The 72,089-nt window shown below is 44.5% G+C and overlaps 1 long non-coding RNA gene across 1 annotated transcript; it reads right to left on the reverse strand.

Moving 5' to 3' along the window:
* Positions 1–22,577: 22,577 nt before the first annotated feature.
* LOC141132664 (uncharacterized) lies at positions 22,578–43,875 on the reverse strand. The gene is made up of 3 exons (XR_012242949.1): positions 43,731–43,875; positions 32,120–32,290; positions 22,578–23,261 (listed from the first exon to the last, which is right to left on the reverse strand). It is a non-coding gene; the product is annotated as an uncharacterized lncRNA (long non-coding RNA).
* Positions 43,876–72,089: the final 28,214 nt, after the last annotated feature.

Here is a 72,089-nt window from a genome sequence, read left to right on the forward strand (position 1 = left end):
AAAAACGGCCGTTTTTTCAGGAGCAGTGATTTTAATAATGCTTAAAGTCAAACAATAAAAGTGTAATATCCCTTTAAATTTCATACCTGGGGGGTGTCTATAGTATGCCTGTAAAGGGGCGCATGTTTCCTGTGTTTAGAACAGTCTGACAGCAAAATGACATTTGGAAGGAAAAAACTCATTTAAAACTACCGCGGCTATTGCATTGCCGACAATACACATAGAAGTTCATTGATAAAAACGGCATGGGAATTCCCCACAGGGCAACCCCGAACCAAAATTAAAAAAAAAAAATGATGTGGGAGTCCCCCTAAATTCCATACAAGGCCCTTCAGGTCTGGTATGGATATTAAGGGGAACCCCAGCCAAAATTAAAAAAAAAAATTGACGTGGGGTTCCCCCTAAATTCCATACCAGACCCTTCAGGTCTGGTATGGATTTTAAGGGGAACCCCGCGCCAAAAAAAAAAAAAAAAAACGGCATGGGGTCCCCCTAAAAATCCATACCAGACCCTTATCCGAGCACGCAACCTGGCAGGCCGCAGGAAAAGAGGGGGGGACGAGAGTGCGGCCCCCCCCCCCTCCTGAACCGTACCAGGCCACATGCCCTCAACATTGGGAGGGTGCTTTGGGGTAGCCCCCCAAAACACCTTGTCCCCATGTTGATGAAGACAAGGGCCTCATCCCCACAACCCTGGCCGGTGGTTGTGGGGGTCTGCGGGCGGGGGGCTTATCGGAATCTGGAAGCCCCCTTTAACAAGGGGACCCCCAGATCCCGGCCCCCCCCCTGTGTGAAATGGTAAAGGGGTACAAAAGTACCCCTACCATTTCACTAAAAAACTGTCAAAAATGTTAAAAATGACAAGAGACAGTTTTTGACAATTCCTTTATTTAAATGCTTCTTCTTTCTTCTTTCTTCCTTCATCTTCTTCTTCTTCTGGTTCTTCTGGCTCTTCTGGTTCTTCCTCCGGCGTTCTCGTCCAGCATCTTCTCCGCGGCGTCTTCTATCTTCTTCTCCTCGGGCCGCTCCGCACCCATGGCATGAGGGGGGAGGCTCCCGCTCTTCTCTTCATCTTCTTCTCATCTTCTTCTCTTCTTCATCTTCTTCTTCATCTTCTTCTTCCTTCTTCTCTTCTTCCTGTCTTCTCCGGGCCGCTCCGCAGCCATGCTGTGGCATGGAGGGAGGCTCCCGCTGTGTGACGGCGTCTCTTCGTCTGACGGTTCTTAAATAACGGGGGGCGGGGCCACCCGGTGACCCCGCCCCCCTCTGACGCACGGTGACATGACGGGACTTCCCTGTGGCATTCCCCGTGACGTCACAGGGAAGTCCCTCAAGTCACCGTGCGTCAGAGGGGGGCGGGGTCACCGGATGGCCCCGCCCCCCGTTATTTAAGAACCGTCAGACGAAGAGACGCCGTCACACAGCGGGAGCCTCCCTCCATGCCACAGCATGGCTGCGGAGCGGCCCGGAGAAGACAGGAAGAAGAGAAGAAGGAAGAAGAAGAAGAAGAAGAAGAAGATGAAGAAGAAGATGAAGAAGAAGATGAAGAAGAGAAGAAGATGAAGAGAAGAGCGGGAGCCTCCCCCCTCATGCCATGGGTGCGGAGCGGCCCGAGGAGAAGAAGATAGAAGACGCCGCGGAGAAGATGCTGGACGAGAACGCCGGAGGAAGAACCAGAAGAGCCAGAAGAACCAGAAGAAGAAGAAGAAGATGAAGGAAGAAAGAAGAAGCATTTAAATAAAGGAATTGTCAAAAACTGTCTCTTGTCATTTTTAACATTTTTGACAGTTTTTTAGTGAAATGGTAGGGGTAAGTACCCCCTTACCATTTCACACAGGGGGGGGGCCGGGATCTGGGGGTCCCCTTGTTAAAGGGGGCTTCCAGATTCCGATAAGCCCCCCGCCCGCAGACCCCCACAACCACCGGCCACGGTTGTGAGGATGAGGCCCTTGTCCTCATCAACATGGGGACAAGGTGTTTTGGGGGGCTACCCCAAAGCACCCTCCCAATGTTGAGGGCATGTGGCCTGGTACGGTTCAGGAGGGGGGGGGGGCCGCACTCTCGTCCCCCCCTCTTTTCCTGCGGCCTGCCAGGTTGCGTGCTCGGATAAGGGTCTGGTATGGATTTTTAGGGGGACCCCATGCCGTTTTTTTTTTTTTTTTTTTGGCGCGGGGTTCCCCTTAAAATCCATACCAGACCTGAAGGGTCTGGTATGGAATTTAGGGGGAACCCCACGTCAATTTTTTTTTTAAATTTTGGCTGGGGTTCCCCTTAATATCCATACCAGACCTGAAGGGCCTTGTATGGAATTTAGGGGGACCCCCACATCATTTTTTTTTTTTATTTTGGTTCGGGGTTGCCCTGTGGGGAATTCCCATGCCGTTTTTATCAATGAACTTCTATGTGTATTGTCGGCAATGCAATAGCCGCGGTAGTTTTAAATGAGTTTTTTCCTTCCAAATGTCATTTTGCTGTCAGACTGTTCTAAACACAGGAAACATGCGCCCCTTTACAGGCATACTATAGACACCCCCCAGGTACGAAATTTAAAGGGATATTACACTTTTATTGTTTGACTTTAAGCATTAATAAAATCACTGCTCCTGAAAAAACGTCCGTTTTTAAAACTTTTTTTTGCATTGATCCATGTCCCCTGGGGCAGGACCCGGGTCCCCAAACACTTTTTATGACAATAACTTGCATATAAGCCTTTAAAATTAGCACTTTTGATTTCTCCCATAGACTTTTAAAGGGTGTTCCGCGGCATTCGAATTTGCCGCGAACACCCCAAATTGTTCGCTGTTCGGCGAACTTGCGAACAGCCAATGTTCGAGTAGAACATGAGTTCGACTCGAACTCGAAGCTCATCCCTACTTCTGACACTCCTGTCCTCTCTCCTCAAACTCTCTTACCTTCACCCCCCCTCTCCACCCGCCTGCTTATACATATCACCCTGCCTTCTGTCTTCTCCCTACTACTGCTCCTACCAACTCTTGCTCATTCTACATCCATACACTGATAAAACCTCCAGTATTCTGAGACATGCCCCTTCACATAAATCACATTCCCACATTACCTCCCTCACCCTCCTGCTTCTCCTAATCTCTGGTGACATATCCCCAAACCCTGGGCCACCATCATCTGTCTTTGCCCATCGCTCCCATCCCCCTACACCCTCTGGCAGGAGCCGCAACCCACAGAACTTGGTCTCTATTCCTCTTTCCAAAACCAGCCCCCCCTTTTCCTGTGCCCTGTGGAATGCACGTTCTGTCTGCAACAAACTCACCGCCCTTCACGACCTCTTTATCACAAATTCCTTTAACCTACTTGCCATTACTGAAACCTGGCTTCATGAATCGGATACTATTTCGCCTGCTTCCCTCTCCCATGGGGGCCTTCTCTGGACTCACTCCCCCAGACCAAGTGGACGGAAGGGAGGTGGAGTGGGAATCCTTCTAGCCCCATGCAGCACCTATCAGGTACTTCACCCACCTCCCTCTCTGACACTCTCCTCTTTTGAGGCACATTGCATTCGTCTTTTCTCTCCCATTTCTCTAAGAATTGCTGTAATCTACAGGCCCCCTGGACCAGTATCAGCCTTTCTTGATGACTTCTCTGCCTGGCTACCCTACTTTCTCTCTTCTGAAATCCCCACAATTATTCTTGGGACTTCAACATCCCTGTTAACACTAACACTACTATTACTTCTAAACTTCTCAGTCTAACCTCATCGCTTGACCTGAAGCAATGGATACAGGCTCCTACCCACTCTAACGGCAACACCCTTGACCTTGCCTTCTCCTATCTGTGCACTCCGTGCAACCTTTCCAACAATCCACTCCCACTCTCTGATCACCACCTTATTAGTTTTGCTCTCTCCCTGTCTTCTACCTCTTCTCCCTCCAACCGCCTAACAATTACACGTAGAAACCTTCGCCACCTCAACCCTTCTCTTCTCTACTCTGCTACTGATCACCTCTATGACAAAATCTCACCTCTGTCCTGCCCCAACCTAGCTACTTTCATCTACAACAGCTCACTGTCTTCCTCCCTAGACAAGCTTGCCCCCCTCACTACACGCAGAATTAGGCCCCGACTGCTACAACCCTGGCAAACAGATGACACCAGAAGTCTCAGAAAACATAGCCGCGCTCTACTCTGTCCTCCACTGCCTCCACCCACCAACTCACTCACTGCCCAGGAGATTGCCAATCACTTCAAAACTAAGATTGATACAATTCATGAGGAGATCACCAATGCGCAAAAACCTCCCCCATGCAACACCCCATGTCCACAGACACAATCATTACTTCCCTCATTCAACCCTGCTACTATTACTGAGGTTGCTAAACTTTTATCTAGCACTCATCTAACCACTTGCCCCCTGGATCCTGTTCTCTCGCAAATGCTACGCTCACCCTCTGACTCGATTCCAAGCTCTCTAACTCACATTTTCAACCTCTCCCTCTCTTGTGGCATCTTCCCAAACTCTCTAAAACATGCGCTAGTCACCCCTACACTAAAAAAGCCCTCACTGGATCCCATCAATCTCAACAACTTACGTCCCATCTCCTTACTCTCCTTCTCCTCCAAACTTCTTGAAAGACTGGTCTACAACCGACTAAGCGACCATCTGACCATGAATAAACTTCTTGATCCCCTTCAGTCCGGTTTTCGCCCTCAACACTCCATGGAAACTGCTCTCCTTAAACTCTCAAATGACCTACTAATGGCTAAAGCCAATGGACACTATTCTGTACTACTTCTCTTGGATCTCTCTGCTGCCTTTAACACAGTGGACCACCCCCTCCTCCTCAAAAAACTCCACTCCTTTGGTCTCCGTGACTGTACTGTTCGCTGGTTCTCATCCTACCTATCCCACCGCTCCTTCAGTGTCACTTACAACTCTACTTCCTCCTCTCCTCTTCCTTTTTCCGTTGGGGTCCCCCAAGGTTCAGTTCTTGGACTCCCCTTTTCTCAATCTACACCACCTCCTTGGGTCAGTTGATTGCCTCCCACGGCTTTAAATATCATCTCTACGCTGATGACACCCAAATCTATCTCTCCACCCCCCAGCTCTCTCCATCTGTCTCCTCACGCATTACCAACTTACTAGCAGACATATCAGTCTGGATGTCACATCACTTCCTCAAACTCAACCTATCCAAAACCGATCTCATGATATTTCCTCCCTCAGGTGCCACTTCCCCTGATTTCCCTGTCAATATCAACGGCTCAACTATCAACCCATCTCCCCACGCCAAGGTCCTAGGTGTAATCCTGGACTCTGAACTAACCTTTCGACCACACATTCTATCACTATCCAAAGCTTGCCGCCTCAATCTTCACAACATCTCCAAGATATGCCCCTTCCTAACCAATGTCACCACAAAGCTTCTAATCCACTCCCTGGTCATCTCCCGCCTCGACTGCTGCAACTCCCTCCTCATTGGTTTACCTCTAAATAGGCTATCCCCACTTCAGTCCGTCATGAACGCTGCTGCCAGGCTCATCCACCACACAAACCGCTCAGCGTCTGCCACACCCCTCTGCCAATCCCTCCATTGGCTGCCACTCAGTCACCGAATTAAATTCAAGATACTAACTATAACTTACAAAGCCATCCACAACCTGGCCCCCAGCTACATCTCTAACCTAGTCACAAAATACCAACCTAATCGTTCTCTTCGCTCCTCCCAAGACCTCCTGCTTTCAAACTCCCTTGTCACCTCATCCCATGCTCGCCTTCAGGACTTCTCCAGAGCCTCCCCCATCCTCTGGAATGCTCTACCCCAATCCGTCCGATTTTCTCCTACTTTATCCACTTTCAGACGATCCCTGTAAACTCATCTCTTCAGAGAAGCCTATCTGTCCCCCACCTAACAACTGTACATTTATCTTCTCAATCAGCACATCACCCATAGTTATTACCTCTTGTATCTCTTGACCTTCCCTCTTAGATTGTAAGCTCTAAGGAGCAGGGCCCTCTGATTCCTACTGTATCAAAGTGTATTGTATTTGTACTGTCTGCCCTCAAGTTGTAAAGCGCTACGTAAACTGTTGGCGCTATATAAATACTGTATAATAATAATAATAATAATCTTTCCAGATATGAAAGGGTTTTATAAATGTCAGAGATGACTACCATGTAGGGTTAGCAAAAAACAACCCCAGAAAAAGGAAACGTTCAAATCTAGAACCGACCGCAAAGAATACCGTATCAAGGAGCTTATAACCTGTCAAAGCACTCATGTGACATATGTCATAGAGTGTCCTTGCCACTTGCAGTATGTGGGCAGAACCACTCGCCCCCCTGTTTGTACGTATACGGGAACATATTAAAAACATCAGGAAGGGGTTCCCAAAACACCACCTCTCACGCCACTTTGATGCAGTACATAATCGTGACCCTAGTGGCCTGATCTTTTATGGGATTGATTGCATAAGAGACCATTGGAGAGGTGGAAATAAAACTACACTCATCTCGCAAAACGAAACTGCGTGGATATATAGGTTGGGGTCCCTTGCTCCAAGGGGCCTCAATCTAGATATAGATTTGAACTGTTTCATAGCTAACCCTTAAGGTATCTTTTACCACCTGGCATTTATAGTGAGGCTTGGCCTGCTGTAAATCAGGCGTATTATAGATATTATCTATACACCTGAGAGTAGTGGTTCTCATGGTGCAATATCTCTTCTTTCCCCCTCCATGGTGGAATTGTGGTTTCTACTATCTGCCCCCTTGATCTGGGGGCTACTCCACCTAGTTTCTATATATTTTTAATTCATTTTTTTAGTTTTTCCTGCTTTTAGTAGTACGACCCAGATTATGACAGATCTGGCCTTGTACCTTGATCTGGGACACTATGCATATAGTTAAGCCAGCTATCAAGCGAACATGAGCAACATTGCAGCACCCTAGGTATAGGGAACTGGAGCACTACAACACCGACCTGTATCCTATATGCATGCGATTTTATTATGACAAATCCTGTGTACTAACTGCTAAGTGGGCCTGATGGGGGAGCTATGTAATTTTGAGCATTTAGCGTACCTGCACCTTTGTCTTAAATTACATATGCGGGTACTAATTTTAATACCAATTTTAAATCTAGACACATTGTCACATTTTTATATTTATTTTATTTTATTTAATTTATTTTATTTCATTTTTATATATATAGTTTCTATTTATGATTACCCAATTATTCCTTTTGATAGATTAGATATGACTGTACTGTCGAGGGAGCCTACTACATAGTCTTTTGAAAAAATTAATAACATTTTTGATTATTGAATTGTACCAGGTAATCTGGCATTAGCCACCCGATGATATTGGTGTTCACCTGTAGGGGGCAAATATTACATGACCTAGGAGATTTGGTCCGTAATTCAGGCATATACCTGTTGTATTTATTTAACAATTTATTTCACCTTATTTGTGCTGATGAGAGCTAGCCATGGCGTCCAGATAAGACCCAACATATTTAATACACACCACGTAGGTTAATAATATGTACATTATGTGGGTTCAAACACGAGCCCATGGGACCCTGACTCCGCCTTGTTGATCAGTTTCTCCTATGAGCAGGGGGTGGCACAGGCATGGCAGCTTCTCCTATGAATTGACGTGGTGCGTGGCATGCTGGTACCGTCGCTGAGGACGTCTATGACGAAACGCATACGACGGCGCCCCGCACGCTACGTCACTTCGTGTTTTTCGAGTTGGTGGAACGCAGTTGGAGCGCAGAGGACCGCTACTGTCTCCACCTTGCGTCCACCCTCTGTTGTCTGTTTTTCGGCCCGAATATAGCTAATAGGAGCCGGCCTTCACACAGTCTGCATATATATGCTATTGGAAAAGTTTTGTTGGTTTTAGATTTTTTAATGTCGCTCAATAAATGAACTTTATTATACTACACCATGGAAGTTCTTCTATGCTTTCTTGTATGAGGGATTCGGTAAAGATCACGCTGGCATCTATTTGAAGATAGAGTTTTTTTCCTGGAACCACACTGACAGTCCTGATGGCGGATTGGTCGTACTGATACTATCCACATGCGAATTGCCCCAGTGAGGTGATTGGATTTGGTGAGTGGGGACCCTTGAGGGGGAGCACGGAAGTCACCTGTGAACACTGCGAGCACTCAAGTCACTTATAATATATATTTCTCCTGTCACACACTCGAGGAGCATCAGACGTATACCATATGGACTGTCATCTATTTTTATATACATATGAACTTTTACCTTAGTTTTATTTTTTATTCACAAGCATTCATCATGTTCGCCTAATATGGCCTTATGCTAACACATGTATCAATTCCTTTGCACTATGGTTTGATACGCACATGGTACACCCTTGATTGTGGTTGATTTTCACGTATACATGTTAACAAGTTATTTTTATTTATTTTTTCTTTTATTATTATATGTATTTTTATTTTTATTTAATATTACTTTCACGATATTTTACATCCTGGTTATTGGAGTGTTTATCATTAAGGAAGCTTTAGGCCACCACATATGGTCCATTGGACACATACGTGCCCTTTTTCCCCTTTAGGCCTGTGGCTAATGATACGCACATGATATAAATATAAATATTTGCTACACACTTATAGCTGTGGTTTGTGACCCCTTGGTGGGCATCTTGCATAGCAGTTTGGGCACACATATATATATATATACATTTTTTTTTTTTTGGTGCATATGATGTGAGTTTATTACCCACTTGTACGTTATAAATATTTTTCACATATGAAGCACAGTCACTTTATTTGAGGTGGGGGTACATGTATTGCGTAACATTGGGGCATACATATCCTCAGTGCAGCATCTATACTCCCTCCACCTACGTTTTTGTCACTCTTGCCAGTAGGTAGCGCCATTTTTTCCCCATTCTTCTGTCTTTTCACCATTTAGAGTTCCCTTAGGGGGGCCTATTAGGGGAGGCAGCACACCTACATATATTCATCCTAAGCGCGTTTTTTTATATATATTTTCATCCGCAGGAATACTGTCTGGATAAAGGGGGCCTTGAGAGGTAAGGAAGTCCTCCTCTTCCTCCCTCTGTTCTGTCTCAAGTGCCCTGTCCATTATTCCACGAAGCGTGTGCTCCAACAGGAAGACAAGAGGGACAGTATTACTGATGCATGCACTATCACTGCTCACCATCCTCATGGCCTCCTCAAATGGTGACAGGACAGTGCATGCATCTTTAATCAGTAGCCACTGGCGTGGAGAAAAAAAGCCAAGCTCCCCTGATCCTGTCCTGATGCCATACTCACACAGGTAGCATTGCCAACGTTGAGTTCCACCTGGTGCGCATGTCACAAATGACAGGTTGGGCAGGTTGCATTCCTTTTGAAAGTCAGCCAGCCGAGTACTGGCATTATATCACAAGCGGAAATGCCCACAGACTTTCCTGGCCTGCCTCAGGAGATCCTGTAAGCCCGGGTACCTGCACAATAACCGCTGCACCACCAAATTAAGGACGTGAGCCAAACAGGGAACATGGGTCAAGTGTCCCTGTTGGAGGGTGTAGAGGAGGTTGGTGCCATTGTCGCAAACCACCATTCCTGGCTGAAGCTGGCATGGCGTCAACCACCTCTGAGTCTGCCCCTACAGAGCTGACAAATACTCTGCCCCAGTGTGGCTCCTGTCCCCTAAGCAGTCCAACTCAAGCACCGCATGGCATCTTTTTGCCTGAGTGCTTGCGTAGCCCCTTGAATGCCTACAGAGAACCGCTGGTTCAGAGGAGAAATCTGCAGAGGAAGAGGCTATAGAGGAAGAAGAAGAGGGGGGGGGGGAGAGGTGTGGCAGAATCACCACTACTAGCATTTTGGAGGTGTGGTGGCGGAACAAGCTCCAACAATACTGCACCCTGTCCTGCATCCTTCCCAGCTGCCAGCAGAGTTACCCAGTGCGCCGTGAAAGAAAGGTAACATCCCTGTCCATGCCTGCTGGACCATGAGTCATCGGTAATATGCACCTTACTGCTGACCGTCCTGTCCAACAAGGCCAAGACATTGCCTTCCACATGCCGGTAGCGAGACGGAATGGCCTTCCGTGAAGAGAAATGGCGTTTGGGAACCTGCCACTGAGGTACCACACATTCCACAAATTCATGGGGGGGGCAGAGTCTACCAGCTGAAAAGGCAGCAGTTGGCGTGCTAGCAATTTAGCCAAGCTAGCATTCAGCCACTGAGCATGTGGATGGCTTGGAACGAATTTCTTTTGATGGTTTAGCAACTGGGGTAGGGAAATTTGCCTGCTACAATCGGATGTTGGTGTAGCGATAGCAGATTGCCCGCAAGTACTTGGCACACCTAATTCTACACCTTTATTCCTCTCAGTACAGGTTTCTGAGAGGACTGAAGGTATAGTGGGGTTGGAGATCCCAGCTGATGAGGAGCAAGGAGAGGTCTGCCTTGTTCTTTGGTGTGGGTCTTTTAATGATTTTTGCCAACGGACTGCATGGGAGTGCCCAAGCAGCTGCTGTTTTGGCCACGTTTGATATGCTTCAGACATATGTTGCAAACAGCAACAATGTGATCTGCTGCACATGTATCAAAAAAGGCCCAGACCAAAGAACTGTTCAAAATACGCGGGGAGTCAGCAGCGCCCTGCACATGCGGAGCTCTGCGGTGTGATGCAGTCGGGTGGCTGCCCTCAAGCTGGCCCCTGGAGGGCATCCTGCTTCATTGGAGATGTGCCTCCTCCTCCTCCTCTCTTCTATCAGGCACCCATGTAGAGTCAGTGACCTCATCATCCCCTCCCTCCTCGTCACTGGAGCAAACCTGGCAGTATGCTGCAGCTGGGGGAACATGACTGCCAGTTTCTTGTCCTTCTTGGGCACCCCCTCTCTCTGGGCTCAAATTACTGCCTTCCTCAACCTGGGTACCATCATCGGAGCCTTAAAAACGCTGCACATTCTCCTGCAGCATGTACCTGACACTGTGGTCGAACAGTTCGGGGGACTCCTCCGTGCATGATGGTGGGTGTAGGGAAGGAGTGACTGATGACCATAAGCCGATGGAACAGGCTGCTTTGGCAGCTGCATTGGCAAGTAAACTAATCTGATCCTGGGTGACAGAGGATGAGGAGGATAAGGACGGCTTAGTTATCCATTCTACCAACTCTTCTGCATGTTGTGGATCAACATGGCCAGCTGCCGAAAAAAAGGACAAGCGTGCCCCACAGCCACGTGCTGAGGATGCACCGTGTCCATGACCAGCACTGTTGGCTGTAAACACAGAGCCTGCTTGCTCTCTTTTAGTGGCCTGTGAGCGTCTGCCTCTCCTTGGTGGCCTTCCAGACATGCTGTAAAATTTTATTAGCAAAACACCGCCTGAAATTTACTAGAAAAAGTACACCAGGAATGGCCTGCAGTCAGATATAGGCTTGGCTAGACTGGAATGCAGTGGATATATATATATGTAGGAGACTGTATATATATATATTTAATGCACTGCAGATGACTGAATCACCTGCCTGCCTGCCTGAAAGTATTATTTGAAAATGTACACCAGGAATGGCCTGCAGTCAGATATAGGCTTTGCTACACTGGAATGTAGTGGATATATATACAGTGGGGACGGAAAGTATTCAGACCCCCTTAAATTTTTCACTCTTTGTTATATTGCAGCCATTTGCTAAAATTATTTAAGTTCATTTTTTTCCTCATTAATGTACACACAGCACCCCATATTGACATAAAAACACAGAATTGTTGACATTTTTGCAGATTTATTAAAAAAGAAAAAGAAAAACTGAAATATCACATGGTCCTAAGTATTCAGCCACTTTGCTCAGTATTTAGGAGAAGCACCCTTTTGATCTAATACAGCCATGAGTCTTTTTGGGAAAGATGCAACAAGTTTTTCACACCTGGATTTGGGGATCATCTGCCATTCCTCCTTGCAGATCCTCTCCAGTTCTGTCAGATTGGATGGTAAACGTTGGCGGACAGCCATTTTTAGATCTCTCCAGAGATGCTCAATTGGGTCTAAGTCAGGGCTCTGGCTGGGCCATTCAAGAACAGTCACGGAGTTGTTGTGAAGCCACTACTTTGTTATTTTAGCTGTGTGCTTAGGGTCATTGTCTTGTTGGAAGGTAAACCTTTGGCTCAGTCTGAGGTCTGAGGTCCTGAGCAGTTAGCTCTAGCTACACTGGACACAGTGGATATATATATATATATATACACACACAAGACTGCATATATATTAAACGCACTGCAGCCAGCTGAACCACCTACCTGCCTAAAGTATATTAGAAACAGTACACCAGGAACATACTGCAGTCAGATCTAGCTAAACTGGATACAGTAGATATATATATATACACAAGACTGACTGTATATATATTAAATACACTGCAGCTAACTGAATAAGTATATTAGAAACAGTACACCAGGAACAGACTGCAGTCAGATCTAGCTAAACTGCATACAGTGGATATATATATATATATATATATATATATATATATATACACACCAAGACTGATTGTATATATATATATATATATATATATATATATATATATATATATATATATATATATATATATTAAATACACATATATTAAATACACTGCAGCTAACTGAATCGCCTGCCTGCTCAATCTAAACGAAATGACACTCTCTCTCGGTCAACGCCAGCAACACACTACACAGGGCTGATGTGCAGGCGGCCTTATATAGTGTGGGGCGTGGACTTAACCCCCTGAGCCATAATTGGCCAAAGGCACCCTGCCTTTGGCCAATTATGTCTCTCTTTGCTGACGGCGCTGTGATTGGCCAAAGCATGCGGGTCATAGTGCATGCTTGGCCAATCATCAGACAGCAATGCACTGTGATGTCCCAGTGCATTATGGGGTGTGATGCGCAGCTCGAATTTGGCGCGAACGCCCCATAATGTTCGTATTTCAACAAACGCTCGAACAGCCAATGTTCAAGTCGAACTCATGTTCGACCCGAACATAAAGCTCATCCCTAATTAGGAACACTGTCTTTTCTTGTGCCAGAGGGACCCCAATTGACGAAACAAGTTAATGTATCATAACAGATACTTGAATCCGGGGGGCCAACAAAAAGAAAATCTAAATAGTGCAGGGACTCACCCAATGGACCCACCCGGAGGATAGGATAGATAATGAATTCAAAGAAAAGCCCCCGGCTCCTTTTTTGGGACTAGACCTAAAGGAGAAAATCTAAAATCTGAAAAGGGGGGGGGGGGGACTGGCTATCCTACCCTCCTCAATTTCTTTTTTAATCTTATCTTCCACATTACTGGGGTTAAGCAAGATTGAACGCAAATTTGCGTCCTGGCTTTTGATACCTGATTCCCGGTTTTGCAAGTGAAGTAATGAAGCAGAGGCTTTCATAAAGCATCTAACAGCTGGGTGTGTCCCACTAGAGTACGAACACTCATGTTTGTATCTGCAGTTTGATAAAAACCGACACTGGCCTTCTTTGAATGCAAAGCAAAAACCTTTGCGAAATTAATTTTGAATATTGCTGGGCTTTTGTGAAATGAAGGGTCTTTGTGGTAACATCAGGTTCAACCACAGTCCCACATCTTTAACTCCCCAACGTAAAGAAGGGTGGACCGACAGCTTTTGCCTGAAATTTTTGTAAGATGTGTACAAAAACGCCTTTGCTACGATATCCAAATGCTGGAATAAGCCTGAGCATTTTTTCAGAAAGCGTTCACCCAAAACCGCAGCATAAATACAAAAGGCTTGAAGCCAACACTGAAAAGTTTTTGGTATGGCCCTCTTATCTTCCTCAGTTCTTTCTTCTCTCTTTTTATCAGTTTTAACCAGAAATTCTTTAGATGCCAGCAAAAAAGACAGCAAATCCACGAAACTACCCTTCCAAACTTTTTCTTTTACTGCGGGGGCTAAGTGAAAATCGAGGGGGGATAACTCACATGGGAGAGCCTCCTTAAGGCATGTTTCAGCCACCAAAGTGTTAAGAGCAATAGCATTTGCAATAGACAAGGCATCAGTTGATGGAATTGTAGAAGAGCTGACAGGCAAACAGGATGGCTTACTATCAGGTAAATTAATACCAACAGATGAAGGGTTAACTTCCCCTTGCCAAATTGACCCAACATTTAGCATCAGAAAACTGTGCCCCTGAACTTTTGTCTGAAAACATATCAAAATTAACACCAATAGCACCAGAAGACTGTGCCCCTAAAATTTTATCATGAAATACCTCAGGACTTTGAGCATTTTTAACACCAGCTAAAATATTAGAAAGAGAATTAACCACCAAACTTAATTCATTAATATTGGACATAGACCAATTCTCACCAGTATTTATGCCATTAGAATGCCCACTAGAGGCTGCTGATAAAGCCTGTGGACTGGCAGCCTGAGCCGTATGTGAAGAAGTGCCTCTGTCTGAGCCAGAGGGAGCACAGACATTGTTGAGCAAAGGAGAAACAGCATCCTTCTTCTGCCTTTTTCTACCAGACTGCCTGCCTGTACCACAAATGCCAGAAGCTCCTTCAGCCACATTTTCAGAGCTGACTTGCGTCTGTGCAAGGGGTGCGAGGGGGCAGGATTCTTCTTCCAGGCACTGCCTCAGCCATTCTTCCCTGCCTGAGCTCTTGGCTTTTTCTATGAGATGAAGCAGGAGGTCCTCCATGTTGCAGGTGTCTGTCTTTCGTGAGCCGCGGTTTGGTCCTTCTGAGGCGGCAGCAGCGTGGGAGCAGCTGGCTTTTATGAGAGCAGGAAGCGCGGGCTGCAGCTGCCCGCCATATTAGACTAATCCACCTCCTGTTGCCATCATGATTCTCTGCTGTAATTGTCAATAGCAACCTGCAAGAGAGGTGAAAAGAGGGAAAAGAAATACCCAGCCCTTTGTGCCATCCCACGGGGGTCCCGCTGAAGGCTAGGGACCCTGTCGTTCTGACAGGAGGGAAGGGATGGAATTTGTGTCCCTGCAAAGCAGAGAATAAATTTCATCTCTTCCCCTAGTAAAAGCACCTCACACAGTATAGTAAAACACTGGCTAGGCATATAGTTAACCTTTTGATTGCCCCTGATGTTAACCCCTTCCCAGCCAGTGTCATTAGTACAGTGATATTTTTTAGCACTGATCACTGTATTAGTGTCACTGATCCCCAAAAAGTGTCAAAAGTGTCAGTTAGTGTCAGAATGTCCGCCGCGATATCGCAGCCCTATGAGTCACTGATTGCCACCATTACTAGTAAAAAATAAAAACATCCCATAGTTTGTAGACGCTATAACTTTTGTGCAAATATACGCTTATTTTTTTTACCAAAAATATGTAGCAGAATACATATTGGCCTAGATTTATAAAGAAATTGGATTTTTAAAAAAATGTATTGGATAGGTTTTATAGCAGAACATAACATTTTTTTTTTTTTTTTTTAATGTCCGTCTTTTTTTGTATATAGCGCAAAAAAATGTAAAACGCAGAGGTAATCAGATACCACCAAAAGAAAGCTCTATATGTGGGGAAAAAAAAGGACATACATTTTAATTGGGTACAGCGTTGCATGACTGCACAATTGCCAATTAAATTAACGCAGTGCCGTATCGCAAAAAATGGCCTGGTCATGAAGCGGGGAAATCTTGGAGGTCAAGTGGTTAAGGTAGGTTGATGTGGCTAAGAATGGCCCTGAAGATGTTGTTAGACTATTGGTGTGTGCTTGTGCTTCCTACCACAAATAAAGGGGGTTTCCTACCACTGTCTTATGTCCATGACCAACTTTAGCCACATCAAGATCCAATAACAGAGCGCAAAGTATTTTAAAAGCGCTGTGCAAACTGTTGGCGCTATATAAATCCTGTATAATGATAATAATAATTAACAACACTGTTTCAAAAAAGAACAAGGCTTAGAGGCTAGGTCTGATGTTACACAACACATTAGACCTCCTGCTGAGGACGTTGGATGTGCTTGATAGCCTGTGCTCTAGGGCAATAGCTCTGTCTTTTGAAAATATCACAGATGACTGAAGCCTAACACCTCATTGTAGGTGATTTATTAATCCAAGGTCAAAGTGTCCTCACCTCCGGCCTTGGCGCAGGTCTTGGAGTATCTGCATTGGAAATTAGGCCTCAAGAGGTCAAGGTCTTCTGAGGATGAGTAAATTTTCTTTAAGTAACATGTCAGGCTCTGTTATTAGAAAATTGTTAAGGTCAATTGTTTGACCTTTTCTAATAACTATGACATTGCTACCACCTCTTACTGAAATTCATGCTGCTCTGTGAAGTAGTTACTCTGTAACCATTGTAAGCTATAACTTAAAGCTGAACTCCAGGCAGATGTCAAAGCTAAAAATTAATGTGACTATGTATTTACATGTAGTACCCTCCTAGGTAGGTGCTAGGATGAGTGTATAATACTTTTTGGTTTCTCTGCTTAACAGACAGACAGCTAGGTAAATTGAATTGCTGTCTGCACACATAGCTCTCAACTGTCCCTGATTTTGAGCGGCTGCCCCTGATTTGGAACAAAGTCCCCCTGTCCCTCTTTCCTCCTCATTTGTCCCTTATTTTGGTCTGATCTATATGGTTGTATATAAAATACACTTTTTATCTTTCAAAAAGTGTCTCCAAGTGCTAAACCTTTCATCCAATTTCTAAATGGCTGCATTTGTAAATTTCAAAAGCCAATATAAAAGAACAGTAGTTGTAAAAAAACACTTGTGGGCTTAACACATTTTTTATTTTTGTATAATTCTCCTTTAAGGGCGTGTGGCAGGGGGTGTGCCCAATGCCTAAATAGTTTTGCTAATAATTGTCTCCTGTTCCCATCTCAAAAAGTTGGGAGATATGTTAACATAGAGTAAAAGTAAAAAATAATTACAAAATAATTAATAATAAAAAAATTCTGTTCTACTGATACCATCCAGTGGCCCCCAAAAAACATTTTTGAACAAAAAAACCCCCAAAAAATTACATTGCAAAAAAATTATTTAAAAAAATAAAGAACTACTGACACTGTCCTACTGGACACCATCCTGCACATACTACCCACCGCCGTACACTCCACACTCCTCACCTGCACATTCTACTCACCTCCATACACTACGCACTCCTCTCCTGCACATACTACCCACCACCATACAGTCTACACTCCTCTCCTACACATACTACTCTCCTCCATACACTCCGCACTCCTCTCCTGCACATACTACCCACCACCATACAGTCTGCACTCCTCTCCTACACATACTACTCTCCTCAATACACTCCGCACTCCATTCCTACACATACTACTCGCCTCCATACACTCCACACTCCTCACCTGCACACTCTACTCACCTCCATACACTACGCACTCCTCTCCTGCACATACTACCCACCATACAGTCTGCACTCCTCTCCTACACATACTACTCTCCTCCATACACTCTGCACTCCTCTCCTACACATACTACTCTCCTCAATACACTCCTGCACATACTACCCGCCGCCTTACACTCTGCACTGTACATTCCCTATTTAACAATACCACATTCTGCATTATGTAAGTAATCTCAGACTCTATTAAACTACACCCCTTTAAGCCATGCCCAATATTTCACACAATTTAAGCCACGCCCACATTTTGCCACGGCATGCTACACGCACCACACTTTATTTTATCGAGGCCTGGGGCCCACTTTTTATCTTGCACATGGGCACCCCCTCCACCAGTTCAGACCCCCATCAATGCAGACCCCCCTCATTGCAGACCACCCCCCTCCATCAGTTCACACCCCCCCTCAGTACAGACCCCCCCCTCCATCAGTGCAAACCTCCCCTCCCTCATTGCAGACCCCCCCTCCATCAGTAGGGCAGTAGACAGTGTCAGTAGACCAGTGGATGGTGTCAATAGTTTTTTTACAATCTACCGGTAATTTGTTTTTACAGTGGAACCTCGGATTGCGAGTAAGGCGGTTAATGAGCGTTTCGCAATAGAGCACTGTATTTTTAAAAATCGTAACTCGGTTTGCGAGTGTTGTCTCGCAAAACGAGCATGATTCAGGTCAAAGCGGTGTGCAGTACCACTTTTGGCCTGAGGTGGGGGGGCGCTGGAGCCGAGCAGAGCCGAACGTCACGTTCAGAAATGCGCAGAAAGGCTCGAGTACAGCACGTCTGACCTTGGCAAATCCCAGGTAGGAAGTCTTTCCGAGGTTTGCCGAGGTCCGCCGAAGTGTCCTCGGGCCTTTTCGGCCATTTCCGAGGCTCTCCAGCCGCATGCGGTATTGCATCAAATTGAAGTCAATGCGGAAGGCATTATTTTCGTTTCCATTGACTTCAATGGGAAAACATTGACTTCAATGGGAAAACTCGCTTTGATATGCGAGTACTTTGGATTACGAGCATACTCCTGGAACGGAGTATGCTCGTAATCCGAGGTCCCACTGTAAATTTTTTCCACAATGCTTTTTGGGGGGGAGGGGGTTGGGACTGTAGACAGTGTTGATAGGGCAGGCGGGGGGCGGGGAGGGTGGGGTGTTAGTAGTTTTTATTTTATATTCTTTTTTTATTCTTTACCATTTTTTTACAATGTTTTTGTAGTCTTTATTGGATATATATATATATATATATATATATATATATATATATATATATATATATATATATATCTCAGTTGGAGGGGCTTTGGGACAGAGAAATAGACTGAGGACAGAGATTCCCCAGTCCCTTTCTCAACATTGAATATGAGTGGACAGAGGCTCCTGTTCATTCATAAACTGAAGCAGAGTAACACACAGGTTACTCTGCTCAGTTATTACAGGACATTGAGAGCGTTCGGTAGCGAACACCCTATGTCCAATTTAAAAAAAGAAGGAGCCGGTAAATTACATATTTACCGGTCCCTTCTTCCTCCCTCTCCATCCTGACACATCCCCTGCAGCTACCGGGAGAGGAGGGGAGGGAGTCGGCTGCAGGGGAACGAGGGGGGGCAGGAGGAGGAAGACAGCGGACCAGAGAACATGGGACTGGAGGAGACGGACACAGTGGACATATAGGGAGGGATGATCGGTGTGGCAGAGGGACAGTTGCGAGCACTGATCTCCCTGTATGGCATTTCAGCTGACAGCCGCGGAAGGAGAGGAGGAGAAGCGGCTGTCAGTCATGCATGTGTGGGTCACAGTGCCCCCCCTTCTCAGGGGCCCGTGTGCAGTGAACACCCTGCACACATGGATGATACGCCACTGCCCTTATGTGCTCCAAGTCAGCTGAGGGTCCATACAAGGAGAACACTGACTAGTGTTCTTAGAGCTTTGTCCAGGACTGTCCACTATTTTACTAAGGGACATTGCTTTGTTCTGCAGTCAGTTTTCTGCTGCGAAGAAGTCTTAATCTGCCTTCTGCAAGTACTTCAGCCCCATTTCACTAGGAAAGGAAGGAAGGAAGGAAGGAAGGAAAGGGAAGTTTCACTAGGAAAGGAAGTTGGAGTCCTCGTTGTGAATAGTTCAATTTGGAAGTATCCCACTAAATCCCTTACCCTATCCAAGTTCTCCAATAAAACAACAAAAACAAAACCCCTAGACTGGTCATTTGAGACAATGAGCAGACGTGTGTGTGCACCTGGCTGCAGAGCAAAAGTGGGGAAGACCCAGGCTAATTACCAGCGACTCCTGTGGGGGCACTACATACCTTCTAACTGAATGTGATTTGGTATCAGCTTTTTACAATCTATCTACAGCAGCACTCGAACTAGGAGAAGAAAGTCAGGACAGAGAGCCGATAAGTGTGTTGCATGAAAATGTCCTAACAGGGATAATACTGATAGGAGGAGAGAGCAGACTGAGCAGGGAGATGTCCTTAATCAGCCTGGCCGTGCACTCTTATTGTCCAATCAGCAGGCTGGGGGTGGACAGATGACGCTTCTACAGTCTATAATTGTACCAGAGAAAGTGCAAGAGTTTTCACTCTAGGACAGGAAGTGTGTACTGGCAGGATCACCAGGTAAATAAAAAGAAAAAAAAGTAAACGGAGAAAAATTATTCAGCTGCCACTTCTAAGGACTTGTATTCTTGTTTTTAGATAATTTTAAAGCCCATATTTCCCCTCTCATCCCTTTTCACCCTTTCAGCTGCTTTAAAGAAGAACAAAAACACTAGACAGCCAATGTGTAGTGTTCACCTCACCCAGGCAACAATATGGAGACCCAAAGAATGAACCTTCTACTCTGAAGTAAAGAAGATAAAAGACTGGAGGTGGTGCCTCACATGGCCACAAAAAGTGAATATTTTTGGCTTTTAGCTGTGGCCTGCGGATTTTTTATAAACTAACTCAATGATTTGTTAGCAAGGGTGGCAAGGGAAGGGAGGGAGCTCCGCCTGAAATTCAGCTTTAGCTGTGGTCTTCACCGTGTCCTGTCACATAGGCACGTTTGAGGAAGTGGATAGATTGTGCAGGATTACCTGAACCTTTTTCCCATTATTGCACAATTGAGTAGAGATATTAACTGCACACCAAAGGGCTTTGGCAGTCATTTTGGGTCATTACTGGATAAAGTAAATATGAAAGAGAAGGTGGGACAAACTGTGCTTTTAAAGTCCAGGTTCATAAATATTCAAATCAGATGGAGACTGTACTGTACACCCAACTAAAATGCTTTGGAGGCTAAGCCGCAACCCTTCATCAGTGCTCAAAAGATGAGAACTGTTGTAGCAAAGACTTGTTCATACTTGGACCAATGTATTAGATAAGATAATGTATTAGATAAGCACAAGCTCGTCAGCAGCTGGTGTTTGCAACCTGGGGCACGTTGGCTGTTTGTACAGCCAACAGGTCTCGAACATCCACCAGCTCTGTGATGTCATCATGGAGGAGTGGAAGAGGACTCCAGCGGCAACCTGTGAAGCTCTGGTGAACATGCCCAAGAGGGTTAAGGCAGCACTGGAAAATAATGGTGGCCACACAAAATATTGACACTTTGGACCCAATTTGAACATTTTCACTTAGGGGTGTACTCACTTTTGTTGCCAGCGGTGTAGACATTAACCACTTCCGGACTGCCGCATGCCGATATACGTCCTTACTTTGAGGACGTTACTTTGAGGACGGATATCGTTGTAATGGCAGCAGCTAGCTGCCCTACTCCCGGTATCCTTGTTTTCGGTCGGCGGTCTGCTACAAGATAAAAGTGGTCTCTTTGGCAGATTCGCCACAAGATCACTTTTATTGGCGTCGAGAGAGGGGCCCCCCCGCCACTCTCCGGTGCCCTCCGCCACTTACCGGAGTCGCCGGCAGCGGCAGAGGCGATCGGGTCCTCTCACTGGCTGTAAATGGAGACGAGTGAGGGGAAGATGGCCCCCACCCGTCTCCATGACACTGCAGGGTGGAAGCAATGTCAAAAGGTCACTTCCGCCCATAGATCTTAAAGGGCCATTTTTTTAAATTATTTTTTTAAATGACAAAATTTTTTTTTTTTTTTTTATTGCATTTAAGTGTAAATATGAGATCTGAGGTCTTTTTTTTTTTTTGACCCCATATCACATTTAAAAGGTCCTGTCATGCTTTTTTTCTTTTACAAAGGATGTTTACATTCCTTGTAATTGGAATAAAAGTGACACAATTTTTTTAAATAGTTTAAAAATAAAAAATGAAAGGTGAGTTAAATAAGAAAACTTTTTTTTTTTTAAACGCACCCGGTTCCGCCGAGCTTGTGTGCAAAAGCGAACGCATACGTGAGTAGCGCCCACATATGTAAACGGTGTTGAAACCACACATGTGAGGTATCACCGCGATCGGTAGAGCGAGAGCAATAATTCTAGTCCTAGACCTTCTCTGTAACTGAAAACATGCAATCTTAAACCTTGCCTATGGAGATTTTTAAGGGTAAAAGTTTGTCACCATTCCACGAGCAGGCGCAATTTTGAAGCGTGACATGTTGGGTATCAATTGACTTGCTGTAATATTATCTTTCAATACAAAAAAAAATTGGGCTAACTTTACTGTTGTCTTATTTTTTAATTCAAAAAAGTGTATATTTTCCAAAAAAAGTGCGCTTGTAAGACCACTGCGCAAATATGGTGTGACAGAAAGTATTGCAACGACCGCCGTTTTATTCTCTAGGGTGTTAGAAAAATGTATAATGTTTGGGGGTTCTAAGTAATTTTCTAGCAAAAAAAAAAAAAATGTTTTTAACTTGTAAACAACACATTGAAAAAAGAGGACCGGTCCTTAAGTGGTTATGGCTGTGTGTTGAGTTATTTTGAGGAGACGGCAAATTTACACTCTTATACAAGCTGTACACTCACTATTTTACATTGTAGCAAAGTGTCATTTCTTCAGTGTTGTCACATGAAAAGATATAATAAAATATTTACAAAAATATGAGGGGTGTACTCACTTTTGTTAGATACTATCTGGACTTTAGGGATATAGTACTCTTCAGGACTGAGATCCATCACCAAAAAAGTGGTGGTAAATATGAATCATCCCTATAACGCAGCGTTTGGCAATTTCCTGTAATTGTAACAAAACTGATACCTTCCCCCCTACCCCAGTCCCAAATTTTAGGAGTGTGTTAGGCTCATAAAGTACAATAGTCACCAGCGAACAAACACCACTTTACTCTCTGCTACATGTGGCTTCGATTACACTTGTAACATATTATACAAAGAGGAATTATTACACTATGAATGATTTAAAGCACTTTAACAGTTATACACTATTTGATCATTTTAGATAAGGATGACTTAATCCCGAGCAATTTTATCCCTAATTACTAGGAGTAGCTGAAGGTGACATTGCTGGCTTTCTCCGTTTAAATCAGATAAATGTCTTTATCACGCAAACGTGTGCGGTCCACGACCGTGGCATCATGCCAAAGCATTTTACTGGGATACATTAAGGAAAATAAATGGTGGTCAAATCATGGGAAAAAATATGACAAAGATTATATTACACATGACAGTATCGTCATTCCAGTAATACAGTTCAGCCATCTTACTCCTATACTCTCATGGTATTAAAAATAAAAGATTTTTTTTTTCTTGCACATGACGTGATATTATGAAATTTAGAATTAAAGCAACTGCAAAATGCCAACATTAATTATTTTTAGTTCGTTTTCTGGATATCTTTAGCCCTAAATGAATGAGAGAAATAGTTATACTACCAAGCTCCAGGGTTTATATGGTTTTTTTTCGTATCAGTCAGTCTCAGTCCAGGATAGTGACCCTGGATGATGATTTAACAAAGTTGATGCCGTCGTTCTGGAGAGAAAGGCAGATGAAGGCTTTGTCTGAAGAGTAATGCGATCCCTGTAGGAGGAAATTAATATTCAGTGTTACCGTTTCTCCTTACAAACTTGCATGCACATAACAGGAAAAATATATTTGTTCAAAGGTCCACTTTAGATGCATGTGCTTGTAATGCATGTTAACGCAAGGGTGTTCCATGGAATTCAAATGCGTTGTCAAGAATCCTGTGCAGCTGATTTGGATTATATAATACAACACTGATTTCCTGAAATGATTTTCTGTTGCCTGTTTATTGATTTGCTATTGAAAATCTCTATAATGTAGAGGTAAAGGTCCCTTACACAACTAGATGCCTGATTTTTTATCCTTAAAGAAAACCTATAATGGTTTTGGTTAATTTTATCATCTTTTCTTTTTTACAAATTCATTAACTGTTGTTTACTTTTACTAAAAATGTAACACAAATGCAGCGTACACACGGTCGGAGTTTCCGACAACAAATGTTCGATGTGAGGCTCTATCGGACATTTCCTGTCAGAATTTCCGACAGCAAATGTTTGAGAGCTGGTTCTCAAATTTTCCGACAATAAAACTTGTTGTCGGAAATTCCGTGCATGTGTACACAATTCCGATGCACAAAATTCCACGCATGCTCGGAATCCAGCAGAAGAGCCGCACTGGCTATTGAACTTCATTTTTCTTGGTTCGTCGTACGTGTTGTACATCACCGCGTTCTTGATGTTCGGAATTTCCGACAACATTTGAGGGACCGTGTGTATGCAAGACAGGTTTGAGCCAACATCCGTCGGAAAAAAATCCACGGTTTTGTTGTCGGAATGTCCGATTGTCTTTACACGGCATAATAGTGCAGTGGATTGAAACTAAATCCGAATGGTCCCCAATGAAGGAAAGTCTTGACTGCTGGATTCATAATTCTAAGGGGCTATAAATTTGTTTATTATTATTTATGGCCTAATTGGGAACGTGGAATGAGGGGGGGGGGGGCCTTGCTGTGAACCTTTTTAGGTAGGAGTTGGGGTGTAGGCAGTGAACAAGTTTCCTGCATTCGCTCCCTGTAGAGCAAAAGCGGCTCTTTAATTAGGCAAATTAGGCGGTCCCCAAAGGCCTCACGGCCACCTAACGCATTATCCCAGTTTTGAGGGACAGGTGCTGTGCCCAGGCAGCGTTAAGAGCCCTATCTCAATCAGGAGCAGAGTCGCCGGCCTCCTCAACAACCAGTAAATAGCTACTTGTTAATGGAGTTGTAAAGGCAGAAGGTTTTTTATCTTAATGCATTCTATGCATTAAGATAAAAAACCTTCTGTGTGTAGCAGCCCCCAGCATCCCCCAATTACCTACCTGAGCTCCTTCTCTCTCCAGTATGTCCAGGATCCCCTCAGCCATCCAGTACACTCCTCCTGATCAGCTGAGACAGAGCAGCGGCACTATTGGCTCCCGTGGCTGTCAATCAAAGTCAGTCAGCCAATCAGGGGAGAGAGGAGGCGGGGCCAGGTCAGGGCTCCATGTCTGAATGGATACACAGAGCTCTGACTGAGCTTGGGTAACCCCAGTAGCAAGCTGCTGGCTGAGGGGAACTCAAAAGAGTTAGGGGTTAGGAGCAGCAAAGAGGGAACCAAAAAGAGGAGGATTCAGGCTGTTCTGTGCAAAACCAACTGCACAGAGGAGGTAAGTATAACATGTTTATTTAAAAAAAAAAAAGATGAGCCTTTACAATCACCTTCTGCCTTTAGAACCACTTTAAGTAATCATAGGCGTGCGCAGGGGGTGTTCCAGGTGTGTCTGGACACACCCTAATCCAGGGGCAGCTCCAGGAGGGGGCTTGGTTTCACCCCCATCTCTGCGACTATCTCTGTCACTGGGCCAGGTCTGCATTTGACTCTCATGTGTTGTATCTCCCCGGGCTTAGGAGGTGGTGGGCGGGATGGGGGTGTGGCCTAACGCTCCCCCCTACAGACTTACATGTGGCTGCTCTGGCTGATTGAGCAGCTGAAAATGTGAAGGAGGCAGAGCAAAGATGGCAGTCTACTTCCAGCCATGTGATAAGTGACTGAAGGGGAGAGGGTTACCTTTATCACTGCAGGAGTTCCCTCCATGCTCCATCTGTGCTGCTTCAACCCTTACATTGCACACAAAGAACTGCTCCCAGACCTCCCGCTACATACTGCTTACTGACTGGCTGTCGTCACTGCATGCTGCCCACTGACTGGCTGTCCTCATCGCACACTGCTCACTGACTGGCTGTCCTCACCGCACACTGCTCGCTGACTGGCTGTCCTCACCGCACACTGCTCACTGACTGGCTGTCCTCACCGCACACTGCTCACTGACTGTCTGTCCTCACCGCACACTGCTCACTGCCTGGCTGTCCTCATCGCCAGGCCCGGACGGAGACAAAAAATAGGCCCGGGCATTTTGGATTGAGCAGCCCATGACATGTTAACCGGCCCCTTCCCCACTCACCACCCTGACAGATTCCCTGAGAGAGGGGAGGGGGGAACCCAGTAGAGGTGTGGGGGGAGGTGAGGTGGGACCAGGAAAGAGCATGGGGGGATGGAGAGCACAGGGAAAAACCTTGAAAACATGGGGTGGGGCGACAGCACAGGGAGGAAGAGAAGAGCATGGGGGGACGTTGAGAGCATGGGGGGAGGTGGAGAGCACAGGAAGGGCGGCGGAGAGCATGGGGGGAAGGTGGAGAGCACAGGGGGGGCATGTGGAGAGCACAGGAAGGGCGGCGGAGAGCATGGGGGGAAGGTGGAGAGCACGGGGGGCATGTGGAGAGCACAGGGGGGAGCTGGTGGAGAGCATGGGGGGAGGTGGAGAGCACGGGGAGGGCATGGGAGAGCATGGGGGGAGATGGAGAGCACAGGGAGGGTGGCGGAGAGCATGGGAGGAGAGGGAGAGGACAGGGAGGGCGGCAGAGAGCATGGGGGGAGGTGGAGAGCACAGGGGGGCTGGTGGAGAGCATGGGGGGGGAGGTGGAGAGCACGGGGGCTGGTGGAGAGCATGGGGGGATGTGAAGAGCGCATGGGGGGTGGCGAGCACAGGGAGGGCAGTGGAGAGCATGGGGAGAGGTGAGGAGCACAGGGGGGGCAGCGGAGAGCATGAGGGGGCAGCGGAGAGCATGGGGGGATGTGGAGAGAACGGGGGGGAAGCAGAGTGCGTGGGGGGATATGAACAGCACAGGGGGGGTGAGCGCAGAGCATGAGGGTGGCAGAGAGCACAGGGGGTGGCAGAGAGCACAGGGAGGGCGGCAGAGAGCATGAGGGAGGTGGAGAGCACTGGGGGGTCGGCAGAGAGCATGGGGGAGGTGGAGAGCACTGGGGGGCGGCAGAGAGCATGGAGGAGGTGGAGAGCACTGGGGGGCGGGAGAGAGCATGGGGGGGTGGAGAGCACTGGGGGGGTGGCAAAGAGCATGAGGAGGCAAAGAGTATGGGTGGTGTGGAGAGCCTAGGGGGGGGGGGGGCAGCAGAAATAAGCAGGATAGGAGAAGCGGTGGGGGCGGCTGTATATAGAACAATCGTTCTCTCCATCTTCCTCCTGCAGTTTCCTGCTTCTCCTCTACCTCTTGCAGGCATTCCGATACTGCAGGAGGAAGATGGAGAGAATGATTGTTCTATATACAGCCGTCCCCACCGCTCCTCCTATCCAGGTTACGGGGGGTGGGGGAGAGCACAGGGCTGCACTCACGTTTTCTGTTATCCGGCTTCAAGTTGTTAGCAGCAGCAGGTGTCTGCTCTGGCTCCTCCCCTTTTGCAGTCACGCCCCCTGGCAGCTGACGGCCGACCTATATGGGCGGCCGCAGAAGGCTCTAGCTCCACCCCCCTCTATGTTTACGTCCCCCCGGCGCTGATGGACTAAGTTTAACTGGCAGCCGGGCGGTAGCGGAGAGGCTGCATGAGTGGCGTGGGCTCAAATAGCCTTGTGCCCCGCAAGGACTTGCAGCCTGGTGAGCCAGGTGGCCGCGGCCCACCGGGCAAGTGCCTGGTTTGCACTATGGCCAATCCGGGCCTGCTCATCACACACTGCCCACTGACTGGCTGTCCTCACTGCATACTGCCCACTGACTGGCTGTCCTCATTGCACACTGCTCACTGACTGGCCATCCTCACCGCACACTGCTCACTGACCTGCCTCACTGCAAGTGCATTTTTGTGCATGTATTATGTATATAGATATACACACACACACAGATATAGATAGATATACGCACACCCGCATATGTGTTTGAGCTCAGGGGTGCACACCTATGTAAATCATCTTAATTCCATAATGCAAAAGACGTCACAAATTCTTTGCCGTCTTAACAAACAGACCTCAGTCATTTCGAATATGGTCTTGTGGTAGACATGGATCTTTACAAGGATACAAGGCCACAAAGATAAAACTGTTATGAATTTACTTGCAGTCTGTAACATCTATATAGTGTCATGTAGAAATGTTTCCTGACAGAAAGAGAAGGCAGGGTGTAATTAGAGGGACATCATCAAGTTCTAAGCAATTTGGATTATTGTGTAAACACAGCTTCTAAATTATGGGTGTTGGGGAGAAAGTCACAAAGTGGCCACCCGTGACTTTAATACTGGAAGAAACCAAAGCCATGTAACTGTCATTGCCATGTAACATTGCCACAACAAAGGGGACGCACAATTTGAGGAAAGTTGTCCCACAAGCACTAAGGAATTTCTAGTATACTGTGCATAATAAAATAAGGATATAATGTCATACTAAGGAGAAAAGCTTTTTCCTTCACACACAAAAAGAGCATTAAAAAAAGTGAAAACATCTTGTCCCTATATACTACGTATTTTCATTTAAACTCCACATATGTAATCAATGAAAACTTGCTAAACTTATGTTTAAACTGTGTTCAGTGCAATATTTGTTCATATTAAAAATATTTGCTGATAGAATATGAAAATGTTGCATTTAAACGCATGTAAAGCTTTGATGAATGGCTTTGATTCTGATCCTGGCTTTCATCCTTCATCCTGACCGAATCCATATGGTTGGCACAATCTTTTTCTGTATGGCCCACATTTCAGCAGGTATTGCCGCATTCCATGTGCCGTCCTCTCTAGGTCTCGGATACAGAACTTGAACAGCACAGAGTTAAAAGACAAAAGGCTGTAGTGATTGGTGAAGCCAATGAACACACAAAAACAAGCAAATAAATTGTCAGTCTTGAGATTTGTAAAGAATGGTCAATTATAGATTGGCAAAGTACAAAAACAAATGAAGTAATAGTGCTGCAGGGTAACAATTCTCCAGCATGCGGGCAATCAATCACAGTAGTAAAATTACTTATCACAGGTTTTAAATTACTGTTTGGCCTAGAGACCCTCTACTTTTGTCTTGATCCAGTGTCTGGGAGTATCTGCTGGTGTTCTAAGCCCAGTTCTCTTGGCACTCTTCTATATATCTAATAGCTACATAGATGGGTGCTCCAGTGCCCATGCTGCTTAAAACCTATTGGCAGGGCCAAAACTGCCCCTTTAAAGGCTCAGCAGCTCTGATCTCCCACCACCACTACATGCCGCTTTAACCTGCCAGCTTGTTCACCATATACTACATTCCACTTCACCCTGTACACTGTGCTGTACATTATATTCCTATGGGGAAACTCGCATTGATATACAATTGCTTTGGATTACAAGCATGCCTCTGGAATGAATTATGCTCGTAATCCAAGATACTACGGTATACTCCACTCTACTTTATAATGTGTAACAATGACTGACCCCACTGCTGACTGTTTGCCCATCAGACTCACCTGATTGCATACATGGTCACAGACCCTTTTGAGCTCAAACTTTTGCTAGTAGACTAATAAGTGGGACTCAGGGCTATGTCATTTAGCAATGGAAATAATTCTGCAGCCCCTCCTAGTTAGACTGCTAGGTAGATTTAGTTTTTGGCTCCTTCTGTAATCAAGGGAGTAGTGAATATTTGCTCTGCTCTGTTCAGGGTTTCATAGGCTGGGAGTTTGATTGCTTCCCTATGCCTCTAGAAGGAGTTTCTAGAACTTAGACCCCTTTCACACTAGGGCGCTTTGCAGACGCTACAGTGCTAAAAATAGTGCCTGCAAAGTGCCCTGAAAGAGCTGCTCCTGTCTCTCCAATGTGAAAGCCCGAGGACTTTCACACTGGAGCGGTGCGCTGGCAGAATGCTAAAAATAGTCCTGCTAGCAGCATCTTTGGAGCGGTGAAGTAGCGGTGTGTATACCGCTCCTCCACTGCTCCTGCTCATTGAAATCAATGGGCAGCGCGGCTATACTGCTGGCAAAGCGCTGCTGCAGCAGGGCTTTGCGGGTGGTTTTAACCCTTTCTCGGCTGTTTTTAACCCTTTATCGGTCGCTAACGGGGGGGGGGGTAAAAGCACCGAATAGCACAGCCAAATTGATGATAAAGTGCAGCTAAAAATAGCGGCGCTTTACCGCCGACACACCCACCGTCCCAGTGTGAAAGGGGCCTTAGAGAGGGAGAATTCAAATAACCAGCCTGAATATTGATCAGGGCCTAGCCAAACCCTGGGGTGGTGTGCCCAGATGGTGGTTGGGGAAGCTAAAAAATAGCCTGCAGCATTAGAGAGATTGTCTGCCCCAGCAAGGAGAAGTTCCCAGCCTTAGAGAGGGCTGTTGCCCCTTTGAGGCAAGCCTTGGATTGTGTTGCTGTTCTCTGAGGTCTCAGGGCAGGAGACCTGGAAGGGTCTTCACCAAAGGAACCTAAAGAAGGATTTTCTCACTCACTGGGAGGTGACTGGAGGAAGCTGGAAGGTGGCAACTGTCATGGGGACCTGTGAGCAATGACCCTGTACTGATTCCTAGTGACTGTGCGCTTTTGGGATATAAGTGCCAGACATTTCTTTGAATGAGCCTTCTCTCATAGGGTCTCAGATACTGGCCATTTTGCTGTCCTCAGCAGTGAGATTAGTGAAGAGTGATTTCCTGTACTGTGTTCCCTGCTTACCTACAGCTGTGCAGTTGTGCAAAGCCTCATGGTATCCAGCTGTGAGCCCTTAGACCAGTCAGTGCCCACAATTACTAAAGAGAACATTGCCTGTTAAAGAGACGGGCCTCATGTTCTTCAGCTGTGAGGCTTTAGATCGCTCTGAGATTTGCCTTAGGCCTCTTTCACACGGACTGTCCGTTCAGGTCTGCCTGTCAGTTTTTTAGGCGGACCTGAACAGACGTTCCATAGACCTCTACGGAGCGACGGATGTCAGCGTTGACATCCAACCCGCTCTGAAAAGTGTGATGGAGGAAAACCCTACTTTTCCATCCATCTGCAGATCGGATCGGATGAAAACGGACTCTACGGTCCGTCTTCATCCGATCCCCCATGGGGAGAGCGGCGCTCTGACAGGTCCGTCCCTGCACAGTGTGCAGAGACGGACCTGTCATCTGCCTGCTCAGCGGGGATCAACGGAGCGATCCCCCGCTGAGCAGAGCGGAGCCCGTACACGGACACGTCCGTGTGAAAGGGCCCTTATGGTCTTCAGCTGTGAGGCCTTAGACCAGGGTTGTCAACCTCAATTTCATTGTGGGCTGCATCAGCAGTATGGTTGCTCTCAAAAGACTGGTTGTATCTGGGGTGTGCTACGTACAGGGTGTAAGGGTAAGGATTACACTACATATAGTGTGAAGAGTTCAAAAGCACATTATGTACAGAGTGCAGAGTTCAGGGGTGCGCTATATACAGAGTGCAGTTCCAGGAGTGCCCTATGCACAAAGTGCAGAGATCGGGGGTGCGCTAGGTATAGAGCGCAGGGTTCAGGGGTGTGTTACTTACTGACTGCAGAGTTTGGGGGGGTGCTTTGTAGAGAGTACAGGGTTTAGGGGTACACTACGTGCAGAATTAGGGAGTGCGTTACATACAGAGTGCTGGGTTCAGGGATGTGCTGTGTACAGAATGTAGAGTTTAGGGGTGCACAATTTACAGTGAGCAACTCCAACCAACCACCCCCCTTCCCTCCTTCAAAGCTTCCTTGCATTGCTTACTCCTACCTGGCCTGGGTCTAGTACCTGCCTGTGTAGGTGGTTCTACTGCCCTTGTATTCAGCTCTAGTACCTCCCTGTGTAGGTGACACTGCTTTCCCTTGCCGGGAGATCGTTCTCTCTCAGATTTTGTAGATCTGTCCCTGCAGCGCCCCACTGTGAGTGCGTGCAGGGATCTACTAGATCCGGGAACTGCTGAGAGCAAAGCTGTCCCCTTGGTGCCTTAGACTGTCCCATTTCTCAACAAGTGCTAAAGAGAAGATCACATATACCAAAGAGACTTGCATTATGGTCCCCAGCTGTGAGGTTTTTGCATGCACAGAAAGTAACCTCATGGTCTTCAGCTGTGGGGAGTGCAGACTCAGGGAGAAGATTGTCCTCCAACTGTTATATGCTAAACATTCTTGAGTATCCCATGCCCCTAATCCCTCTTCTGTTACAAATTATATTAGCAATGAATCACAAAAAGACAACCCCCAGACCAGTGATGGTGAACCTTGGCACCCCAGATGTTTTGGAACTACAATTCCCATGATGGTCATGCACTCTGCAGTGTAGTGAAGCATCATGGGAAATGTAGTTCCAAAACATCTGGGGTGCCAAGGTTCGCCATCACTGCCCTAGACTGTTTATTGGAGCTGGAGTGAATGGACTGTTGCTTGGGTTGCTGGTTGCCTCTGTACTTTTTGGGGAAGAACCAGGTAAAATCAGTGACACCTGTGGGGGTAGCACTATAATTATTTTCCACTTTATAATTACAAACTAATCTGACATACTGAGAAATCCACCACTTTCAAGGTTTCCCCAGTGACCATGAACTAGTTAATAAATATCAGCCCTCCAAACGAACACATGCATTAATTAAACTGGTGAAACTTGACTCTGACAAGTCAGAACTATGTACCTTGTCATTGTACTGAGTAGCTCAGCAAGGTCACATCAGTCACCTGCGCAGCGACGTTGCTGGGCCCAAACAAGCCTCTTTATATTCCTCTCCTCTGTGATAAAATCGCATGATTTTTGTTATTCTTCTCTTGTTCTATCTGGTACAATACAATATTTTCCAGAAAGTTGCCTGCAAAGATAAAATGAATCATGAAATGCATGATTGCTCATATAAAGCTGATTGAACCCGCAGTCCAGGTGAGCTTTTGATGTTAGTATTCGCCACCATTCACAAGAGTCCTAACTTGTCAATGCCAACTAAATGGCTCTGTATAGCAAACTGTTCTGAATAGATAAAACAAATGGTAGGAAGTTGACTAACGGATGACCTTTCATGTGAGGACACCTATTCTTCATTGGCTCCTTTTACATTTAAACTGAACTCCAGGTAAACACACACAAAGAATATATATGTGAAAGCAAACTGTCATTTCTGTCCATCCAGTTCTGAGATTTACACAGCTCTGCCACACAAACAGCTCAGCCTGGCAGTGGAAGGGAACTAATCATTCTCTACTGCAGCTTCATTTTCACTTACACGCCTTCCTTCCACCCCCAGCCAGTGACTGGACAATGAAAAAATAAGCTAATAGCTCAATTCTATGTTACTATGCTCTCTCATCCTATCAGCATGATCCTTGCACTGCAGCGTACATGATTGCCTCCTTGTACTGTACAGTTTGCTGTACAGTAGACTGAAAGATGCAGGTCAAATTGAGGTGCTTAACCGCTTCCCGACCGCCTCTGCGGCAGAAGGGCAAGTACAGGCAGATTAACGTACCTGTACTTTGCCCTTTAAGAGGCGGCTCGCGCCCACCGGGAGCTCCGTGATCGCTGGTCCCGCGGACCCGATGTCCGCGGGGAGACCCGCGATCGTCTCACGGTGAGGAAGAACGGTGAAATGCTAGTGTAAACAAGCATCTCCCCGTTCTGCCTAGTGACACTGTCACTGATCACAGCTCCCTGTGATTGGGAGCGGTGATCAGTGTAGTGTCACACATAGCCCCTCCCCCACAGTTAGAAACACTCCCTAGAACACACTTAACCCCTACAGCGCCACCTAGTGGTTAACCCCTGCACTGCCAGTGACATTTTTACAGTAATCAATGCAATTTTTTAGCATCGATCGCTGTATTAATGCCAATGGTCCCAAAAATGTGTCAAAATTGTCCGACGTGTCCGCCATAATGTCGCGGTCATGATAAAAATCGCTGGTCGCCGCCATTACTAGTAAAAAAAAATTATCAATAAAAATGCCAGAAAACTATGCCCTATTTTGTAGACGCTATAACTTTTGCACAAACCAATCAATAAACGCTTATTGCGATTTTTTTTTACCAAAAATATGTAGAAGAATACGTATCGGCCTAAACTGAGGGAAAAAATTGTATTATTTAAATATTTTTTGGGGATATTTATTATAGCAAGAAGTAAAAAATAATGCGTTTTTTTCAAAATAGTCGCTATTTTTTTGTTTATAGCGCAAAAAAAAAAAAAATGCAGAGGTGATCAAATACCACCAAAATAAAGCTCTATTTGTGGGAAAAAAAGGATGTCCACTTTGTTTGGGAGCCACGTCGCACGACCGCGCAATTGTCAGTTAAAGCGACGCAGTGCCAAATCACAAAAAGTGCTCTGGTCAGGAAGGGGGTAAGTTCTTCCGGGGGTGAAGTGGTTAAACTGCTTTCATTAAAATAATTAGTATTAGTTTAATAGTATATTATTACTTGTAGAGCTGCATTATCCACTTGCCTACCATGATAGTTTATCAATTTTTTAAATGTGTTAAAATTTCCTTTTTTTTTCGTTATAAATTACTGTAATTTCGGGTCTTTATACAACACAACATGCTTTTTCTTTAACCACTTGAGCCCCGGACCATTATGCTGCCTAAGGACCAGAGGTCTTTTTCCAATTTGGCACTGCGTCGCTTTAACTGCTAATTGCGCGGTCATGCAATGCTGTACCCAAACGAAATTTGCGTCCTTTTCTTCCCACAAATAGAGCTTTCTTTTGATGGTATTTGATCACCTCTGCGGTTTTTATTTTTTGCGCTATAAACGGAAAAAGACCGAAAATTTTGAAAAAAAATGATATTTTCTACTTTTTGTTATAAAAAAAATCCAATAAACTAAATTTTAGTCATACATTTAGGCCAAAATGTATTCGGCCACATGTCTTTGGTAAAAAAAATGTCAATAAGCGTATATTTATTGGTTTGCGCAAAAGTTATAGCGTCTACAAACTAGGGTACATTTTCTGGAATTTACACAGCTTTTAGTTTATGACTGCCTATGTCATTTCTTGAGGTGCTAAAATGGCAGGGCAGTACAAAACCCCCCCAAATGACCCCATTTTGGAAAGTAGACACCCTAAGGAAATTGCTGAGAGGCATGTTGAACCCATTGAATATTTATTTTTTTTGTCCCAAGTGATTGAAAAATGACAAAAAAAAAAAAAATATTTACAAAAAGTCGTCACTAAATGATATATTGCTCACACAGGCCATGGGCCTATGTGGAATTGCACCCCAAAATACATTTAGCTGCTTCTCCTGAGTATGGGGATACCACATGTGTGGGACTTTTTGGGAGCCTAGCCGCGTACGGGGCCCCGAAAACCAATCACCGCCTTCAGGATTTCTAAGGGTGTAAATTTTTGCTTTCACTCTTCACTGCCTATCACAGTTTCGGAGGCCATGGAATGCCCAGGTGGCACAAAACCCCCCAAAATGACCCCATTTTGGAAAGTAGACACCCCAAGCTATTTGCTGAGAGGCATATTGAGTCCATGGAATATTTTATATTTTGACACAAGTTGCGGGAAAGTGACACTTTTTTTTTTTTTTTTTTTTTTTTTTCATAAAGTTGTCACTAAATGATATATTGCTCACACAGGCCATGGGCATATGTGGAATTGCACCCCAAAATACATTTAGCTGCTTCTCCTGAGTATGGGGATACCACATGTGTGGGACTTTTTGGGAGCCTAGCCGCGTACTGGACCCCGAAAACCAATCACTGCCTTCAGGATTTCTAAGGGTGAAAATTTTTGATTTCACTCTTTACTGCCTATCACAGTTTCGGAGGCCATGGAATGCCCAGGTGGCACAAAACCCCCCCAAATGACCCCATTTTGGAAAGTAGACACCCCAAGCTATTTGCTGAAAGGCATGGTGAGTATTTTGCAGCTCTCATTTGTTTTTGAAAATGAAGAAAGACAAGAAAAAACATTTTTTTTTTTTCTTTTTTCAATTTTCAAAACTTTGTGACAAAAAGTGAGGTCTGCAAAATACTCACTATACCTCTCAGCAAATAGCTTGGGGTGTCTACTTTCCAAAATGGGGTCATTTGGGGGGGTTTTGTGCCACCTGGGCATTCCATGGCCTCCGAAACTGTGATAGGCAGTGAAGAGTGAAATCAAAAATTCACGCCCTTAGAAAGCCTGAAGGCGGTGCTTGGTTTTCGGGGTCCCGTACGCGGCTAGGCTCCCAAAAAGTCTCACACATGTGGTATCCCCGTACTCAGGAGAAGCAGCAGAATGTATTTTGGGGTGTAATTTCACATATTTCCATGGCATGTTTGAGCAATATATCATTTAGTGACAACTTTGTGCAAAAAAAAAAAAAAAAAAAAAAAATTTGTCTCTTTCCCGCAACTTGTGTCGCAATATAAAATATTCCATGGACTCGACATGCCTCTCAGCAAATAGCTTGGGGTGTCTACTTTCCAAAATGGGGTCATTTGGGGGGGTTTTGAACTGTCCTGGCATTTTATGCACAACATTTAGAAGCTTATGTCACACATCACCCACTCTTCTAACCACTTGAAGACAAAGCCCTTTCTGACACTTATTGTTTACATGAAAAAGTTTTTTTTTTTTGCAAAAAAATTACTTTGAACCCCCAAACATTATATATTTTTTTAAAGCAAATGCCCTACAGATTAAAATGGTGGGTGTTTCATTTTTTTTTTTCACACAGTAATTGCGCAGCGATTTTTCAAACGCATTTTTTGGGGAAAAAACACACTTTTTTTAATTTTAATGCACTAAAACACGCTATATTGCCCAAATGTTTGATGAAATAAAAAAGATGATCTTAGGCCGAGTACATGGATACCAAACATGACATGCTTTAAAATTGCGCACAAACGTGCAGTGGCAACAAAATAAATACATGTTTAAAAGCCTTCAAAAGCCTTTACAGGTTACCACTTTAGATTTACAGAGGAGGTCTACTGGAAAAATTACTGCACTCGATCTGGCCTTCGCGGTGATACCTCACATGCATGGTGCAATTGCTGTTTATGTTTGACGACAGACCGCCGCTTGCGTTCGCCTTAGCGCGAGAGCAGGGGGCGACAGGGGTGTTTTTTTTTTTTTTTTTTCTTTATTATTTTTTTGCTTTTTTAATCTTACTTTTAAACTGTTCCTTTCATATTTTTTTTTTTAATCATTTTTATTGTTATCTCGGGGAATGTAAATATCCCCTATGATAGCAATAGGTAGTGACAGGTACTCTTTTTTGAAAAAATTGTGGTCTATTAGACCCTAGATCTCTCCTCTGCCCTCAAAGCATCTGACCACACCAAGATCGGTGTGATAAAATGCTTCCCCAATTTCCCAATGGCGCTATTTACATCCGGCGAAATCTAAGTCATGAAATACTCGTAGCTTCCGGTTTCTTAGGCCATAGAGATGTTTGGAGCCACTCTGGTCTCTGATCAGCTCTATGGTCAGCTGGCTGAATCACCGGCTGCATTCTCAGGTTCCCTGTTGAGACAGGAGAGCCAGAGAAAAACACGGAAGACGGTGTGGGGGGGGGGGCATTCCCTCCCACGGCTTGTAAAAGCAGTCTAGAGGCTAATTAGCCGCTAGGATTGCTTTTACATGAAAGCCGACCGCTGGCTGAAAAGAATGATACCAAGATGATACCTAAACCTGCAGGCATCATTCTGGTATAACCACTCAAAGTCGTGAATGGCGTACCTGAAGACAAAAAAATGGTTAACAATGGTTAACAATAAAGCACAGTAAAGTGTAAATAATTACACACCTGAAAAACAAACATGATAAAACATAATAACAATAACAATAACAATAAAACATTGCAGAATAGAATACAGTAAAAAAGAGCAGAACAATAGAGAGAGAGAATAGAGAGAGAGAGAACAATAAAACAACAACTATTTTTTTTTATTTCATATTTTTTTTTTTTTTTACACTTTTTTTGTAACTAACTTTTATAACGGTAACCGGTTCCAGGTTCGGGTCTCTCAAAATGCGATGGCATCTTGGGAGACCCTGTGAAAGTGTGCCTAGTCTGTGCAATGCTGTACCCTACGCTAATACTCAACTAGTGAATGGTAGCGTTCAAAACATTCACCAATGCAAAGACCAGGATTGTCAGGACAGGAGGGACAATAATAGCGGGTGTCACGCCTATATCCGCGCTTGCTGCAGACACGACATCTTTTTTGGGGGGTTCGTTGGGTAGGGGTACTCGGGAGGACATAAAAATGCCTCTCATGCAGCCGACTGCATTTGGTTGGGGATGTGAATGGGGGAAGTACGGGCGCTGCAGAAGCGGTGGGTTCCCAATTAGGATTGGCGAATGCAGCAGGAAGGGCACTATGGGCACGATGGGCCTGTGTTTGTCTTTTTGGTGGCAGCGGGACACTACTTGTGCTTGCCACCTCACCAGCTTGAACTGCACTTATGGGACTCGCCACGTCACCAAGTGTTACTGCAGTGCTGGTTTGACTACGACCGGGGTGTACTAGGCCGCTGGCGCTTGCCAGTTCACCAAAACGCTACCAAAAAACGTTAGCGATCGCAGGGATCAGGCCTGACTCTGCGAACGCTGCAGTTATGCGTTTAGTGTTTTGTAAGTGTCAGTGATCGATCGATACTGCACTTGGGTGGGCTGGGCCGGGCCGGGCGGAGGGGCAAAACGCAGGTGCTAGCAGGTATCTGGGCTGATCCCGCTAACACTGCGTTTTTGGGAACCCTAAACTGCTGGTGACGCTAGTATAGATCTGATCGGATCAGATATTGATGCGATCAGATACTATACCACTAAGGGAGGTGTACGGTGCGTGCGTGGGTGTTAGCGGTACTGGCGCTAATCTGACGCTGCCTGGGGCTGGTGCTTGCCAGTTCACCAAAACGCTACAAAAAAAACTGTTAGCGATCGCAGGGATCAGGCCTGACTCTGCGAACGCTGCAGTTATGCGTTTAGTGTTTTGTAAGTGTCAGTGATCGATCGATACTGCACTTGGGTGGGCTGGGCTGGGCCGGGCGGAGGGGCAAAACGCAGGTGCTAGCAGGTATCTGGGCTGATTCCGCTAACACTGCGTTTTTGGGAACCCTAAACTGCTGGGGACGCTAGTATAGATCTGATCGGATCAGATATTGATCCGTTCAGATACTATACCACTAAGGGAGGCGTATGCTGCGTGCGTGGGTGTTAGCGGTACTGGCGCTAACCTGACGCCTGGGGCTGGTGCTTGCCAGTTCACCAAAATGCTACCAAAAAAACTGTTAGCGATCGCAGGGATCAGGCCTGACTCTGCGAACGCTGCAGTTATGCGTTTAGTGTTTTGTAAGTGACAGTGATCGATCGATACTGCACTTGGGTGGGCTGGGCGGAGGCACAAAACGCAGGTGCTAGCAGGTATCTGGGCTGATCCCGCTAACACTGCGTTTTTGGGAACCCTAAACTGCTGGGGACGCTAGTATAGATCTGATCGGATCAGATATTGATCCGTTCAGATACTATACCACTAAGGGAGGCGTATGCTGCATGCGTGGGTGTTAGCGGTACTGGCGCTAATCTGACGCTGCCTGGGGCGACGCATATCACCGCCGGGCGATCAGGGGGCTAAACCTTTATTTGGTAATAAACGGCGGGTGCCCTGACACTATAAAAAATAAACGAACTAACCAGCGTCACCCGTAACGGTTATACGGTGATCAGTGGTGAAAGGGTTAACTAGGGGGCAATCAAGGGGTTAAAACATTTATTAGGTAGTATATGGGGGTCCCTGACGCTATAAAACGCTGACGGCGAACCTAAATATTTACCTCACTAACTAGCGTCACCAGCGACACTAATACAGCGATCAGAAAAATGATCGCTTAGTGACACTGGTGACAGGGGGTGATCAAGGGGTTAAAACTTTATTAGGGGGGGTTAGGGGGGTACCCTAGACCTACAGGGGGGTAATACTCACTGTCCCAACACTGTAACTGTCACAAACTGACACTATGCAGTAATCAGAAAAAAAAAAAAAAAAAAAACTGCTGGTGTCAGTTTGTGACAGGGGGGGGGTGATTGGGGGGGGATCGGGGGGCGATCGGGGGGGGGATCGGGGTGTTTTGTGTGCCTGGCATGTTCTACTGTGTGTGTGTGTGTTGGTGCACTCACATAGATGTCTTCTCTCCTCGGGCCGGAACGGAAAATACCGACCCGAGGGGAGATGACATCACTTCCTTTGCTGCTGTTTAGCATACAGCAGCAAAGGAGTGTTTTCATTGGCCGGCGGCGATCGCGAGGGGGGGGCCACGAACGGATGGTCTCCCCCTCATCACCGATCGCCGCTGGACAAAAGACGACCGCCTCGGGCACCGGGGGGGGGTCCGATCGGACCCCCCACCCGCGGAAGGCAAATCACGTACCCTGTACGTGATTTTGCCTGTCCGTGCCACTTTGCCGACGTACATCGGCGTGAGGCGGTCGTCAAGTGGTTAAAGGGTAACTCCACTTTTCTTAAGAAAAAAAACATTCCCCTCTGGGTGATCTATGTACATTGCAAGGAGTACAACTTTGTTGTAGATTCCTATCTTTTGTTATTCTGAAGAAATCACTGTGAGTTTATCTGTGCCTCTAGGCTGAGTGGCTCTAATGGGAGTGGTTCCATAAATAACTGTCAGGTGTGGCGGCAGCAGGACACTAATGAGGAAATCTGCTGGGCCTGCATCCCTTTAGACGGGTTCCTATTGAAAGTATCTCTCCAAAAATTACATTTTTTTGCAAGGGATGCCTGAAATCTGACTTGTATCTTATTGCAGACTTCTGGGAAAATTGGTGAGCCAATCACACAAGCAGGAAATGATGTTTCTGGGGAGTGGTCAGTACACACTCTGTGTACAGAACAACCCCAGGTAGCCGTATTGCATTGCATTCTCAGAAAATTACAGAGCTGCAGATTGAAAAGGAAAGGTAATTTTTAATAACATTCAATCACAAAATGATTAGTTTTGCAATTATATGTGCTATATTATTTTTTCTTTATTTGCTATTTTTTTCCCCACGAAAGTGGAGTTACCCTTTAATCACTTCAGCCCCGGAAGATTTGGCTGCTGAATGACCAGGCCATTTTTTGCGATTCGCCACTGCGTCATTCTAACTGACAATTGCAAGTCGTGCAGCGCTGCACCCAAACAAAATTGACGTCCTATTTTTCCCACAAATAGAGCTTTCTTTTGGTGGTATTTGATCATCTTTGCGGTTTTTATTCTTTCCGCTATAAACAAAAAAAGAGTGACAATTTAAAAAAAAACACAATATTTTGTACTTTTTGCTATAATAAATATCTTTTCGCTCGTGGACAGAGGTCATCGCGACTGTCGGCCATGAGCATCGTCACCCCCGTAGTGCAGCGTGCGCGCTTGCTATCCCGCTTAAAGGAGCGGACATATAGCTACGACGGCTTACGGGATCGTGCTGACCTGCCACAGTATAATGATGGCAGCTGGTCAGCAAGCGGTTAACCACTTCCCACCCGGCCTATAGCAGAATGACGGCCGGGTGGTTCAGTTATCCTGACTGGGCATCAGATGACGTCCAGCAGGATAACTGCTGGGGTGTGTGCCCGTGGGGGCGCGCATCGCGACGATTGGTGGTGCGGTGTGTCAGTTTGACACACCGCTACACCGATCTCAGACAGGCTCTTTACCCCATGATCAGCTGTGTCCAATCACAGATGATCACGATGTAAACAGGAAGAGCTGTTTATCGGCTTTTCCTCACTCGCGTCTGACAGACGCGAGTAGAGGAGAGCCGGTCGGCGGCTCCCCTGACAGGGGGGGGTCTGTGCCGATTGTCCATTAGCGCAGCCCCCCCCCCCCCCCCGCAGGATGCCCGAACTGGACCACAAGGGATGCCGCCAGGACCACCAGGGAAGCCCCAAACGCATGGATAGCCAGGTACGTCCCCCATGGCCACCAGGGATGCCACAGTGTGTCCAATATATGCCAATCAGTGCCTACAAATGGTGCCAGTCAGTGCCTATTATGAATGCCTGCCAGATCAGTGATGTCCATCAGTGCCCACCTATCAGTGCCCATCAGTTCCCATCAGTGCCGCCTATGAGTGCCCATCAGTGCTGCATACCAGTGCCACCTCATCAGTGCCCATCATTAAAGGAGAAAACGTACTTATTTACAACATTTTATAACAGAAACAAAGAAAAACATTTTTTTTTTTTTTCAAAATTTTCAAGCTTTTTTTTATTTGTTGCGCAAAAAATAAAAACCCCAGCAGTGATCAAATACCACCAAAAGAAAGCTCTATTTGTGGGAACAAAATTATAAAAAATTTGTTTGGGTACAGTGTAGCATGAACGCGCAATTGTCATTCAAAGTGCGACAGCGCTGAAAGCTAAAAACTGGCTTGGGGCAGGAAGTGTAGCGGGTGTAAGTGCCTGGTATTGAAGTGGTTAAGCAAACCTTGGAGCTTGGGAAAAAGTGCCCTCTCTGCTATGTGTCCTATGAAGCCTTAATGTTCTTCGGATGCTCTAATGTAACCTTAGTGCTGCTGCTTGCTGTTACAATCGCCATAAAGTCTCCAGCATGATTGGAAATATTGACCAAAATCATTAGGGTAGCTACCTGCAACCTGTTAGGGGTCATTTCTCATGCCCTCCATATCCCAGGATTTAGGCATGGCCACTAGCTACTGAGATACCAAGCATGGCTTATGGAAAGGCAAGGGGATGTCATGTGTCCCCCCCTTACATGAATGTACCTGAGTTATAGAAACAGGTAGCAATGGGGATCAGGATGGCAAGCAACACAGCAAGAAGAAAGGTACCTGGGGCACACAGGCGGGGTGCCTTTTTCTTTATAAAATATTAAGTTTGTTTAAATTCTATGGCACTGCATTTTCCAAATTAAACTATTATACAATACAGTGGATGACGCAAGTACTAAATTGAAGGGGCACTTAAAATAGTTTTTTTTTTTTTTTTTGGATGCTTTTTAATAATCTAATATTCTTTAGCTTTGTTACATCCTCTTCCTGAATCACATTGCTGGAAATAGACCAAGATTAGTATTTTTAAATTATTCACATAGAAAAGAGGTATAATTGTATCTACTGTTAATAGAAACATAAAAGCTAATATTAAGCAGCTATAAAAAAAGAAATCGTGTGGCAGGTACTATATATCTTATTAAATACTAGAGTACTTCAAGCTGTATGTGAGGACATTGCCACCTAGTGGGAGTTTATGAGATATGTCGATTTTTCATTAGAGAAGCTTCTATGTGAGAACTAGACTAGAGGAAAAAAAAAACTCTGTACCAGGGTTACCTGCACAACTCTTTTTTACTGGTAACATATGAAAAATTGACTAAGTAATTTTTACTGACAAACTGAAACAAGACAGAAACTCATACTATAAACTAAGACAATCTATATTTTTCTCTGTTAAAAAAAATACAATCTATATTTAAACAGTGTAAACAATATGTACACACTGGGTGAGATTTACTAAAACTGGAGCAATCAGAATCTGGGGCAGCTTTCCATGGTACCCAATCAGCTTCTAACATCAGCTTGTTCAATTAGGCTTTGCCAATAAAACCTGGAAGCTGACTGGTTTCTGTTCAGAGCTGTACCAGATTTTGCCAACTCGTAAATCTCCCCCATTATGTAGCCAGTTGCTAGGCTAGAGTTATGAAGACAGAGGCATTGCTCTCTACCTGCCACTCTTCTTTCACTGTGATCTTGATTTTATGCTGCATCACCCTCCTCCAGCCAGAAGAGGGAGAACTAAAGTCAAGCAAGCCTATGGACTTCTATGCTGAGTGTTAGGGATCATGGGAGCTGTGGTGCAAGGTATCAGCCATGTAATGGATTCTTTGCACTGCAGGGTTCTTCTTGAGCTGCGTGGGAAAACCCACTGTGTTGGTGCTGCTGGAGTTGATGCATGCAGACTGTTTGGTGTACTCGTCTATCAGCAAGAGGCCAGGCCAGTGAGACTCAAGTCTGAGACTGGGAACCGAGGTGTCTGGGACATGTGTTGCCTGGCATCCAATCTGTCAAAATCCTCTGAAAACAGGCGTATGGCAATACGTTCTTGAGAAAGTCACAAGATCAGTGAGGCAATGCGATGGGAGGCAGGGCTGGATTAACATAGGGGCTATTGGAGCTGCAGCTCCAGGCCCCTTACCTTAAGATAGGCCCATTTGAAAAAAATAATCACCAAAAAAAAACAAAAAACGATTGAGCTTCGAGAGTCGTAGAGACCCTCAAAGAATTTGGTAGATAGCCGAAGACTTACCCCACCACTGATCAAAATTTGGGTCTCCTAGGACCTATGGTTCCGGAGATACGGGGCTCCTTGTGCAGCCTGTCAGAAGCTACATACAGAGCGGACAGTTTAAATACAAGCTGGCACACTCTGTTTGCAGCAAACAGAGGATGAGCTCACAGTGCCCTAATTACCTAAAAACAATATATAATAATTATTTGTATATTACTTATGGTAATTAACCCCTTACCACCCAGGCCAATTCTGACACTTCTCTCCTACATGTAAAATCATAATTTTTTTGCTAGAAAATTACTCAGAACCCCCAAACATTAAATATATATGTTTTAGCAGACCCTAGGGAATAAAATGGTGGTCATTGTAACTTTTTATGTCACACAGTATTTAGGCAGCAATTTTTCGAACGTGTTTTTTTTTTTTTTTGGAAAGAAACTGTTTCATGAATAAAAAAACAAAATACTAAAGTTAGCATGATTTTTTTGTATACTATGAAAGATATTGTTACGCCGAGTAAATAGATACTTAAAGGGGTTGTAAACCTTCCGTTTTTTTCACCTTAATGCATCCTATGCATTAAGGTGAAAAAACATCTGATGCTTATAGGCCCCCCAGACCCCTAGTTTACTTACTTGAGCCCTCGAAAGTCCCGCGTCGAGAACACACTGGCTTCTCGGGCCGGTCTTCTCGGCTCTTCATTGGATAGATTGTTAGCAGCGCAGCCATTGGCTCGCGCTGCTGTCAATCCAATACAAATGACGCGGCCGCCGGGGGGCGGGACCAAGACATACACTCTGTGTCTATGGATGCGGAGCGTGCCCGCAAGGCAACCCCATCGGGAGAGCGCTTCCCGAGGGGGTTATCTATTGCGGGGAGGAGCCGAGAGAGGCGCCGTGGGACCCCAGAACAGCAGGATCAGGTCCACTCTGTGCAAAACGAACTGCACAGTGGAGGTAAGTATAACATGTTTGTTATTTAAAAAAAAAAAAAACGGACCTATACAACCACTTTAACATGTCACGCTTAAAATTGCGCACACTTGTGGAATGGCGCCAAACTTTAGTATTCCATAGGTGACGCTTTAAAATTTTTTACAAGTTACATGTATAGAGTTACAAATAACATCCTTGACCCAAATCTTAAAAATACATTTGGACAGGGCTGTACGAGTGCCGTAGCTGTGATGCTTTACTTCACAGCTGCAACTTTTTTTATTTTTATTTTTTTAGCTGCAGCATCTTTAACTCAGCCTCACCGTCTGTCAAACTCGCCTATTGATTTCAATGGGGCCACTCTGCAACTGCAAGCCAAACTCACTCGCAGTAGCAGCATAGTCCAACAATGTAAAACTACCATTCAGCAATGTAAAATAAAAACAAGGAGGCAGCAGTAGCACCTCATGAAAGCCTGTCAGCTGCTGCTATACCACTCGTTAAAAAGCAATCCACCACAGATCACTTTTCGGAGGGCAGTATTACAGCAAATGTGAAAAAAACTTGAAACACATCATCCATTTCACACTCACCACCAACCAGGTCACTCCCCAGCCACTTCCCATGTTAGCCACCTCCCTTCAACTTATATCACAGGTGACCATTTCCCAACCTGCAGATGACAGACTCTACTCCAAAAGATATCACTCCCAGTTACTCTCCCCACCCGCTGATTGATATCCCTCCATAACCACCTCACAACCCCCTGCTGACAGACCTCTCTACCCCAGCCTGTCCCCACACACCTTCTCACCTGCTGACCTGTGGATGGGGGAATCACTCCCGCAGTGTTATTGTGTTCTGCCAGTGGGGAACCTTCCCTACCCACACAATACAATGATTGGTGTTGCTAACCATAGCTGGCAGCACTGATTGTTTTGGGAAAAACCTGACAGGCTGGTTTTACTCAAGTCGATTAATAGATTGACTTGTGTACAACCAGCTAGCCCATACATAGATCAACTATGGCTGGTCTTTTCCTAATTGACTTAATTTCAATCCATGTATGGCCCGCTTAACCACTACGCAGCCCCTAAACATCCTTCCACAAACCTTTACATTTTTCCTTCCCAGATTCCTTCATCCTTCTCACCTGTACATAGTGCCCACTGTCATACCCTCCACACTCCTCTACCTGTACATACTGCCCACGGTCATACCCCCCCACAATCCTCTCCTGTACATACTGATTACTGTCATACCCTCAACACTCCTCTGCTGTGCATACTGCTCACTGTCATACCCTCCACACTTCTCTCTTATACATAGTGCATAGTACATAGTATGTATGGCAGTAATTCCGCGCTTAGGAAGAGAAGGGACTGCTGCCCCCCTGCAAATGAATATCACCAAGGTGATATCCAAAAAATGGGTAATGATCTAGACAGGGGTGTTGGCGCTGTCCGGCTATATGCACATAAAGGTATATAAAAAAACTACTCAGATAAATAAAGCAGAAGTACTTGTGAAAGAGGTGATGCGTGTAAACAATACGTAACAGGGCTAGGGTGTATTAAATGCAAACAATACCCTAGGCAGATAATAATACTAATAAAGTGCTACGTGCTCCTGAAAGTGAAAAATGTGCCTTATGCTGGCCATACACTATACGAAAAATCGGCCGAAAAATCGTTCGTATGGACACTTCGTTCGTTTTTCGGCAAGTTAGTGGGTACAAATCGATAATCGTTTGTGACGTTTTTGTGGAAAAAAAACGAACGGCATGTTTGGAAAATTTCTGCCGAACGTACGATAAATTGCAAGGTTAATGTGTTTCCCGTCCGAAACTGCCTGCACTAGGTATATGTAAAAAAACGAACACAAAATTATTTATTCATGTCCACTGAACAGATTATCGGTCATTATATGATGGCACGATCGTTTGCGGTCACGGTCGAACGTTCGTTTTTCGAAAATGGGTTCGGCCGATTTTCTGTATAGTGTATGGCCAGCATAAGTTCCAATTAATCAAATGTCCATATGTGTGTAAAAGAATATACCACTAATGCAAAGTGTGTAAAATACAACCAGTCTCCCTGGCATAAAAATGCAGTAAAGTGCAAAGTGCTCCTGAACAAATGTGTCTTAACCTCAATGCATCAAATACCATAAAAATAAATAAATCAGTACTGATTGGTCAGAGGTTCTCCGTTCTAATTGGTGGGCGTAAAGCAAGGCAGCGTGGAGAGAGCACGTTTGTCATGGACTTTTATCAATAAAATTCATATAATTTTTGTGGAGTTACGCTATGAAGTTTCCTTCTTCCTCACTTTACATGGATGTTCGTTACCGGGGATATTACTAAGGACATAACACCCTTCAACGGAGGAAACCCCCCCCCCCCCCTGGATTCGCCATCGTGGGATTTTTCCACATATGCCTTTACCCCTGCAGGGGTGAGGTAGTCCGGTGAGTGCAAGCACGAGTGGGTGTGCGGTGGAGGACGGGGACTACATCAGTTAAAGCTGAGATCACTGTTTTTTCACTATAAGGACACATTTTTTGGGATTTTGAACTTTGGACATTTATATACCTTTCTATATATTTTTATGCACACTTGTTGGGGATATCTTCTAAATTATTATTTTTTCCATTTTTATGCCACAAATTGTGTGCTTGATTTGCAAAATTTCTGTTTTGATTGCCACTATTGTTTATTCACCTGCGGGTACATTTTTTATTTTTTATTTTTATTTATTTTTATGGTATTTGATGCATTGAGGTTAAGACACATTTGTTCAGGAGCACTTTGCACTTTACTGCATTTTTATGCCAGGGAGACTGGTTGTATTTTACACACTTTGCATTAGTGGTATATTCTTTTACACACATATGGACATTTGATTAATTGGAACTAAGGCACATTTTTCACTTTCAGGAGCACGTAGCACTTTATTAGTATTATTATCTGCCTAGGGTATTGTTTGCATTTAATACACCCTAGCCCTGTTACGTATTGTTTACACGCATCACCTCTTTCACAAGTACTTCTGCTTTATTTATCTGAGTAGTTTTTTATATACCTTTATGTGCATATAGCCGGACAGCGCCAACACCCCTGTCTAGATCATTACCCATAGTACATAGTGCCCGCTGTCATACCCTCCACTCCTGTACATACTGCTCACTTGTCATACCCTTCACATTCCTCTGCTGTACATACGGCCCGCTGTCATACCCTCCACACTCCTCTCCTGTACATACTGCTCATTGTCATACCCTCCACACTCCTCTCTTGTGCATACTGCTCACTGTCATACCCTCCACACTTCTCTCCTATACATAGTGCTCACTTGTCATACCCTCCACACTCCTCTCCTGTACACAGTGCCCTCTGTCATACCCTTCACACTCCTCTCCTGTACATACTGCTCACTGTCATGCCCTACACACTTCTCTCCTCTACATAGTGCCCATTGTTATACACTTCTCTACTGTACATAGTGCCGGCTGTCATATCCACCACACTCTCCTCTCCTGTACAAACCACCCACTGTCATACCCGCCACACTCCTCTCCTGTACATACTGCCCCATCATACCCTCCACACTCCTCTCTTGTACATACTGCCCACTGGCATAACCTCCATACTCCTCTAATGTACATACTGCCCACTGACATACCCTCCACACCCCTCTGCTGTGCATACTGCCCACTGTCGTACACTACACACTTATCTCCTGTACATATTGCCCACTGTTATACCCTCCTCTCCCTCACCTGCACATAATTATATTGAATATCCACAATGTTACCAGCTCTAGAATGGGCACACTTTTTTTAGTTCAACTAAAGGAAATATTCTTAGTCCTCATATTTGTTCTGCCCATTATTAGTACCCATTTAATTGTGTGATTACTATTGTTATGTATAGAGGAACATAGGGGATGTCAGCTACTCTAAATATACCACTGAAAAACCACTGGTAAAAAAAGTGTCCCTGAAAATATTTTTGAAATGTTGGCAACTATGCACTTGGGCACTGTCAAAGGGTCATAATGTACTAGTATGCACAGCATATTAGCACATTAGGGTACACTTTTCTGTCAGACTGAGCCCTACAGCGATGCGCTGTGATCAATCCGGCGGGTCCCGGTCGTTTCCATCTTCACCCGGTCTTCTTTCCAGGTTCTGTGCCTTAGGGGTCACTTGCCTTGGCTGGGCTGCATTGCTGTCACTCCCACGCATGCTCATTGGGCATCCTTTCTCTCTCTCATCCTCCTTCCCTTACCCCTCATCTGTCTTTCTTTCTTTCTTTCTTTCTTTCTTTCTTTCTTTCTTTCTTTCTTTCTTTCTTTCTTTCTTTCTTTCTTTCTTTCTTTCTTTCTTTCTTTCTTTCTTTCTTTCTTTCTTTTTCTCTCTCTTTATTTTCATTTGTTATAACAAAAAAAGTTTGCATTTTTTTATTTAATAAAAAGCCCCACCAAAATCCTCAGAACCAGGCCCATGATGTTCTTAATCTGGCCCTGACGGGAGGAGACGAGTGACGTCACTTCTGGTCGCAGTCGAGCCCGGAAGTTTTGAGTTTTATTGATGCTGATTGTTCTTGTCTTGCATTTAAGTTACTACTTTTTTAATAAATTACCTTTTATGGAGAACTCCTTTTGTCTTATATGGCCCTTGAATGGAGGAGAGTATATAGTACCGTGGGAGAGCTCTGTATACTTATTATCCCCAATAGCTGCCTATACACCTTATTCCTGGTTTGGTGCTCTAAGGAGAAGAGAGGAGTGGAGATTGGAAGGTGATCTGCCATCAAAGATTTATTTACCAAAAGCGCTGTTAGACCCGCTGTGGTCTTTGTTTAAGTTGAGCGGCTGGGGCGAACTTCTAGTGGATTTTGGATGTGGAAACAAATGTGACCACAATGTTTAAGAGTTGATGTTTTCTTCTGCACCTGATTTCCACACTTCTACTATCAATCGCTACATAGCTCCCAACGGTCCCTGATTACGAGGGACTGTCTCTGATTTGGAGCAATGTCCCCCTGTCCCTCTTTCACCCTCATTTGTCCCTCATTTTGGCCTGATCCATATAGTTGTATAGAAAATGCACTTTGTATCTTTTTAAAAGTGTTTTTCCCAGTGCTAAACCTTTCATTCAATTTCTAAATCGCTGCATTTGTACATTTTTAAAAGCCAATATTAAGGAATAGTAGTGGTAAAAAAAAAGTCCTTGTGGATTTAATTAACCTTCTTTTTTTTTGGGTTAATTCTCCTTTAAGGGGGTGTGGCAGGGGCGTGTCCTATACCTACATACGTTTGTTAGTAGGTGTCCCTCATTCCCATCTCAAAATGTTGGGAGGTATGTCACTACAATATATTTTTTACACATGCACTTTAATGTTTGAGATTTTTGGACTATTGTCCAAAAAATGTTGAGTATTTTTTTGGACTATTATTTCACTGAATGGATTACAGTTATGGACTTTATTCAATAATATATTTAGGTTGTCACCTTTTGTTTGTTATTTGATGCTATATGTGAATAGCTCGTCACAACTTCACACTATATTGTTACACAATTGTTTTGAGTTAGGACCACATTCATTTATTTATATGGCAATACGTTCGCCATCCGTCCAGTGGGTCTTTTTGGATGATAACAGACATGCAGTCCGTTTCCATCTAACCGCCCCATAGAGGAGAGCGGGCTCTGTCCTTGTCCACTCTGCATAGCGGAGCAGACAGGACCTGTCATCCACCTGCTCAGCGGGGATCAGCGGAGAGATCCCCTGCTGTGCAGGTGGATTCCACTCAAATGGATCCGCCTAGGGTTGCCACCTTATCCCTTTAAACCCAAACACATATTAATTACACAGGTTCTGTGGCTGATTAAGGTGGCAATTAAACTCTCTTGGTGCCTTATCTGCATTAAATTAGCCTCAGAACCTGTGTAATTCATATGTGTTCGGGTTTAAAGGGATGAGGTGGCAACCCTAGATCCACCCCGTGAGAAAGTGGTCAAAGAGGTAATGAAATCATACAAAGAGGGAAGAATTACAGATAATACATGTAACCAAAACATAGACCACAAGGCGGCGACATAACCAAAAATGAACAATTGAAAAAGAACATATACAGTGTGTGTGTGATAGATATATATATATATATATATATATGCAACTGCATTGCCGATATTACTGCTGGAGGCAGCAAAAGGAATATATATACATAAACGTTTTGTGCCTAGAGTTCAACTTTGAGCCTAGGTTCACATTGAATGCAAGTTTGAAATCATGCAAGTTCAGCTGAACTCGCACAATTTCAAACCGGCATTTCAGTCCGACTCTGGGGGCGATTTAAGAGACATCTGTGTGGGTTCATGCACAGATGTCTATTGAAATTGCCCCCGAAGTCGCCAAAAGTAGTGCAGGAACTACTTTTGGGAATCGGTGCAACACCACAAAGTCAGCGTGCATAGTACAGTACACAGTCAGTATAGAGTGCAGAGTTCTGGGGGGTTACACATAAAGTGCAGAGTTGCGCTACATGCAGAGTTTGGGGGTGCGCTACATACATAGTGCAGAGTTCAGGGGTGCACTGCACACAGAATGCAGAATTCAGGGGTGCACTGCACACAGAGTGCAGATTTCAGGGCTATGCTACACACAGAGTGCAGCATTCAGCCTTCTTCCACAGCTGCCTACCTCTACATCCTCAATCCATATCTCACTTTCACCCCTCTTCTTCTCTAGTACCTCCCCACACACTGTAGGTGGCTCCGCCTCTCTCACTTGCAGGTAGATCATTCAGTGGGGGTGTTGGCATCCGCACTGCACCCTGGGAACCTGCATCTCCCTTGTCCCCAGCCTAGCTGTCACTTGTAAACACAGAAGCTGGACTCCTCTGATTACAAGTGATAGTGGTGAGTGGGAAGAGGAGGGCCAGAGGTGGTGGAACTGAGTTCCACCAAGTTCCAGCTGAAAAATAGCACTGCTGATTACTCATATTCTACGGAAGATGGGACTTGTAGTTCTTTTATCCACATTTGACAGCTGCTGTGGGGTAGAAGAACCCCTATATGCTAGAGAGTGCCTAGGTGTCCTGGGAGCCGCACATCAAGGAGCTCATTAATGGGCATGGCTCCCCTGCATGCTGGGGGGGGTGAGCTGCTTTGGGAGTGGTGGGTTGTAAACAACGAAGAGGGTGCAAAGCTTTGATGATTGCCTTAAAAAAGTTTAAGGCTGTATTAAACCTAAAACCAAAAAATGTTACATATTGCAGCTTTCCAATCATTAGAGATGGTGGCTGCATTCATTTATATAATAGGCTTTTTTCACATGGTGATCTGGCCAGTAACACACCTCCTGTATTAGAGTGCTCCCATTTTGTATGAAGGAGCACAGGGGTCACTTTTGGATAGCAGCATTGCCAGTCTGGGGGTGGGGAGTGTCAGATGTACTAGCATATGTTTAGATACACTAACAAACTTAAACCAAACTCCAACTCACACTGCAGGTACACAAGCAGTTACAACAACATTTTTATTTTTTGGATAAAGATTTTACATGAATAAATAAAAGCTGATCATTGTAAGCACCCATGTGGATGGTAAATGGTATGTCTCAACCCTCTAACTATTACATTTGAAGAATAGCTTGTTCTGTTGAAAAACAATAAACGTGTTGGCTGGATTACCAGGTGTAAATAAAGGAACGAAAGTCTAAAAAAAGAAAATTAATGCAGCAATCACATGTAAGAATTGGTAAGCTGCAATATAATAAACTTTTTTGGGGGGTTTAATACTGCTTTAAAAAGTATAAATGTCAAAAATATACTTACAAAGGTCAGAGGTTACAGTGTATCATTACCGCTCACTAACTGTGAGCGGTCACATTATGGCTCACTGATTATTTGCTAGAGATTACTGTACATCACAACTGCTCACTGATTGGTTGCCAGGGGTTACTGGACATCCTTACCACTCACTAATTGGTTGCTAGAGGTTACTGCACATTATTACTGCTCATTGATTGGTTGCTAGAGGTTACGGCACATCATTTCCTCACTGCCTGCACACCATGGACTGAGAAGGTGAGGGGACCCATAAATAGACAGAAAACTCTTAGGGATCGACTCCTGGGACCAGTGACAATGCTGGGGGGTGGGGGGGTGGGATTAGTCAGGAGGCAGTACACTGTGGCTAATTCTGAATTAGTAGTATATAGTAATAGTATATAGTAGTGGATTCTACACTGAATACCAATGTAATGGGGAATTTACAATGACCACCAACGCGAGGGGGGATTTACATTGACCACCAACGTGAGGGGGAATTTGCACTGACCAACATGTAAAGGGGGATTTTACGCCACCCACCAATATAAAGATGGATTTCTACACTGACACCAATGTAATAGGAGCATTTACACCAACCACCAGTGTAAGGGGGAATATATAATGACCTCCATGTAAGGGGGAATTTACACTGACAACCATTGTCAAGAAGATTTGCACTGACCCAAATGTAAGGTGACAATTCTACACCAACCACCAATGTTAGGGGAGATTTACACTGACCACCAATGTAAAGAGGGATTTACACTGACCACCAGTGTAAGGGAAGTTCTGCACTTACCACCAATGTAAAGGGAAATATACACTGATAGACAAAAACAGAACATTCCATAGCTCAACTCACCAACCAGTCTGCCAATTGACCAAATTAACCTGTCCAACAGTCTGCATTAAAAACAGGGGTTTAGTTAGCATGTATTTGCAAATGTATGCATAAGCTGCAAGGCCTCTTCACGGCACCCTGTGTATGCTTGCAGTCCTAACGCTACTGAATTTATAAGCGTTTCCACAATGGAAGAACATGCATTAAATGGATAGATGAGGGGCAGGTGGGCCTGGAGGCAGCTCAATCCCCCTTAAAGGAACAGGAGCACACTGAACACCCAGCAAGAGCACAATGGCAGCAAAGATGTACAGTGTGTCCCTGGACCATATTTACACCAGTAACAAACAAATGGCCCCTGCCCCACCTCTAACTGGCCTTTACAGCAAAGAGCAGGGGGATTGGGCTGCCTCCAGGCCCACCTGCCCCTCATCTATCTATTTAATGCATGTGCTTCCATTGTGAAGACGCTTATAAATTCAGTAGCGTTAGGACTGCAAGCATACACAGGGTGCCATTAAGAGACCTTACAGCTTATGCATGCGTTTGCAAATGCGTGCTAACTAAACCCCTGTTTTTAACGCAGGCTGTTGGACAGGTTAATTTGGTCAGTTGGCAGACTGGTTGGTGAGTTGAGCTATTGAATGTTCTGTTTTTGTTTTTCATGTGATAGCCCTTCCATGTGCTCCTTGCTGTGAAGGCCAGTTATAGGTGGGGCAGGGGCCATTTGTTTGTTACTGGTGTAAATATGGTGCGGGGACACACTGTACACCTTTGCTGCCATTGTGCTCTTGCTGGGTGTCCAGTGTGCTCTTATTCCTTTAAGGGGGATTGAGCTGCCTCCAGGCCCACCTGCCCCTCATCTATCTATTTAATGCATGTGCTTCCATTGTGGAGACGCTTATAATTTCAGTAGCGTTAGGACTGCAAGCATACACAGGGTGCCGTGAAGAGGTCTTGCAGCTTATGCATGCATTTGCAAATGCGTTCTAACTAAACCCCTGTTTTTAACACAGACTGTTGGACAGGTAAATTTGGTCAGTTGGCAGACTGGTTGGTGAACTGAGCTATGAAATGTTCTGTTTTTGTCTTTCATGTGATAGCCCTTCCATGCACTCCTTGCTGTGAAGGCCAGTTATAGGTGGGGGCAGGGGCCATTTGTTTGTTACTGGTGTAAATATACCCTGATCACCAATGTAGTGAAGAATTTACACTGACAACCAATATAATGGGGGATTTTAAATCAACAACCATGATAGAGGGGATATCTACACTGACCACCAATGTAAGGGGGGATTTATACTCGCCACCAATTTAAAGTGGGCTTCTACATGGACCACCAAAGTAAGGGAGGATTCAAAACTGACCACAAATGCAAGTTTATTTTTCTTTCCTGATGGAGTTTCTACACTGGCCACCAATGTAAGACAGGATTTACACTGACCGCAATGTAAGGGGGACCTTCACACTGGCCACTAGTGTAAATGAAAGGATTGTACACCAAGCTCCGAAGTAATGGTAAGATTTACACTGACCACCAATGTAACTGAGACATTTAGCCTGCATTCACATTTGTGTGTGTCTGGAACACATGCAAAATCGCTTTCCTGACACCACAGAAACATGCTGCCCTTTAGCAGATACACATCAGCACCATTAATTGTTGATGACACCCTTGTGCATCTGCAGAGATGTGCATATTCACATGCACCAAAATTAACGGTGCTGTGGCACCATGTTATTTTGAAAAAGGGTTCCACCTCTAATTTGCTTACCTTTGCAGAACAGGCTGATGTTAGGCTTGATGAGCACAGTTGTAGACAGGTCTTTCAAGCATGCCCCTTTACCTCTACAGTGGGCAGCATTCAGCAGAAGTGATGGTGGATATGACCTCAGGGGGGCATGATATACATATGAATGCCGCCTCTATTTACCTATCAATGCGCTGGTCTAAGGCTATTTACATATTAATGCAGGTTATGTAAACACAAGGTCTGCAGGTGAGTCATCTGCAAAACGGCAGTAGAGCTGGGTAGCATTAGTAACAGGACTTCACACTGAGATTTCCGGACACAACACAGGACTAAAACTTCAAGGAACAAGGGAATTTAAACTGGGATAGTTGGCAAGTATAAGGCAGATGCTTTGGGCGCCACAACAATGTTGGGGCCCAGGGTAGCTTCCCCTTTTGCCCTGCCTTATAGATGGCCCTGGGTACACAGACAGCAATGCTGGCAATGGACACAAAGTGTGAGTGCTCTGTGATGACCTGGACCTTACTCAGCAAGTTCTGCAATCCCTTAGTCATGCCCGAAATCCAGACAGGAGCACTGATGTAAATTCAAAAAATGTGTGTTTCCCTGTATAGTGCCCTGGGGTTTAGGGAGCTCCTCACCAAATTCCTTGTCAGGGGTAGCTACCATATTTAATTTGTTAGAGATCCATTGATTTCTCTCTAAGTTTGGCCTTTTGTACTTTTCTCTTCTACCACTAGGTGGCCAGGCACTTGGTTGTACTAGATTTGAGGACAACTCAAGGTCAGGTTATGGGTATGTGAGGTATCTCAGCCAATGGGCAGGGCTTTTCTTGAATCCCTTGGCTTGCTGGGAGAGCCTATATATTCGGGTGGAATCAGGTGATCTGTGTTCTATGCCACCCAGGCTGCCATCTTGGTGGACGTGTGGTGTCTGCCTCGGACTGCTAGGCTAGGCCGGCGATTGGGCGATTTGGCCTATGCCGGGGGCATCTGGCTGCCAGGCTGTCTGAGGGCCTATCCAGAAGTAAGAGGGCAGCGCAGGGTTGGGACTTCGGCTGGCAGTTCAACCACAAGAGATGGTTCTGCCGACTGGAGAACCTGTCGTGGTCGGAGGTAGAAGGGAAGCTGTCGCCACTAAGGGACCAGCCACCTTTACCAGGGACCACAGTGAGTAACTGAAGCAAGTACCGGAGCAGTATTCTCACTGAACGGGCACGGTGGAGAATCGGACACTTCAGGCGTTGATCAAGTCAGGGACCCAACCAGCGGAGGTGACGCTTGCAGAGCAGCCTTGTGTGTCAAGCCAGGGACCGAGGTGGTCAGCAGGGGTGAAGCTTGAAGGTATCCGAAGTGCCAAGCTTGGAACCCAACAGGGAATTGTGGGTGACGCTTGAGGGAGATACCACCGCAAAAGCCCTGAGGAGCTCACGGGATTCAGAGTTAGTGAATCAGAGGGTCCAGTGAGAGACCAGGAGCTTAAGGGGCTGAAGAACTACAAGTAGACATTGTAGTAAAGCTGAGAGAACTGTTATGTTTGAAATAGGAACTGTTAAGTACTGTAGCCATAGGGGATAGCAAACCTGCGCATGCAGAAGTGGCACCTTGCTGGGTCCTTTCCCTATACGGCTGTCCTCCTATTGAAGTCTCAGAGTCTTCCTATTGAAATTGCAACTACTTAAGGGTGTCCTGGCCCCAACCCTTTTTCCCTTGCAAAATATAAAAGGACTGTTAAAAGAAATAAAATCTCTTTTGCATCCAAGAATTGTCTGACGCCCAATGACTTTTACCACCTTTGCACCCACTGTGCCTCACAACCCACTACATGTTGAAGGATGTCAGCGGTCTGTGGCCTCAAAGGTTCTCATTATACTGGAAGAGGTTAGAGATTCTGCTACACCTGTTTCTCAAACTGGCTCTCTATGAAGACCTTCAGAACCCCTGTCTGTTAGTCCCCATGGCTGCTTCCTAAAAAGATTGTCAGCGAACATTGAGCATAACTGATCTAGTCAGTATTTGCACTGCCAGTCAATTTTCATGGATTCCATGTGGTAGTGACTGGGTCTGACATTGTCTGTTAGGCAGCATACATGACATAGTGGGAGAGCAGAAGAGTTTCACATTTTAGGCCCATTGGCAGCATTGTTCAGAATGCTGGAGAGCAGATATGTGTGGCTTTTAAGCCAGGTGGCAAAACCTTGATTGGACTCTCAAAAACTGCCAGTGTTTGGCCAGTACGTAGACCCCTATCCATGCTTATTCTTTGAGGTCCTTTGTAGTTGTCAAAGCACAGAATTTGGTTCCACTCATAGCTGGCCTGTGCTATGGAAGAGCTCCTAATTAAAGTTAAGCAGTTTTTGAAGAGTGCATCTAGGGTTTAGCACTCGAGGGGTACACAGAGCAGCCTTTAACAATAGGTAATGTTATGTACAGTATCTTACAAAAGTGAGTACACCCCTCACGTTTTGTAAATATTTTATTATTTATTATTTTCACGTGACAATGCTGAAAAAATGACACTTTGCTACAATGTAAAGTAGTGAGTTTACAGTTTGTATAACAGTGTAAATTTGCTGTCCCCTCCAAAATAACTTAACACACGGCCATCAATGTCTAAACCACTGGCAACAAAAGTGAGTACACCCTTAAGTGAAAATGTCCAAATTGGGCACAATTAGCCATTTTCCCTCCCCGATGTCATGTGACTCATTAGTGTTACAAGGTCTCAGGTGTGAATGGGGAGCAGGTGTGTTAAATTTGGTGTTATCCCTCTCACTCTCTCATACTGGTCATTGGAAGTTCAACATGGCACCTCATGGCAAAGAACTTTCTCAGAATCTGAAAAAAAGAATTGTTGCTCTACATAAAGATGGCCTAGGCTACAGACTGGCCTGAGGGCTCCCCATACATTTTCAGGCTGCATTTCTATTCTTTCTCCCACTGTGATTTTAAAATGATCTAGAAGGAAGGGGGCAATAGTCAGACCAGCAGCCTGTGAAACACTGAGCAGACAAAAACAATCAATGCATGTTTCACTGATTACAGAGGAGCTCAACTAAATTTGCCTAATGTCCTTCACCAACTGGGAGGGTGCTGCTGGTACAACCTGCTTTTGAGGTCTTACATTCTACCTGTTGAAATGATGTGTTTACCCCAAGCACAGGGCACACTAGGACCAGTAGTGGTTTAGTGCTCAGTGGAATGAACCACTTTATACAGCAGGGCCAGGAGTCCAATACTCCCTAAACATTCTTTAGAGCAAAAAGAGATAACCCCCTAGATGGGACTTTGACAGACCACCAACTCAATAATAAAAAAATGTCTTTTAATAGTATAAAATGTAAAAAAACATGTGCCATTAACACATAACACGAGTACATACAACGCATCACATGGAAGACAAAAAAGAATATGCACAAATACAAATCATCCTATATACTCTCCAAGGAGTTGTGTGCCCTGAAGCCTGACGCGTTTCCAGTATTCAACATTCAGATACCTTCATCAGGGAATGAGAGTTGGATGTGTTTACAAAAATATTGATTCCACTGGAATGACTCCATGTTGACGAAGCCCAGAGGTGACTGAATCCAATCAAATATTGTAAGGGCGCCAGACTCTAATGATGAACAAATTTATTTAAAAAAACATGTAGTGCATATACTGCATCAGAAAATGAAGGACGAGGTATATGGGACAAAATGTCGTTGGAGCCTGAAATCTGGGCTCAGTGACAGATGGAGAAATATCCAAATGTCCTAAGGTTAATGTAACCTATATATGTTGGAGGCGTCCTGATTCAGTATGTGGCATGCTGTCTTCTTCTCAGTGCCTGTGTAAACTAGACTGTCTAGGCTGCCTAGGCACTGAGAAGAAGACATATGTTTGGGGGTTCGGTGTAGTTTTCTAGCAAAAAAAATGATGATTTTTACATTGGCTTGGTAGGTAAGTGGTTAAGAGGGGAACCAAAATTTCAAAATACGAAAAAAATGTAAAAAAATCAATAAAAATACAGAAACCGTTTTTGAAGTTCTGTATAAAAAAAATCAATTATGATAAAAGCCACCACTGCTGCCCGTAAAAAAGTCCTCACCCAATGCTAGCTCCTGCCACCTGACAGCAATGTTGCCTCCTGCCACTAAAAAAAACTAAGGGGTGGGGCCACCCTTTTTTTTTTTTTTTTTTGTTATTTTGGGGTCATGGCGGCGTTCATTGTGATTGATGCTGGATTTACTTTAGGTTTTTTTTTTCTTTTTTAATAAAATAAAATACATTTGTTTACATTCAACTGTCAGCGGGATGTTGGTGGCCGCCGCTCCTCAAAAATGACTATAATTAACCAGGAGGGCTGGTGGTAGTCAGCTGGGATGGTGCGGGACTAATTGCTCCCCTCTAAATGTTGCGCCCACCCCCCACCCCACGCTATGCCACTGCTTCCTGGACAGAAGGTTAGGGAAACCTCTGCAACGGCACACAGATGGCAAAAAAATCTTTGATTCTTATTCCATTTTAAATTCAAATTTGGAGGGAAGTTTGAGTCAAGAATAATCTTAGGCCTAGGATACAGGAAAGACAAGCACAGTTTACGTGTAATGTATAACCCCCTTCCCGCCGAGCGTATGCAGATGTACGTACTTGGCTTTCGGGGGTTATACCGGGATGATGCCATCATCCCAGTACTGTTTTTTTTTAGAGCCGACGATCAGCTTTCCAGGGATAACAGCCGATGCGACTAAAAGCCACTCGGCTGTTACACCGGAGGAGCGGGAGGGACGTTCCCCCCCCCCCCCTCCTGCCGCCTCCCGCCGCTCTTACCGGGGCCTCCCATTCCATCGGGAGGCCCAATCAACAATCCGCCTCCTCCGGTGGCTAGTGACGTAAGCGGCTTCGTTCCAGCATCCTGCGTGTAAGCATGGAAGCGGCATCATGACGTCACTTCCCGTTTACTTGGCTGCCAATGGCGCCAGTTTAAAAAAAATATACAGTATTCAGAATCACCGAAAACGGCGATCTGAATACTTTGAAGTGCAAAGGAGGGATCGGGGGTCTTTTAGACCACCAATCCCTCCATAAAGAGTACCTGTCACCACCTATATATCAGCTCTGCACTGACGTCACCTCGTGTTGTTGTTTGAGCATCCAGAAGGATGGGTCTGTTCCGAACGTGCACCGGCTAGCACTTCGGACTTCAGGCGTTCGGACTTCATGCGTTCTCATTTGATGCAATATTGTAAGTGCTTTACTTTGTTTTAATATTTCAATAAACCTAAGGTTTTTACACTATTGGAGCCTTTTACATTTTTTACATGCCATGGGTAGCAATTCACGGGCTTGATTATCGATGAGAACACCCGGAAGTTAATAGGTGAATCTGATGTACCCCAGGGCAAGCTGTATCTACACTATATGCTACATGCTTTCCTTGATCCTCTGTAATTGGGGATCATGGCTATCTGGTAAGAAGTGGTTCCTTCTAAAGTGGTGGTGGATTCAACACAGTTTTATTTCGTTCATCAGAGATTCAAGATTTTATTTATGGATGGACTTTATTTTTGATTTGGCACGGGTGGATGCCACATCTCACTATTTGCTACATTATGACTTTTTTTGTTTGAACACTAGTTCCCAATATTTAATTTCTCTTATTGGGTCCTCTTTTCCAATTTTTATTTATATTGGGTTTTTTATACTGCTTCTAATATAATTGTTAGCACCGTATGGTTATACTAACCACGGATATATACTTATTTGTTTAGGTTTATCACTTAATTCTGGGTTTACACAGCACTGTGTTTTAGTTCATTTGGATGTGGTCAGATTTAGCGCGGTTCTATATTTTTCCCATATTTTTCACTGTTTGATGTTACACAGGAGAATCGCTGCTTCCATCCTTTACAGTTAATTTTTTGGTTACACTTATCTTAGGGCAGTTTCTTTTCTTTTTTTCCACATTAAAGTTCATGTGGGTGTAAAAGCAGGCGTCCCAATACTTTTGGAAAAATAGTGTATATTTCATAAGCTCAGTATAAATTGCTTAGTTCTGTAACCTTAAAGCCCATCTCCAGGCAATTTTTTTTTTATTAAAATGGAACCCCCAGCAGACTGCAAAAAAAATGTAGCTGCAATGCCTACCATTAATCTTAATAAATCTCCTGTAGTACTTTTTTATCGCCACAAGATTTCCATAATCTTCCAGGTTCAATGTCACCCAATATAATTGAATGGCTGTATGCAGCCAAGCTCACGTAAATGATGATGGCTGCTGTATTGTTAATAGGTCAGTGATGTCACAGTACCAGGACCCCCCCATACCTCATATTATCATGCATTGACTGCACTGATCACGTTTCTCTTGCTGGAGGCTCTGACATAAAGAAGTAAAGCCCTGCCTCTACCAAGATGGTCACCTTCCACAGACAGGCACAGTGTAGAACAAGGTGTGGTAAGTCAGTAATGGGAAAAGTTTGGCTACAGGGAGACAAAAGACAATGTTGGAAAAATGATGAAGACAGTTGACGCGTTTCAGCCTATAATGCCCCGTACACACGATCGGACATTGATCGGACATTCCGACAACAAAATCCATGGATTTTTTCCGACGGATGTTAACTCAAACTTGTTTTGCATACACACGGTCGCACAAAGTTATTGGAATTTCCGATCGCCAAGAACGCGGTCACGTACACCACGTAGGACGAGACTATAAAAGGGCAGTTCAGAACCAAGCGCGGCACCCTTTGGGCTCCTTTTGCTAATCTCGTGTTAGTAAAAGTTTGGTGAGAAACGATTCGCGCTTTTTCAGACTCGTGGCTTTCAGATCGTTTTCTGCTGTTCAGTTTCTGTGGGTTTGTATCTGGTCTTCAGTGCATGCAACGAGTACAATTGACTTGTCATTGTGTTCTTGTTCGTTACTGATTTTCCGGTCGCTCTTCACAGGCCTTGCTGTTCTTCAGTGTGTTCTGTTACATCGTTCTGAGCAGCCGACCGTTTTCTAGCCATGTTGCGTATACGTACTCCTCGTAGAGTTCGTGCTGTGCGAGGGCTTAGTGTTGGGGACATTACCTTGACACAAGCCCAGTCCATGAACAGGGTGGGGAGGAGTTCATGGACCAAGAATTGGTTGCTCCAGCGTGACCAGTTCTGTCATATGCCTTTGCTCCGTGAGATCTGTGAGAATAATCCTGATGATTTCAGGAACTTTCTCAGGATGACGGACCCTGTATTTCACTGTTTGTTGGCTTTGCTGACCCCCTATATCAGCAGGCAGGATACCTGCATGAGGCAAGCCATCACTCCGGAGCAGAGGCTAGTCACCACCCTGTGGTACTTGGCGACAGAGAGAAGCCTGCAGGACCTCACGTTCTCGACAGGCATCTCCCCCCAGGCTCTGGGGATCATTATCCCAGAGACCTGTTCTGCCATCATTCAGGTCCTGCAGAAAGAGTATATTAAGGTAAGATTTATCCTTTAACATCACATTTTATTGTATATAATGTTTGATCATTCCCTAATTACCATGATTGTAATATGCTGTGAATGTCCCCTTTGTCCTCATGCATGCTGGATTTTTAACAATTTTTTTTTTTGTCCTTCATACATATTTGCCTTCACTTGCCTCCCCAGCATGCTCTCCTGGGCCTATATTCACCTCGTGTAGTCACTTAACAATGTATTTTGTCAGCTCCATAGTAGTGCTTTACCCTAAAAACCCCCTAAAATGTTAAAAATTGTGATGTGTGTTTGAAATTCAGGCAGAGCGCCAGAGGCTTTTTTTTTTTTTTTTTTTTTTTGGTTCACAAAATCATTTGGAACACTCCCTCCCTCCAACTGCTAACTCAGCTGATACCAATCCTCTATCCTCAATCATCTATCTGCTGACTTTGCCAAACCCATACACACTATACCCACCTCTTTTGTGGTCAGATTTATGGATGAATTCCCCAAAGCATGTAGTGCAATGGCCTGCCTGAATACTTTTAAATGGTACTGTTTGAAGTTTTTGTATCCTATTATTATCTTGCTAGGTAACAGCAGAATGTAAAAATGTGCTAAAATGTGTACAGTGTGTATTTTTATTTTTGTATTATGACACTTCTTACCTGTCCAGTGGGCTGCCAATAGAGTAAGTAAGGAGGTGCTGGCCAAAGTAATCCACATTATTTAGGCATTCATCTCTCAATGAAGTGGAGAGGGTTACCTGTCCAAAACATCTACCCCCCCCCGTAAAATTCACAAAATGGCCCATGAGGGAGGGGGGGGGGGGATCTGATAGGTGGACCTCATACCTTTGTCTTTAAATAGTCCCTAAAATAAATGTTATACTGATGTTGGCCAAGAATGTCTGTGTCTAATCTGCTTTCCATGTTTATGTGCAAAATGATTAATTTTATTTTCTTGTTTGACTCCACAGTTTTTCCTTCCAACCCACAGGAATGGCAGACTGTGGCCTCCCACTTTGCCCTGTGGTGGGACTTTCCTAACTACGGAGGGGCAATTGATGGGAAACACGTCCACATCGTCCCCCCACCCAACTCGGGGATTATACTATTACAACTACAAGGGGTTCAATAGTATTGTGATGTTGGCGGTGGTGTCGGTTACTTACGAGTTCCTGTATGTGGACGTGGGAAAGAATGGCCAGATGTCAGATGGTGGAGTCATCAACCAGACGGAGTTCTACAGGCGTCTCCAGAATGGCAGCTTGGACTTGCCACCTCCAGAGGACAATGCAGAAGGACTCCCATTCGTCTTCATTGCGGATGAAGCATTTTCGCTGGGGGACTATCTTATGCGGCCATTCCCTATGAGAACCCTCACCCCGGACCAGAGGGTTTTTAATTACTGGAAGAGTGGTTGAGAACACGTTTGGAATAATGGCCAGCCGGTTCCGCCTATTTCTTACACCCATACATATGGCGGAGTATAAACTCAATCATATCATCCTGGCTTGCTGTGTTCTCCACAACTTTTTAAGGAGAAATTCTGTGAACTATGCTGGCTCAGTTGGGCCTGAATCCGGAATTCATGTAAATGAACCAACCCTGATGGCGCTTGAAGCTGGCCGTCCTGGCTTGCCCCCCCTGAGTGCCCGCGAGGTCCGTATAAGATACATGGAATACTTTGCGGGTAGGGGGGCCATCGATATGCCAGACAATGTCTGAGACATTTTTTAAATAAAAAACAAATTTTAACTACTAAAATATTTGCTGACATTTACTGCTTGTCTTTCTTTTAGCTGTAACATTAGAAAGCATTGTTGGGTGTTATTTACTAAAGGCAAAGACACTTTGCACTACAAGTGCACTTGACACTGCATTGAAACTGCACTTGTAGTGCAAAGTGGATTTGCCCTTAGGAAATAACCCCCATTGTCACAGAAACCAACAATTTTAACAACAAAAAAGTTTTTAAACATTTAAAGAAGAATCCACACATTCTTGATTATCAATCTTTTTAATACAAGCACAATCACATGCATTTATCAAAGGTTTTTAAAACAAACCAACGTTTGTTGTATAACAATTTTTTGGGTCACATTAATAAAAGTAGAAATGTCCATTGAAGGTAAAACAGGCATGTTTAAAACCAACAAGAAATACACAAATCTGGAACTTACAAAGTTCAGCTTTGTTAGAAATTGAAGGCAATATCAGACATGAGTATTTATAAACTGTGTTTGATATTGCATTCCAATGGGGTGAAGTCACCCCTGGAAAAGCCAAATTTTAAAGGTGCACACAAATTGCAGAATGTCAACATGTGCTAGCTGCCATCACGGGGGATCAAGGGATGTGTTTTGGGGGTGCAACCCCTTCCTCTTAGCTACTTTATTATTGAGGAAGGGGTTGCACCCACAAAACACTTACATTCATCTCCCGTGATGGCAGATAGCACATGTTGACACACTGTGTGCATCTTCAAAATTTGGCTTTTCGACAATAGGTAAAAGGTGCAAGAAAATTTTGGGAAAAAATGCCAACTACATTAGGGGTTTTAAATTCTCCCTAGAACATCAATGGTGTTCTTCATTTTGTTTTTAACATCATTTGATGTTTTTCTGGATGTTTTCCAAGTCCCTATTACACCCATGATCTCCCCGATTAGGATCTGGGCACTTTCACTGGTGAAATGATCACGATCACCTAAAAATATATCATAAAAATGCACCATGTATTATAAATATGCCGGCATCCATCTCTTACCTGAGCCTGTGGTCGCAGACACTCACCTGTTGTTGTGACAATTTCCACCACGTCTCCTTCCTCCTCCTCCTCCTCCTCCTGTTGGCTTTGGGGGATTTCCCCTTCTTCCTGAGGTGGGGGGTCCCTGGTCTCCTCGCATGAGTGGTGTCCTCCGAGTCTTTTAGCCCCTATGTAAAAAAAAAAAAATAGGTATACTTAGCACACAGGTATTTGATGGCAGAAATAGGAATATGAAACATTACTTGGAAGTGGGGTACAATTGTCTGCTTTGGCAGAGCTGAAGACATTTTTTTGTCCTTTGTCAAGCTTGAATACTTACCTGTTTTGTACAAGCTTCACAGATGGAGTCACCCCTATAGTATACACTGGAGCACCTACGTGGGGCCCCGAATAAAGAGGGTGTTCTGGTGTCCCACACTAGTGCTACAGCGTCCAGATGTGTAATCAGCTGCTGAGTGTCCTCTCCTTACACAGAATCTAGTTTGCATTTCATTATAGTTACCAACCCATCTAGACACCAAAATTATTTGAAGAGAAGTAGGCTAGCAAAAATGTATTCAAATGCATATGTCCAAAACATAGTGTTTTCTATGCCGAACGAACAATGTTTCATACAAACGAATAATGTGCCCATGTACATGAAAGTTGCCATTTTAAAAAGTACAACAGTTAAGAAAAGCACATGCAGCAGCACGAACATTAGAAAAATAATAGGAACACAGGACAACTACTTACTTTTTTGCAGCACTCTCCTGATCCTTCTGTACTGCTCGTGCTCCCTTAATTTGAGGTCTGACCACCGCTTCCTGAGTTGATCCTTGGATCGTCGTACCCCAAAATTCTTCTGCAGACTCTTAACAACTTTCGCCATGATCTTGGCCTTTCTGACATTGGGGTTGGGGTAAGGTCCATACTTCCCATCATAGTTGGTCCTCTCCAGGATGTTGACCATCTCCAACATCTCCCCAAAGGACATATTTGAGGCCTTAAATCGTCTCCTCTGGGATCAGGACATTTCTGGCTCCGGGCTTTCCTCCTCCTCCTCGTTGCTGTAATTAGCACGCACCTGCTGTGTCTCCGCCATGTGCTCTTCCCCCACTGCGCCAAACGAGAAGGGGTGGGGAATAGACTAGAAAGAACGTCAGGGGCGGGCGGAGTTTCACGCATGCGTAGTGTATATAAAACGTAACACGCATGCATAGTACGTACGATCTGTGAGTGGAGGAAGGAGTATCAGAGGCGCTGATCGTGATAATGAAGGTAAGATAGAAAATTGGGCCTATACTGCTTCTAGATTGAGGCCTATATTGTGACAAGATTAGGAGACTTTAGCCTGACATTAGGGTTTGTCTTGTGTTGTGTCTTGCAGATAAAATGGATGGCTTCAATGACCACAACTTCCTCCCCCTGTTCATAGACAAATACAGGGAGCTGCCCTGTCTGTGGCAGATCAAACACCCCCAATACAATAATAAACAAAAGAGGCAGGCAGCGCTGGAGAAGCTGCTGGAGTTGGTGAAGCCGGTGGTCCCCACTGCAACCATCCCCTATTTAAAAGACAAAATTGGTGGCCTGAGGAGCACTTATCTTAGGGAGCACAAGAAGGTTCAGGATTCCCAGAGATCTGGAGCTGCAGCAGATGACATTTATGTCCCCAGGCTCTGGTACTATGAGAGACTTTGTTTTCTGTCAGACCAGACTGAAGTCAGGGAATCCCTCTCAACCCTTCCTTCCACTCTTCCTTCCACCCCAGCTGAGGCTTCCGATGTCCAACCTGGGACTTCCAGCCAGGAAGAAGTGGAGGAGCCCAGCCGGAGTCAGGTATAGCATTCTTCTACAGATTTCTTGGCAAGGCCTTTTGCCTGCATGGCTGCCACAAAACTGAAGGACATGCAGGAGGGCCAACGCCTCATGTGTGAGGACATTCTTTATAAAACCTTAACTAAGGGGATGAGGGGCGAAATCACACCCAATACCCACCTGTGTGAGTTGGACCATCCTCCTCCTCCTCCTGCCACAACTCCACCACCACAGACACAGCATGGAAGGAAGCGTGGAAGGAAGACGAGAGTGATGACCTGGGTTCAGTCTGATCTGACAAAAGATGCAGGCTCTTGTATGACCACAGCCTGGGGACATAGATGTAATCTGCTGCTGTTCATGATTCTCTTGGACTTCTGGACCAGACTGAACTCCCTTAGATAAGAACTCCTCAGGCCACCAATTTTGCAGTAAAATAATTGATGTGTGCCCTGGGGGACAAAGGCTTTGCCAATTTCTGCTGTTTCTCCAGCGTTGCCTCCCTCTTTGTTTGGTTAGAACCCCTTAATAAAGGAATTTTTGTTTCAATTATACTCGCCTATGTGTGTTTTCCTTCAAAAAGGACAGTTTGTGAGGAGGCAGGAACATTTCAGAAATACAATGTGAAATTAACAAGAGACACCAACACCAACCAACCTCCTTGAGATTAAATAATACAAGATAATAATGTGTTGGGGTAACTTGACACACAAAACACACCCAAAACTATTCTGGAGTTAAAAAAAAAAACACAAGATCAGGCTTGAAAAAAATACAAACCAAACAAAAAAAAAGTTTAAAATTTTTTAGTCAGATGTGACAAATCAAAAATCAGATTTTGTTGTTGGAAAATTTTATAACCTGCTCTCAAACTTCTTGTGTCGGAAAATCCGATGGAAAAAGTCAGATGGAGCCCACACACGGTCGGAATTTCCGACAACAAACACCGATCGCACATTTTCCGTCTGAAAATCCGACCGTGTGTACAGGGAATAAGGCCTAATGACTTAGGCCTTATAGGCTGAAACACATCAACTGTCTTCATCTGCGGTTGTTCACTGTGGCTTGTTAATAAAAATGAAGATTTTTTTTAAAGAGCAACAACCGGAGTGCATATCATTTTTTCCTACATTACTTTACTCAGCCAGCGACTGTGGATCGAGTATCCGGGAGCTCTGTTATCTATATGTTGTATGGGTAGTAGCACTGACTTTTCTGTTTTATACTTTAAACCACAGATAATACTGGTGACTAGTCCCTTGCTCAGATCTTTTTAAATCCTTCCCGATTCTATCAAAAAAAAAAAAAAAAAATCAATGGTTGGTTACAGCTTTAAATTACTGTTACATATTACATGCAGTATATTTTTTTGTTTAAATAACTCCTATAATACATATACAGTGGGTATAGAAAAGAATCACTCCTTTAAAATAATCTAATTTTGTTGCTTTGTGGCCTGAAATGAAGACAGACACAGTTTTTGTTTTATGTAGCTGTATTTATTCAGTGCAACCTATAACAAGTTAAAGATCTAACGCCTGTAAGAGTAGCCTCTCTGACCAGTTTACTCCTGGCTCTTTCATCCAGTTTGGAGCGATGTCCTGATTCAGCAAGGGTCTGTGCTGTACCAAATACCTTCCACTTCCTAAAGCGGAGTTCTGCTTAAAAAAAAAAAAATTAAAAGTCAGCAGCTACAAATACTGCAGCTTCTGACTATTAATAATCGGACACTTACCTGTCCCAGGTTCCAGCGATGCGGGGGAACGAAGCCCCGCTCGTCTCCCCCTCCTCTCTGCGGCGCCGGCATAGTCACTGTGGGCGCCCGGCTGTGGCTTCACAGCTGGGCACGCACCACGTATGCGTGCCGTGTCTGGCCGGCAATCATCTGGGACCTGTGATGTGTCCCAGATTATTGTCGAGAGGGAGGGGGGAGAGGTGATCTCCCTGACGGTGCCGCGGTGCGCCGGGAGGAAGTGGGAGCTGGAACCCTGGTATCCGCCCCCCCCAAAAAATGACATGCCAAATAGACTTCACTGTGGTTCTGGGCATTGAGAATGCCTTTGACATCTCTAATGAGCAGGGCCCTCTGATTCCTCCTGTATTGAATTGTATTTTAACTGTACTGTCTGCCTTAACGTTGTAAAGTGCTGTACAAACTGTTGGCTCTATATAAATCCTGTATAATAATAATAATAATCTCCTGACTTGTGCCTGTCCACAACTTCATCAACTTCTGCTGATCACAGTTGAAAGTCAAATGGCTTTGTGTGCCATTGAGAAGGTGATTCTGTTTTTGTTTTTGTTTTTTTATGTTGGTGTTATATCTTTCACTTAGATGTTATAAGTTGCACTGAGTAAATACAGCCGGATAAAACAAAAACCGTGTCTGTCTTCAGTTCAGACTGCAAAGCAACTGTTTGAACACCTTGACTGTGATTCATGTTTTTTTTTTTTTTTTTTTCTGTAACATTGATGTGAATTCAATATGTTCTAAATAGGGGAATGGCGCTGTTCACAAACTATAAAAAACAAAAAACCAACAACCCAAAATAACACCAAGAAAAATAAATGGATACAAAATATTAATAAGTGTATGTGAACAAAAAATGTGAAATGTGCACCAAAGTCCACAGCAAGTGCAAGATTCTACATAGAACCCTGCAAGCTATTCCATGGCGTGTATAGCATAGGGTGTAGATGTGCAAAACACTGGCATTAGTGAAAAGATGAAAAAAGTGCATAATAAAAATATTAATGGAAAAAAACATAAAATATGTGTACATCACCATTTAACTCATGTGCCCAGTACATGAAAAATACATGTGAATTGACCAGATGTAAATGACATTAATATCCCCTCTGACATGAGTCGTGAACAAGATGTGGGTATGTATTGGAAAGATGATCAAGAAAATTATTTATGATAATGGATAAATGCGGTCAAAAAAATAATATATAAAAAAAATGCAACATATAATGTGTGTACTGCAAACAATATCGTCCAATATAAATTGTCCAATGAGTGACGGAAATTCCTCTCCACAAATGGTAAGTGTATTCAACAAATGTGTAATCCCCAACGAATATTCAATAATGATGTGTCCGTGTCATACAGGCCCCCTCTTGTGCCCTCACTCACCAGAGAGCCCAACCCCTGCAGGGGTAAAGGGCATGGATAGATCCTGTGGCCGGAATCCTGGACGCCCGAAATCCCCCTCTCGGGTTCAGCGAGCTCCTTCCCTCTGGGTCCACAGTATTCTTAAGTAAGTATCCACCGGAAAGAACAATATACAGGTGCTTGAGTGCACCAGCCTTTCCAGAGTATAGTGTATAAAACAAACGCTCATATGGCGTGCGGTGTGATGTATTTCCTCTGTTCCTCTTGCGGGATCTCCCAGAGGAGATCCCCCAGAGGATGGCACGTGATCCCTGCCGAATACGCGTTGGGGAGGGGTAGGACGGAGCTGTCAGCAAGAGGAACAGAGGAAATACATCACACCGCACGCCATATGAGCGTTTGTTTTATACACTATACTCTGGAAAGGCTGGTGCACTCAAGCACCTGTATATTGTTCTTTCCGGTGGATACTTACTTAAGAATACTGTGGACCCAGAGGGAAGGAGCTCGCTGAACCCAAGAGGGGGACTTCGGGCGTCCAGGATTCCGGCCACAGGATCTATCCATGCCCTTCACCCCTGCAGGGGTTGGGCTCTCTGGTGAGTGAGGGCACAAGAGGGGGCCTGTATGACACGGACACATCATTATTGAATATTCGTTGGGGATTACACATTTGTTGAATACACTTACCATCTGTGGAGAGGAATTTCCGTCACTCATTGGACAATTTATATTGGACGATATTGTTTGCAGTACACACATTATATGTTTCATTTTTTTATATATTATTTTTTTGACCGCATTTATCCATTATCATAAATAATTTTCTTGATCATCTTTCCAATACATACCCACATCTTGTTCACGACTCATGTCAGAGGGGATATTAATGTCATTTACATCTGGTCAATTCACATGTATTTTTCATGTTACTGGGCACATGAGTTAAATGGTGATGTACACATATTTTATGTTTTTTTTCCATTAATATTTTTATTATGCACTTTTTTTTCATCTTTTCACTAATGCCAGTGTTTTGCACATCTACACCCTATGCTATACACGCCATGGAATAGCTTGCAGGGTTCTATGTAGAATCTTGCACTTGCTGTGGACTTTGGTGCACATTTCACATTTTTTGTTCACATACACTTATTAATATTTTTTATCCATTTATTTTTCTTTGTGTTATTTTGGGTTGTTGTTTTTTTGTTTTTTATAGTTTGTGAACAGCGCCATTCCCCTATTTAGAACATATTGTATCACGTGGATTTCACTTCGGTGTTCCATTTTGCCTGGGGGGCTGCAGTTCCTTGGTGACATTGATCCTAAGCGCGGAATATCTGATCTCCATTGATGTGAATTCAAAGGGAAAAAAAGTTCTGAAGCCAATTCTTTGCTATTGTAATGTGTACACTGCGCCACTAGATGGAACCATTATCCTACACATTCATTCTAGGGCACTACAAAGAAGCTTCAAAAAATGCTATTTTTCTAGTTGCTATGCTGACCTTTCTGCTTCAATACTTTTTTGAGCAACAAGTATGCAATTATGCAACAAGTCTACATATATCTTTAACTTAGAAACATTTTCCCTGATTCCTCCTAGATTTATGTGATCTGCAGAAAATCATACCATTTAGGAATCCATTTACCCATGAATTGTACAATTCTTTGCAGACTGGGTAAATCTTCATACATGTATTCAGTAGAATAAAACATGAGCAATTCACCTGGTTTTCAAACCAATCCACAAAATACTAATTCATTAAATCTTTTTCAAAAGTCATTTGATTGTGTTCAAATTGTACTAACCTATAGCAACCAATCAGCAATTAGTATTAACTGTCCTGACCTTTGCCGACATTTGAAAGTGTAACTGCG

Source organism: Aquarana catesbeiana, linkage group LG03 (assembly GCF_042186555.1).
Source record: "Aquarana catesbeiana isolate 2022-GZ linkage group LG03, ASM4218655v1, whole genome shotgun sequence".
Lineage (NCBI taxonomy): Eukaryota > Metazoa > Chordata > Amphibia > Anura > Ranidae > Aquarana > Aquarana catesbeiana.